Source organism: Diabrotica undecimpunctata, chromosome 3 (assembly GCF_040954645.1).
Source record: "Diabrotica undecimpunctata isolate CICGRU chromosome 3, icDiaUnde3, whole genome shotgun sequence".
NCBI classification, from domain to species: domain Eukaryota; kingdom Metazoa; phylum Arthropoda; class Insecta; order Coleoptera; family Chrysomelidae; genus Diabrotica; species Diabrotica undecimpunctata.
In genome coordinates, this window is record NC_092805.1 from 11,775,634 (window position 1) to 11,847,722 (window position 72,089).

At 33.4% G+C, this 72,089-nt stretch overlaps 5 protein-coding genes and 1 long non-coding RNA gene across 6 annotated transcripts in view; 3 read left to right on the top strand and 3 right to left on the bottom strand.

The window, feature by feature from the left end:
• Window positions 1-12,232: 12,232 nt before the first annotated feature.
• Lrr47 (Leucine-rich repeat 47) lies at window positions 12,233-24,881 on the top strand. The gene has a single exon (XM_072525266.1). It carries the CDS (start codon window positions 12,345-12,347, stop codon window positions 13,602-13,604), a length of 1,260 nt encoding a protein of 419 aa, XP_072381367.1. The 5' UTR covers window positions 12,233-12,344; the 3' UTR covers window positions 13,605-24,881.
• Window positions 24,882-25,278: 397 nt separating this feature from the next.
• Window positions 25,279-27,927, top strand: SerRS (Seryl-tRNA synthetase). Its single transcript, XM_072525265.1, has 5 exons — window positions 25,279-25,697; window positions 26,163-26,379; window positions 26,460-26,620; window positions 26,977-27,249; window positions 27,343-27,927. Exons 1-5 carry the CDS (start codon window positions 25,377-25,379, stop codon window positions 27,868-27,870), a joined length of 1,500 nt encoding a protein of 499 aa, XP_072381366.1. The 5' UTR covers window positions 25,279-25,376; the 3' UTR covers window positions 27,871-27,927.
• A 3,438-nt stretch (window positions 27,928-31,365) lies between these two features.
• On the bottom strand, window positions 31,366-32,448 carry EMC7 (ER membrane protein complex subunit 7). Its single transcript, XM_072525267.1, has 2 exons — window positions 31,962-32,448; window positions 31,366-31,719 (listed from the first exon to the last, which is right to left on the bottom strand). The coding sequence occupies exons 1-2, from the start codon at window positions 32,365-32,367 to the stop codon at window positions 31,427-31,429; spliced, it is 699 nt and encodes a 232-aa protein (XP_072381368.1). The 5' UTR covers window positions 32,368-32,448; the 3' UTR covers window positions 31,366-31,426.
• A 1,948-nt stretch (window positions 32,449-34,396) lies between these two features.
• Window positions 34,397-45,746, top strand: Hmg-2 (High mobility group protein 2). Its single transcript, XM_072525268.1, has 4 exons — window positions 34,397-34,719; window positions 36,027-36,310; window positions 36,992-37,310; window positions 45,379-45,746. Exons 1-4 carry the CDS (start codon window positions 34,545-34,547, stop codon window positions 45,519-45,521), a joined length of 921 nt encoding a protein of 306 aa, XP_072381369.1. The 5' UTR covers window positions 34,397-34,544; the 3' UTR covers window positions 45,522-45,746.
• On the bottom strand, window positions 38,195-41,882 carry LOC140436445 (uncharacterized). The gene is made up of 3 exons (XR_011950284.1): window positions 41,746-41,882; window positions 40,248-40,383; window positions 38,195-40,180 (listed from the first exon to the last, which is right to left on the bottom strand). It is a non-coding gene; the product is annotated as an uncharacterized lncRNA (long non-coding RNA).
• A 5,284-nt stretch (window positions 45,747-51,030) lies between the features above and the next one.
• Window positions 51,031-72,089, bottom strand: part of nAChRalpha2 (nicotinic acetylcholine receptor alpha2) — a 26,770-nt gene continuing 5,711 nt past the window's right edge. Inside the window, exons 3-8 of the mRNA XM_072525269.1 lie at window positions 71,921-72,030; window positions 69,907-70,087; window positions 69,623-69,779; window positions 66,670-67,234; window positions 63,307-63,490; window positions 51,031-55,224 (exon numbers count right to left, since the gene is read on the bottom strand). Of these exons, the coding sequence (XP_072381370.1) occupies window positions 55,027-55,224; window positions 63,307-63,490; window positions 66,670-67,234; window positions 69,623-69,779; window positions 69,907-70,087; window positions 71,921-72,030 (1,395 nt within the window). The 3' untranslated portion in view covers window positions 51,031-55,026. The remainder of the gene's footprint in view (window positions 55,225-63,306; window positions 63,491-66,669; window positions 67,235-69,622; window positions 69,780-69,906; window positions 70,088-71,920; window positions 72,031-72,089) is intronic.

Below are 72,089 nucleotides of genomic sequence, written 5' to 3' on the forward strand. Positions count from 1 at the left end.
GAAACCATTGCAATGTTCCGTGCAAAACTGTTGTAACTCTGTTTAATGTGTGTTTAATTACTTTAAATTTAATTTATTATAATTTAAATTAACTTTAATTTTTTAAGCTTTTAAATTCTTAAGTTTTTAAATTTAATCAAACATCTTTCCCGATATATTTCCACTGTAAGGGGGGTGTTGTTATTTTTCCCCTTTAATTATCGTTGAGTTCGTTCAATTATTTTTACTTAGGGAGAGAATGGATTTTCAATGTTAACAGGTATTTATTTAGCACTGTTCTTACATGAACAAACTGAAGATTAACAAGACTTAGATAAAAAAACATGAAGCGTTATAACCTCTTAAGTAAAAAAAAACTAATTATCCGTATGGCCCATTTTTAGTAGGACGCATGGCACAAGATCACCAATAATACAGGACGCAGAGCGACCTACAGGGTAGGCAACATACACAACACATTGCAACACCGGTTGCATACACTTAGGAGATTTGTTACAACCTCCCCCTTTGTTTCACGCAGAGTCCCTCAAGTAGAAGCAAGAACAGGTGTGAGCAGAAGGCAACACGGGCAGGTGGACCTCTGGACGGGATGTCTCCGGGTCGATGACGAAAGAGTTCACTAGGAGGGTCAGGTGTTATTGTGGGAAAGAGTGCCTCGGCATCTTTATAGGCGAAGCAACGTCATTCTCTTCTTCGTATACATGGTTTTCATCAGGCACGGCTAATGCTGTTTTGGGGGGACGTCCTCTTCTGCGAATGGGAACCAACGGATTAGGGGACGGACCATCATCGGTATCAGAATCAGCACGATAGGGCACAAGCGCTGATACATGGTATTTACCTAGAGGTTCAGTTAGGTTTTGTGGCGACGATATCTCATAGCTGGTTGGGCTAATCACCTTGGTTATTATGTATGGACCATCGCGACGCGGGGCGAACTTTGCCGCGAAAGAGTACTTCGCTTTACTAAGAGCATGCACGTCAACGAGCACTTTGTCCGACACATTAAACGTCATATTGGCGCGGCGATACTTATCGGCGTATGACTTTGCGCGATCTTGACTCGCTTCGTAATTTTCGCGAGCTTCGTATAGAACACTACTGAGAGTCTTTAGGTATGGGGTTATCTCTGGTACGAAGTTGTCATTTTGTACAATAGTCCGAAAGTCTCGATGTACATCATCGGGAGTACGCAATTCGCGACCGAAGGTTAGAAACGCGGCACTATAACCTGTTGACTGCGATTTAACGGAGTTCATAGCGAATCTTATAGCTGGAATTTGTTCTTTCCGTGATGTATGTTCAGCTCCTGTCAAAATTGCCAGTTGGGACTTTAGATCACGATTTTTCCGTTCTACAGGATTTGCGGCTGGCCAATAAACCGAAATTAGGGTTTGTTTAAAACCTAAACAGTGCGCTAGTTGTTGCATGACCGCACCAACAAACTGTGTAGCGTTATCACTAATAACGCGTCTGGGTAAACGATATCTTAAGATTACTTCGTCAACTAAACAGCGGGCACAATTCTCGGCAGTAGCTGCTTTAAGAGGAAATATTTCCACCCATTTACTCGCGGTATCTTCAATAACATAGATCCACTTGTATCCGTCAGATGTCTCTGGAAGTGGACCGAATAGATCGATAGACATGGTTTCGAAGCGTTGAGATTGAACAGGCCTTTGAAACTGATGAAACTGTTTTAGATTAGATGCTTTATACCGTTGACAATCCAGGCATTTCGCTACATAATCTATTATTGTTTTACGCATACCAGTTCAATAATATGTGCTAGCGATTCGTTGATAGGTACGTTCGGCACCATAATGTCCAGCTAAGAGTGCGTCATGGTAATCACTAAGTATATTTTGTATGCGGGACTTTGGAGCGACCAGCTGTGCTTCTTCGCTGTCCAAATCAGGGGTGTATCTGTAAAGAACACCTTGCATCGTAAAATATCCTCGTTCAGACCATCTTTTATAATCAACGGAATTGGTATCTGCGTTTTCGAAAGATTCGACGATTTTTCTCAAATCGTGATCATTCAGTTGTTCTGTTCACAAATCACTGGCAGTTTGTTGAGGTAAGTCAACTTGGATAAGATTAACATCAATATTTTCAATTGGTGGACGGGATAGCATATCAGCTACGACATTTAAACGTCCAGGAGTATAATCTATTTTTAAGTTGTAGGCCATCAATGACAGGGCCCATCTCGAGAGTCGACCAGACGGAGATTTGAGGTACATTAACCATTTTAGAGGCTGGTGGTCACTTTGTATTTTGATTTGAGAATTTTCTATATATCCTCTGAACTTATTTACTGCCCACACGACAGGTAAGGCCTCAAGTTCAGTAGTACAGTAGTTCTGTTCAGACTTTGTTACGAGATGACTGGCGTATTCCACTGGTCTCTCCTCGGATCCCTCCCCCTGGAGTAAACAAGCTCCCAATGCGTAAGAACCAGCATCGGTTCTAAGAGTATAGGGTAGGTTAGGATCAGCCTGTCTTAGTATAGGGCTAGAGCATAGAAGAATTTTAAGTTGGTCAAAAGCTTGAGTTTGGTTTGTGGTCCAAGTCCAACGAGTATTCTTCTTAAGAAGATTGGGTAGAGGTTTGCTGGTAAATGATTTAAATGTAATTTAAATATTGTTAGCCGGGATAATACTTGCTCGAGGTCAGCGAGATGTTCACTAAATTTAGCGGATAGAATAATTAAGTCGTCTAGGTAAGCACGTATACGAACATTAGGTAAACCAGAGCGAAATTTGTCAATCGCTGAAAGGTGGAAGGTGCATTGCGCAGTCCAAAAGGCATGCGCGTATAGCGAAATGTGCCAAAGGGGCAAATGAAAGCCGTCTTGTCTCTGTCTTCAAATTTAACAGAAACTTGGTGATAACCAGACTTCAAATCTAGTGTTGACATGTAACGTGTTTCTTTTGTCGCATGTAACAGATCATCTATTCTCGGTAGCGGATAGACATACGGTCTAGTGATCGCATTTAACTTACTATAATCTACTGTAAGACGAGTTCCGATATTCCTTCTTCGGAACCAGTACTACAGGCGAAGCATATGGGGATTCACACTCTTCTATAGTTCCATCAGTAAGAAGTGTATCAAGCTCTTGTTTGAGCTGTGCTTTTTTAATCTCAGACATTCGGTATGGGGGAACAGCGATTGGATTTTCATCAGTTATATAATGTTCGGCAAAAGGCGTAGGCTCCTTGCTTGGACAAAAAACATTATCATGTTTAGACAAAAGGTCATTAATTTCAGACTATTTTGTTGGATCAAGAGAAATGGCTTCATCTTCTCTCAATTCAACTCGAGCTAAATGAACAGAATTTGACCTGAGATCAGATATAAATGATTCAGATGAAAACGGATAGCGTACAGACAATTCATCACCATGATACCAGCAATCACGTTGTATATCAAGAATGATATAAGTTGACCTAAGAAAATCAGAACCTAGAAGTGTTCTACTTTGTACATGATCAGGTACAGAGCATAAAGTTAATGAATGTTTTCTACCTTGAAGTACGACATTAACCTGAAAGAAAAGAGCATTAACTAAACTAGTTTTGCCATCAGCCAAAGTCATAAGCATAGATTTGGTACTATAGGGAATTTTATCTTTGAGTAAAATTTCCCGAAGTGTATCACCGGCGATGCTACGTTCGGCACCTGAATCAAGAAAACAATAACCATGATGATCTTCGATAGTAATTGGAGTCAACGGGCTTGAATGTGACTGAATCTGAGATGAAGAATCTGGCGATTGCAGAGAAGCGCAAAGAAATTCAGCCACATAACCTATGGCAGTACGTTTACTACACTTCGGACAATTTGATTTAATAAAACCTGGGCTTTTACAACCATAACAGAAAATCTGGGAATTATCGTTGATATTGCCAACGTTGGGATTTGAAAAAGGTTGCTTAGTACTGTTGTTACTTAAAGAAGAAGGTTCTTGTTTACTGCAGGATGCTAGTTTACGACAGTCGTCCCTTTGGTGTCCAAAATTCTTACAATAAGAACATTGTTTTGATTTTGGGGTACTACTTGAATTACTTTCTGTTTATACGGAGCGAATATGGAGCGATTGTTCAACAAAGCGAGCTGCTTCAACAAGTTCTCTTAAATTAGATATAGATTCTCTCCTTACCTTATCTCTAATAGATGCATTTAATAATTCAAATACCATATAAAGTTGAGCATGTTCCGAAATGGTGGATGCGCGTTGAAGATGTGACAACAACGAGCGCGCTTTGCTGACAAAAACGTCGGTTTTTTCATTGTGACCTTGTTCGACCGCGAAAAGTTCACGATAAACTAGATACGCCGGCTTTGGAGAACCGTATGCATGCTGGAGACTTTCTATAGCCTCATCAAACGTTTGAATGGATGATTTAACCCTTTGATACCACGTTGCAGCTGAATCAATTAAAAGCATAGACAATCCTTTTAACACGTGATGATCAGAAATATTAAGACAGTCTTTATACACCGTAATCGCATCAATAAATGCCTCGACATCTTCATTTGGTTTTCCCGAAAACCGATGTTTACATGCTGAGAAGTTAGAATTGGAAGTACTTACAGTTTGGGCTTGATTGTTAATACCTTGTAGACTTGTAATTAAGCTCTGGAGCATGTCTTACGTCATCACTACTTGATGAACTGTTTCACTTTTCTGAGCCATGCTTGTAACTTTATTTCTTAATCGCAGAAGCATACACAGTTTATAGAAAGAGTAAATCGCGTAGAGAACTGAGACAACAGTATCTAATACCGATTTAAAGTCTTTACTAATACTGCGGAACTGAAAACAAACCAGTGTCCACTACTGAAGTCTTTTTACTACGGTTGAGGAACTGAAAACCAACCAGTGTCCACAACAGATTTTGTTCACTTCCGAACGAAACACACAATTAAGTAACACTGAACTTAACTTTCACAAAAGAAAAATAATACCACTAGGAGGGCGCCAAATTGTAAGGGGGGTATGTTGTTATTTTTCTCCTTTAATTATCGTTGAGTTCGTTCAATTATTTTTACTTAGGGAAAGAATGGATTTTCAATGTTGGAAACATAATTAGACCGATAATTGGGAAAATATTAAAATTCCAACAGAACAAGACTTCAAAATTGCAAAAACATCGTTGCAAATAAACAAACTTACATTAAATTATAAAAAAACTAAATAGGTACTCATCTACTTTTTGCTATATACAAAAGTTGTCTGCCAATTTTTAATTCGTTAAATATAAATAAAAAAGATCAAATATATGGATCGAAGTACATAAAATATTTAGGAGTTTTAAATTCTTTTTAAATGCAATCATTTTTTCGAATCCTGAGAAAACTAACAAATATTTTTGAAAAATTTAAATACAGAATATAAGATTACATTATTACCGAGGGCCGAAAGTCCCTTAGAATAAAAAAAAAATTTTTTGAATGAGATATTTGAAATTAAAAATCACACTAAATTTTCTCTTTTTTTTTTTCAACCCTGTAACTTATTAAAATAAACATTATAGAAGTTTTCAGGGACTTTCGGCCCTCAGTAATAATGTAGTCTTTCACTCTGCGTTTAATGTTGGAAACATAATTAGACCGATAATTGGGAAAATCTTAAAATTCCAACAGAACAAGACTTCAAAATTGCAAAAACATCGTTGCAAATAAACAAACTTACATTAAATTATAAAAAAACTAAATAGGTACTCATCTACTTTTTGCTATATACAAAAGTTGTCTGCCAATTTTTAATTCGTTAAATATAAATAAAAAAGATCAAATATATGGATCGAAGTACATAAAATATTTAGGAGTTTTAAATTCTTTTTAAATGCAATCATTTTTTCGAATCCTGAGAAAACTAACAAATATTTTTGAAAAATTTAAATACAGAATATAAGATTACATTATTACCGAGGGCCGAAAGTCCCTTAGAATAAAAAAAAAATTTTTTGAATGAGATATTTGAAATTAAAAATCACACTAAATTTTCTCTTTTTTTTTTCAACCCTGTAACTTATTAAAATAAACATTATAGAAGTTTTCAGGGACTTTCGGCCCTCAGTAATAATGTAGTCTTTCACTCTGCGTTTAAATTTTTCAAAAATACTTATTAGTTTTTTCAGGATTCGGAAAAAATGAATGCATTTAAAAAACATTGGCCCGAAATTTTGCGCCTACGCTCTTAAGAATTTATATTGTGTGATATGCCCACTGACTATTAATTTTCTGGTTGTTAGCTGTCATTGGCGGCTTGGCCACGTAACTTCAAAGGACCGTCGCCTACCAAGGTTAGTAGATTTTAAGTAGGTTGCCTCGTAACTATGTGGGCGAAGCGAGGGGAAGGCAGAATGCTTACGTCACTCATACGACAAAGTCAAATTTGACAGTTGATGGACAGTTGTCTGCACGTCTGAGTTTAAGTTCACGTTTGTTGTTGTATCATTAGTTCGTTTATTTGTTGGTTTATTTGTTTAGTTATTGTTTAGTTTTTATTTTTAAGTATAGGTATAAGGACAATATTATTTATAGAGACTTATTATATAGTTATTTGTGTACATAAACACTTGTGAAGTGTGTTTTCGTAGCCGTGATATCAAGGTTTATCATAACAATTATATGTAGTTTTGTACGTTATAATAATGATATATTTTTTAGATGAGATAAGTATATATAGCTTAAAGATTTGTGCTTGAAGGACTAATCATTTTTTGTATTTTAATCTAATAATAAATTATTTATATTACCTATTGGTTTTTTTTGCCTACCACTAGATATGATAAAAATGCTGCAAATTCCAGGAAAAACATAATAAGTAAGTTCCTACATATTTAGTATTTTTGCTTTTGAACTTTTTCTACTGTTTTTTTGGGTTTTTGTGCGAAATAAACTGTTATCTCCATTTAAAACACACAATATTATCACTATAATCAATTCTATTTTTTGTCATCAGACTATTGATTTTAGAAAAAAAAATTGATATAATTACTAATATAAGAACCACTTAACATCCCTATACCCAAGAAAATCCCAAAATATATTGCAAAACCTAAGTTTTTGAACCTTATATTAGCATTGGAGCTTATGGCAATTTTAAAAGTGTCGTATGGGTGACGTATTCCCGCCTTTAAAAAGCGAGCATTTGATTGGTCTATAGTTACGAGACAACCTACTTAAATATCTACTAACCTTGGTCGCTTACGAGAAGCTAATTAACCCAAGCGATGCCGACGTTGCCAGATTTTCTTTACCTAGATTTTTAAATAAAGTAGACTTTACATTACATGATTTTATCATATGACAATATCATATGAGATTTGTTATGATTCCTCGTTTCTATGATGATTTAAAAAATCGTGTTTACACTGCATGATAAGTTATGACTTATGATATGAGTGACGTTTTCTTGATTTTTCTTTTTGTTTATGGTCATAGAGATATTAGACACAGTATAGGTATCAACTATTAGGTTTTGAAACCATTATAATGGAAAATAAATCGTTGATTGCATTGGCTTCCCGACTTTTAATAATAACACGCCGGCAACAACTGCGTATAGATTACAGCAGTAAGAAGAAAAAGATCAGACGCCTTTGGGCTTGCAGGTGGCTCTTACGAAGAAATCGTGGACATGGTATATCAAATTTAGTGTTGATATTATACCAAATTAAAAATAATTAATAAATAAACTAAACTAAAAGTATGACTAAGAAGACTATAAAACGCTAAACTAAGAATAAAATAAACTAAATAAATAATAAAAGAAAAATACGATACAATAGCACACATTAGATAACAGGTTCAATATCAATGCAACAAACAATAAATAAATAAATAAAGAATATTGTCTCTTGGTAAGGGAATGTCGCTGAATTGACATAAGAATAAGGCGCGATATTTAAATATGTTGGTGTTACCCGTATTATTACCGAAAATCATATGATTTTATCATGCAGAATAGGTACCGTCCTATTCTCCTGTGACAAGCTATGACGAGCCGCATGACAGTGCTTATGACAAAATCATATGACAAATCACACAGTGTAAACATGTAAATTTCACTTTATGACCAAATCACATGATAAATCATGTAGTGTAAAGTGTGTATAATGGAGGCGTATTACGCGTATATCCTATTTCGGGAAACACATCTTAACCATCAAAATGAAAAATTTTTATGAAGACTTTATTCAAAATATTGATTATTTTGAATTCATTGAAGAATGAAATATTTTTGTAGTTATTTTTTAAAAGAAATAAATACTTTGAGTATTTGATTCGTTAATAGCAAGGAATACATACTTTATTTAAAACAAAACTTCACTTGTAAAATTTTTATATTGATGGTCACGATGTTATTATTTGTTATTATAAGGAAAAGGTCAATATTTTCCTAACGTTTCTGTTTGACTCTAGAATTAATTGTACATTTTTTTATTATTTTAAAGCAACTGTTGCAAAATATAATTAGTATATTAAATAACAACATTCGTACATAAAAACTGCACAATAATTCTATTTAAAAAATTTTAATTTGCACGTTGCAACACAATAAAAATTCCACATTTTAGAAAATGTATATATATTTAATATTGATATACTCATGTCGTGATGGCTATATAGATTTAAATATAAAAAAAATCGGTTGCCTGTAAAGTCGGTTTTACGGGCGAAGATTTTACGTGACAACGTCTTTTTCTCGGTAGAATATTTATTGATATGAATATTATTAAATTGCACAATAGGAACAAGGAATTGAATGAAAATAAGAATTGCACAAATTTTAACTATAGAAATATATTTTGTTTACTAAAACATTGTACATGTAAACTTAAACTTAACTAATTTCTATTTGAGTGATTTTGTTGAGGATAGGACGATGATAGGAGAAATATGAAATGAAAGGAAGTGTTTCTGCTGTAATGTGTCTTGAACGCCAGCTCGAGAAAGACAGAGACACAAGCACGGAAGCACGCACCGATTCAACGCGCCTAATTCTCTAGTGCTGCACGCGCAGCGGACCGATCATGTTTGAGTGGGAGAGAGACGCAAGGCATTCGCCGGTCCGGCGGGCCTCTCTCTGAGAGAGCGGGCGTTACACTTTTTCATGAATGACTCCGAGCCACAACCTAATTTAAGACGTTGTCACGTCAAAAATGGTTCTTCATTGGAATGTTATAAATTTTCATTAATATCGCTGAGTTCTTGTTTAATAGATCTCATAAGACTGGAGTTTACTTGCACTCTCTTCTTTTTTATGGAAAAAAATCTGATTTGTGAATCAATATGTCTTTTTAGTTTCTAGAATTCTAAAACGACCAGAAATAAATGTTTAATACACTCGGAGAGAATTTTGTAAGTCAGAAAAAAAAAGAAAGACAATTTTTTTACCTTCGCTGTGGGACTCCGATTATTAGCTTTGAACCTATTATGTTCTTATCTTTCTTTTCTAAATTAATATGTTGTGAATCAAAAGTATGACTAAAGAAATTCTCTGGTATGACCATAATGATGTTTTTGCCATTCTACAAGAATTGTGTTGTTTCCTATAATTACTTTAATTGTACTTGTACATGAATTGCTATCTTACGTGATCTTTGACCCTTTTGTAATCTAGATCTTTGTTGTATTTTTTGGGACATAACCTATAAAGAATAAATCTATGAATATTTAATTATTCAGTTAAATATTTTAACATATTTGATTTACTTCTATTACAATTAAAATAAAGTATTTCTACAGTGGTACTGTTACATTTACTTTTTAAAATGTCAGAGCAATTGTTTGCAAGTTCGATTTCTCATTTCCAGTTTTCAAAGTCTGTTTTTTTTTTTCAAATTAAATCACATACCTTCACATTTCACATTGCCTTGTGGTTGTGACTGACAGAAGACCAACACATCACCATTTGGCAACGTCGGCATCACAGCCTCTCGTCTGTCGCTTCTCTGTGTTGGTTGTTCTCTGCTAATACATTAACAAGTGGCAACTGGCAAGTGGCAACTAGTGTTTTCAAAGTTTTGACAGTATTGCCAAGTTTATTTGCTAATCTACCAAAGGCCAATTATAAATTTTTTTTAATAACTAACTGCAACTAATATAAAAAAAAACAAATATTCATTCGTTCGTGTTTTATATAAATTTAAAAATACTCGATTCCATAAAATAATATAATAAAAATGTACTGTGTCAAATCATATTTGAGGCATAAAACATATATATAATAATTACATGGCAATACCGCAAACGCAAATTTGACTTTGACGGTTCATTTGTATCTAACTTCACCGGCATGTGACTGGCACTGTGGCACTTTACTTTCTAGTTTTACCATTTTTTAGTGATTGGGCTTTTTGTGTTTAAAATTATTATTGGGATACATAAAATCAAGAATCAAGTGTAACAAAATGGAAGGAAAGAAAGAATTTAGCGAGGAAACGTGTAATGTAGAAATAGAGTACAAAGAATTGGATGATGCTCTGTTGGATGGTTTTAAATTAAAAATTCAGGAGGAATGAGGAATCCAATAGGCAAAGTACACATGACACAAATTTGAGTTTACCGAAAGTACAAGGTGATTGTAGTCGCAAATGTCAAACATGGAACAAAAAATTTCGGTATAGCAGTGTTGACATGTTTTTATAATGTAGATGTTGTATGCTTCAAATATAAAAAGATAAAGCTTTAGAAACATGGACGTACGTCATGTTTAGAAAAGTACATTTTGTTTATATTATGTTATGAATTCTGTAATTTTTGATTTATATAAAACAACAATGAGTAAATATTTGTTTCTTTGTAGATAAATTACAGTTAATTATTAGAAATTCTTTTAGCAATTACCTTTTGATAGATTAGTACTATCATGCTACAATGAATACAGAAGGTATGATATTGCGCATGACATTTGACAGCTGGCCCAGGAGTGTGACGTAGTCAAGACCGCTCCAACCACCTCGAAACCAATATTTCAGCTTAACGTACTATCTATTTTGTACTAGCTATTTTGAAATTATGGTCAAAAAATGATGCACATTTTTTTTTAAATGTTTTGTTTCGGTTATAATTGAATAAAAAATATATTTTCAGTAGCATAAAACCTTTACTTTTCCTAGGGATAGGATCCTCTACGGCTCCATGTCAGACGGTCAAATATTTGATGACGTAATGACGTCATAATTACAGTTTGTTCAAATTTTAAAAATGTACCTGTCACACGATCATCCAAATTTGATCAAATTGATGTATGTTAATGAAATTAATCATCTTTCTTGCATATTTATTAGATGCTTGTGCTTTTATTGCGATTCAAATTTTTTTATCCACAATAAAAATAAAAAGACTAAAACGATTTTTTTTATAATAATGTAGATGCTCGGCATTAAATTAACAGTTTCTTTCTCGATATAAATCAATTATGTAGAAGCTTATTCCAGTGTGCAAGATATTTTAAAATTTTATTTTTTTTTTACAACAAAATAGAAAGACAAATAAACCACGAATTATCAACCAAAGAATCTAGATTTTCATTTGTCTTAAATATTTTTCGACCAATCAAAATTAAAGTTTGATCAAACTGACCTTGACAAATAGATTAGAGGATTTGATCAAACTCAGGATGTGACGTCATATGCTGTCAATTTTTGGATTTGGTCAATTTGATCAAATATTTGACCATCTGACACGGACTTAACTCATCTAAAATACCATATTGAATTGTAAAACAGATTTTTCTTTATTGTAATCTATTTTGTTTTTATTTCAGTAAAACTGCTGGGAAATAAGTGACAGTGAAACAGAATACGCAAATCTACTACTATTTACCTATTCACAGTATTTTCTCTGCAGAAAATTTTTAAATTTCAAACGATTTGCATACAGAAAAAAGCTTATATTATTAGTATATGTATGAAAACAAAAATAAATATTTCGCCTGAATCCCTAGAAAAAGTAAAGGTTTTATGCTACTGAAAATATATTTTTTATTCAATTATAACCAAAACAAAACATTTAAAAAAAAATTGATCATTTTTTGACCATCATAGTACAAAATAGATAGTACGTTAAGCTGTATAAATGGGTTCGAGGTGGTTTGAGCGGTCTTGACTACGTCACACTCCTGGGCCAGCTGTCAAATGTCATGCGCAATATCATACCTTCTGTATTCATTAATTTGTAACTCAAACCACAGTTTACTATGCTCAAACTCATTCAATGTCAATGCCAATTTTGATGGCCAGAGCCAGAGTACAGATTATTTTTGAAAAATCGTTTCATGTGGTTACTTTATAGCTACTTATTGTTGAAAGTTGGAAATAATGAAAATTGTTTGTAATATTTACGTGGGATATCGCAGTCTGCCGAATAAATTAGCTGCTAGAGGAAGAAAATATGTAAAATCCACTTTGGCTCTCTGCAAACATCCTAAATCTGGAGAATTTTGTATGATTTTGTTTACTAGTCAAAATCAAAATGGTACAAAATATGCTATAAAAGATAATATTAAGCAGGTTTTAACCAAATTTGTCAATGAAGGAAAATGTACAGTTCAGTTTGTATCACCAGAGCATGACTTGTTTATAGATTCTGATCCTGTACAGTTAAAAGCATTTTTACATTTGTTAAGAAGAGCACTAGAAAACAAAATTTCGAATAAGGAATTAACAACGTCCAGCATTGGAGTTACAGGAGTAAAGTTAAAAGATATGCCATCTAAGACATTGTCTATACAAAAAAGATCAGATTATCCAAGTAAGGGTTTTCCAAGAACTTTAGAAGAATTACACATAAATGGTATAGATAGATGTGGTGTTGATATAGGAATTTTTAATTTAGTAAGACTGAAAGTTCTAGATTTGAGTAATAATTTAATTGAAACCATTCCCAAAGAATTGAATACTCTACCTAATTTAAGGGAATTTAATATATCCTATAATTTACTTTATAAAGAAAAAAGTTGGAATTGGCTTGGAGGGAATCTTTCAAAATCACTTCAAATTTTAAATCTAAGTCACAATAAACTTGAGTATGTGCCTAGACAAATATCTCATTTAAGTCAACTTGATACTCTCAACTTAAACAATAATTGCTTGAAAAAATTAATACCTGGTATTGGTAAATTAAGGAATTTAAAAATATTCAGTGCCAGTAATAATGAGCTTAGTACCTTACCCGGCAATGTAAAAAGTTTATCATTAAAATCAATAGATCTATCACATAACAATTTTCAACAGAACATTCCTACTAGATCAGTAAGTTCAAGTGAACCATTGCCAGTGTGTACATTAAAAGAATATGCTGGACGAAAAGTTCTAGGAGCCAGAATACCATATCCACCAGGAACTCTTCCCTGGACTGTTATTGCCTACTTAGATAGTGCCAGTTTTTGTATGTGTGGAAGGGCATGCTTGGACAGATTTATAAAGACTGCTCATAATTTGATGCTGACTAGTATTGCAGAAAGTGTTAGTACTTCTGTTGGTGAGAAAATGTATGTTCCAGTTGATTCATATTTTTGTTCTTTAAAGTGTTATACAAGTGCTTTCAGAGCAAGAACAAGAAACCCAATTATTAGGTAGAACGCAGTGGATTTTAATTAAAATAGGATAAACTATTTATTTTTATTTTGTTTTAATAATACTTTTTAAATGAACATCTGAAGTGATTACATTCTACAGGCCTGAAAAACCTGTTTTTGTTCAGCAGTTATTTTATATATATTTGTTTATTATTAATTACTAATATTATTCTTCATTTGATGCTACTACATAAGATTTGTTTGGAAAAAAAAACATGAAAAACTAAATTTTATAGAACACACTATACTTTTGTTTCCTTATTAGAATCATTTTTTAGAGTATGCTTTTTAAAGGAACACAGAGAATGCTGCTAGTTTAAATCTTTCTTTAATAAACACACATATTTACTTTATAACCAACAGACACCACACATAATTTTGCATTGGGTTTCCCCAAATCATTGAATATTTTAAATTAAAAACATTTTTTCTTTTGGAAATCTCACAAAATTCTTTAAAACAATTTGTGTACTATCCATGATTTATCATGACAGTTAAAATGCACATTTCTCAAACTCAGTTAAACTTTTTCCTAACTTTCGTGTAACAAATTTACAAAAATGTAGCTTTTTTAATTACAAATAATAATTTGATAACACAACCTCTTGTTGCCTTTATTGGTGGTGTTTAACACCCACAACTTATTTTATGACGTAGCTAAAAACTTGTCATTAAAGCCTACTTGTAAAGAATTATTTCACAAATAAACTAAATGTGGTAATTTTTTATTATTTATCAAGAATTCAGATTTCAACTGTTTATTTTAAGATACTTTTTCACCATGCCTGTATTAGTAATAATACTCCTTATTGATATTAGAAAAATATTTCATTTATATTAATTAAATCATTTATTTCAGTACATATCACATAAACAGGTTACTTCTATTTAGTTAATATGGTTTTTTATGAATATTTTTTTACTGTTTGTTTTGTAGATAACACAATTTGTATATAAATATCGTCACCATAAAGTGTTAAACAGCTATATCCCATGATTAATTTTACAGGAGAACAAAAGAAAACTTAAAAATACAATAGTGTTTGAATAATTTCAAATATTCATTTACAAATTTATATGTTTTATGTATATATTGATGAAATTTACAATGTATATTTTAGTAGAAATTTGTAAAATGCTAATTGTGAGGATAGTAAGTTCTTACCATGTAAAAGTAATAGTGAACATTATTAAAAAATGATTAAATTACACATTATTAAACGAAATTGGAATAGTTTTTCACTATTCATGTGAATGATCATCATACATTATGTAGTAATGAAAATCTTCTTATATATTTCTATATTTTCCCATAGATAATTTGTGCCTTTCTTGTACCTACCCTTGCTTTGATTTTTCTTCTTTTAATAGGTATTTCTTTTGTATGCTGGCTCCACAGTAGTGCTAGTCCATAACAGGAAACCATTTTAAAACGTCTATGTATCTATGACAGTTAAGAAATGGTGTATCTAATGTTCGAGAGCTTTTTCTTAAAATACTTGAAGTTTGAGTCTCAGAAATATTTTTCCAATGAAGAACCATGTTCCAATTTCTATATTATTCAAAGAAATGATTGTACTTGTAACATAAAAAATTATTTGGTTTTTAGGAAACATTGCAATAATGTCCTTTTTAGACTCCTCAGATTTTTTGATCTCTCACTCGTTTGGAAGATAAAGATACCACATGACTGTTTACAAATATCTTTTTCCATTAACATTATTTTTCTAAATACATCAAATATTTGACGTCTGCCTTCTAAGAACAAGAATTTTATTTCCATCTCTTTTTTTGTATTGATATTTTTATTAAGTTTCATAATATGTGGTTCTGGTTTTTGTCTTTTCGTTTTTCTACCTAAATTTTTTTTCCTGATTCCCATAAGTTTTTATTTTTGTGCAAACTAACTTGATTCCTGTACTAGGACATTATATAATCCCGGTTTGTTATGTGGATTTCACTCTAATGGCTAATTGACCGAATTGTCTTACAGAGATGTTCACTAGTAGTTGTTTGTTTGATATTGCTTAGGAGGTTATTTAGAATATGACACCAGTTGTAGATAGGACAAAGTTTACCATCTGGATACATTGCATTCTCTCAAGAACTCTGTACTTGTGATTTTCTCGGTGTATTTATCATGCAATGTAACTACGATGAGATCCAGTCTATTATGTGCCACTGGTTGGTTTGTGAGCACAGTGCAGTCTCCTTTTTGAGCTTAGTGTCAGGAATATACCTATTAACAATTAGGGAGACAGTTGGTTTGGAGAAGTTCCAGATTTTTAGTTATTTCTTAATGAAGTATCTTGCTTACTGAGTCATGTTTTTCCTTTTAAGTTACAACAAATTACTGGTAATTTTTATTAAAAGAGCTGCCAGGACTTTCATTATAATCTTGAATTGTAGGTTCAATGGCTATGGCTCGTTCGTATAGCATTTAATTCTCATCCTAATCAGGACAATGAAGTTGCTAATCTCTGCAGAACTTGTGAATTCCAAATGAAACCATTCAGTACCAGGTAGCATGTTATCTTTAATTTCGAGTTGAATATTCTTATCTAGAATTTTTAGTATTTCTATAGGAAGCATGTCAGGTCCAGGGCTTTTCCCACTCTTCATTGTTTTTAATGCGTGTAATATTTCTTCTTTTGTAATATATATATGGACCTATTTCTTCTGACGTAAGTTCTATGTGCTCCAGATCTCCTCGTTTATCATCGAACAGTTCGTCGATATATTCTGCCCATCTTTGTACTTTCTCGTCCGTCTGTGTTATAGTAGTTCCGTGTCTATCCAGAAGTGCACCAGTGGGATTTTGTTTTCTTAGTCCTTCCAGTTCTTTAACTTTCTTGTGTAGGTTAAACAGATCATATTTGTTTTGAAGGTCTTCGATCCCTTTGCATTTCTCTTCAAAGTATTTTTCTTTTGCCTGCTTTATCATCTTCCTGATCTCGTGGTTTATCTCCCTGTATTTATTGTTGTCTTTGTTTTTAAATAGTCTCCGTTGTTCCATCATATTGAGTATCTCGTCATTCATCAATTCTTCTTTTCTCCTTGCCGAAGTCTTTAGTATTTTTTTACAGGGTTCCAGTAGACAATGTTTTAGTCGATCCCAGTACTCGTTAATATCATTGTTGTTTATGTTCAATTTGCTGCAGTTCACATACAGTTCATGTTGAAGGCATTCTTTTACGTTAGGTTCTTTAAGTTTTCTTGTGTCTATTGTAGGGATTCTTTGATGTCTCTTAATATTCTTAAGTCAGTGTAATCTTGGCGATAAGTGGATTGTGATCTGAGGCCACGTCTGATCTAGGATATGCTTTCACGGCTTTAACAGCATTAAGGTATCTTTCATTGATCATAATGTAGTCTATCTGGTTCCTGACTACTTTATCCGATGTATCTGCGGGCGATCGCCATGTATACAGTCGTCTGTTTGATAACTTGAAAAATGTGTTTGTAATAATCAAGTTCTGCTCTTGACAGAATTGTAACAGACGGTCTCCTCTCTCGATTCGATTTCCCAGACCATAGTTTCCTATACACTTTCCGCTTTGTCCCTTTCCAATCTTTGCATTGAGATCACCTAGGACTATCGCGATTTCTCTTATTTTCGTTACTCTCAGTGCATCTTCGATATCTCGGTAAAATAATTCCCTTTCTTCTTCGTCGACATTCGCCGTAGGAGCATAAACTTGTATCAAATTGTTTGGCATGAGATGTCACCAACTTCAGTACCATTACCCTTTCTGAGATAGGGAAATAGCATTGCTCCGCTCTCTTAGATTTCTTATAAACTATTACTGCCCCGCCGTGTCTGTGTTGGTTATTCTCGCTTCCGGAATAATATATTGTGGCTTCGTCTGTTGAAAAACAACCTGAGTTGGGCCACCTGGCTTTACTGACACCCAGTACATCGATATTCAACCTGTTCATTTCTTGAATAACATTGTGCATTTTACCAGACTGAAACATGCTCTGAACATTCCAGGTTCGTATTCTAGTGTTGAACAGTCTTATTTTCTCATCTACGTTCTTTTGACAAGGAATTCGTTGATTAACGACCTGAGAGTCCCTGCCGGATCTTGGCTTTCGAGGGCCATGATCAGTAACGCCGTTATTAGTTTCGAAAACCATGATGATTGTACTAGGGATATCCATGGGGATCTTTAATGTAGTGGTTTCCCCTTGCCTTCTACATCCTTATGCCGTTGACCAAGATATTGGTTCATCCACCTTCGGTACCGATTTCTCAAGCCCAGGAGAAAAAGGGTGCCCTACCACCTATCAATTCTTCCGCCCAGAGCCGTTGATTAGCAAGTATGGGATTGTTTATACCGGCAATCGGTCGGTGAAATTTTCGTCATATCTGGCCTTCACTTAGTTTCGCCTACAGACCAATGCAGTTTCCCGGGGTGTGGCACTTGGAGCCATAAGTGAGAGTTAGGTGTCTTATGATGACCAGTTATCAAAAACCATCTCACGTCTATGGTCGTTCCGATAAAAGGTGTTACCTCTACAACACAACCCTACACCCACTAGATATACAATATACTATTACGTTAAAAGTGGATCTAAAACTGTTAATACTTTTAGGTGACGATATTTACATTTCGTATAAATATGACTCTTGCATAATACACTTCTCCAAGAAATTAACGCACCACATCAATAAATCAATTTTATTTGTAAACAGGCAAATAATAAAAAATAAAACTTCACCAGATTTATTCTACATTTTGTTAGTAATTATAACAATTTGTCTAATCATCAGAAAATGTGGAAGTACAGGAGAAAAAAAAAAATAAAACGGAAAATTCTAAAAAAATAATGATAAGAAAAGTAAACTAAAATATGAAAAAAGTCTTAATAACGAGTGTTTTCACCTCTACTATGTATAACAGCCTCACATCGTTGGCCAATACTTAATATTAATTGCCGTATTTCGTTTTGGTCTAGTTCTCTCCAAATCTGGATCAGCCTCTCTCCCACTTCCTGTAAGTTGTTTGGTTGGTTCGGTGTCGCTCTTAATACCCTACCAAGGATATCCCAGAGATTTTCAATCGGATTTAAATCCGGACTATGTGCTGGCTATTGCATAGTGTTAATTTCTACCTCTTCTAGATAATTTCTGACGATCTGTGCAGCGTGAGGTCTGGCATTATCTTGCATTAGTAAGAAATTTTCACCGATATAAGGAGCGAATGGTACTACATGTTGCTCCAGGATCTCCAATATGTACCTTTCAGCTGTAATGGTTCCATTTTGTATGACCACTAGGTCCGTACGTGCGGTTAAAGAAATACCACCCCACACCATAACGGATCCTCCATAAAAAAATGTGGTGTGTGAGAAGTTACACTGAGCATATCGTTCGTTAGGTCGTCGCAACACACGAACACGTCTGTCGTTATTGTACACACACAACAAAATCTGGATTCATCAGTAAATAGCACTCGTTCCCAGTCAGCCTCTAACCAATTAACGTGTTCTCTGGCAAAATGTAGTCTCTCCCTTCGATGCTCTACAGTTAATAGAGGACCTCGGGCGGCAATCCTAGGTGTTAAGTTGTATTCCCTAAGTCGCTGGCGAATAGTTTCAGTACTAATTTGTATAGTATGCACGTCTCGAAGCTGAATTTATAGACTTCGATGTGTTACAAAACGTTGTCGAAGAGCAGAAATTCATAAAACTCGATCTTGAATAGGGGTAGTTACCCGGTTTCGTCCTTGCCCTGGTCTGCAAGTATGATCCCCTGTTTCGAGAAATCTTTCTATTACCCGTGAGACGGATGTGTGGGACACATTAAACCGACGACCAATTCTTCGGTAACTCCAACCTTCTTCCGACAATATCACTGCTTGGGCACGTTCATCTCGGGTTAAATTACGTGATTGACGCTCCATAATAAACACAATTAACAATAATCAACAATTAAACAGTAGCCGAATAAAATTCGTGAATACTTGGAAATTAGTAAATTTATAGAATTAGTACATTTTTTGCTTCTTTTTATATCGTTGCAAAAAAAACTATAGCGATAAAACACAGTCAATAAATATAGAGTGTACGAATAGCATATACAAGGGGCTTGCAAAATATAACATTACAATGGAAATTTTTATTAACGCTAATAAAATATTTTAATATTTCAAAGTGGTGCGTTAATTTCTTGGAGAAGTGTATAATTATGGTTTATATTGTGTATAATATATACAATGTAACTCAAGTTAAAATATTAAATTACATAATTATAATCAAGGCTCTAATACGATACAAATATATTAGTATTTCTTTTGACAAATTGCTAAAAGAAACACTGTTTATTACTATAATAAGTGTGATTTAGTATTAAAAACTTTCTATCGAACAAACTTTCTTACTGATAACACGAATTTTCTTACATTAGTGACACTAATATTCTTACATAGATTTAATGTAACTCTAAACTGAAAGCGTTCAACCAGTTTAATTTATAAAACTGTTTTTGGCCTTACTTGTAAATACTAGTGATTTCATATACTTGATAAATTGTTATCTTTATATAAAACCAGCGTTTTCTCCTTGTGTAGTGTATTTTACTAACACTTTATTACTTGAAATCTGCTGGATCAGAGGCGAATTCGTTGTATTTATGCAAGAACTAGGTATTTCGCAAATTTTCCCTTGTTGGTACCTCAAAAATGTATTATGTCTTATGATACCATGTAGTATCATGGCTATTAATTGTACCTACTACTAATGTTTAACTGCACTGCGGAGCATCAATAAGTCACGTCCTTTTTCGGTTTTTTTTTGGTTTTAACATAGTTTATTAACTGATTGCTTGCAAAAAAGGTTTTTGTTATTGAAAGTAATCAAAAAGTAAAATTTTACTTTGATATGCAACTTGAATAATTTTACATTGATACGTTTTTCGTGGAAATAAAAGAAATTTTAAGAACTTTAGAAGAGAGTATTCCCTCTTCTGAAAGTGATAACAGCTTGCAAATGGCGAAGCATACCTTGGATCACATTCTGAAGAAGATTGTGCTCGTCCTGTATCAGTATGTCCATAGTCTATGAATCTTATCCCAAATATGTTCAATGGGATTTAAATCTGGACTACGAACAGGTTAACAAATCACGTGATTTGACCCTCACTAAGACACTTAGTAACTATCCTACTAGTCTTAGGTCGGATTTTATCGTGCTTAAATGTTGCGTAGTCTCCAAGAGGCATTTGAACTGTGGATGTATCGCAGAATCCTGAGAATATCATGGACCGAGAGAGTCACAAATGTCGAGGCCTTGAGAAGAATGAGTAAAGAAAAGGAAGTCATATTTACGATCAAAAAACGAAAACTGCAATACTTGGGACACATTACAAGAGGCGAAAGATATGAACTGCTTCGAATAATTATGCAAGGGAAAATAGCAGGAAAAAGGTCCATAGGAAGAACACGAAACTCCTGGCTAAAGAATTTACGGGAATGGTATATCTGTAGCAACAACGAATTGTTTCGGTCAGCAGTTTCGAAAATTACGTATAGCCCTGATGATCACCAACCTTCGGAACGAAGATGGCACTTAAAGAAGAATTCTCCAAGAATTATCATAAACGCTAAATTATGTTTTCTAGAACCTCGGTCAGGTACCTATGCACACGTCCAATTCTCGGTAAAGACTAACTCCGTGAGAGTGTCAAAACATATCTCATTCTCACCATATTAAAGTCTCCTGGCAATACACGCTTAAACATTTCTCTCGTCCGGTCGTCAAATCCTTACACGTCTATCTGAGCACGTAAGACAGAATCCCGATTCATGGGAATGTACAACTTTAAGAATTTTGATGTTCATGAGAAAGTGGTAGGTTGTAGTTCTTGTTCGAGAAGACAATCCAGCAGCATGAAACTATCGTGATCATTCGGTTTTCCAAAGCACTAGTAACGTGAAAGCGGTCATCTATAGATTTCTTCAAGGTAGCGGACTAGTCATAGATAAGAGGGTTGGACTAGACTATTCCTACCTCTGTCACACGTGTTGCACACTCGAGACACAAACAAACTTTTCGCTCTGACCGCGGCCATTTCATAAGCCACAATTCTTATTCGGGTGGCATGATGTATTGTAATGAGATATACTCATTTTGATGAATTTCTTACCAGCCATTTGCTGCTTGCCAAACTTTTCGAACCGCCTTGATTGGTTTTGGAAAAAATGCTGTTGTTCAATTCGGCCCGTAAATTCTCCCATAACATCAAATTCCTTCTGGAAGAAGTGAGTCTTGCAGTTTACGGCCTCATTACCTCTCCAAGCAAGTTCAAATGAGCAAAGTTGAAAAAACTTTTTTTGTGCTCCATCGGGGTTTCCTCGTCGTAGCTTTGGATGATTTTTAATAGTTCTTCAGTGGATTTAATTGTTCTTCTTTAATAGTTCTAATGCTTTTGAACTGAGTTTTCTTTTTTCTTGAACACTTTGAAGCTGCCTCCGCTTGGTATCTCTAGCCAATCTTGCACATTTGGAAGATATATCTGTGAAAGGGTCCATTTTTGTGCCGTACTCCGTAAAATATTTTCCTTGTACCATTTTTGCTGTAGTGTTCCACTGCATTTTTTCATGTTAAAGGCATAATCCTCGAGAATTTTTGCTAGTTCCGTTATGATAGTACTTACCTCTTTCAAGTGTAAAATTTCTCATCTCGTAAAAAAAAAAATTGGGTCCAAATAGAGCTTCTGGACCTCTGCGTGTTCAATGGGACATTTTCCGAAACTAATTATTTTATTTCTTCACCTGACTGGCATAAAAATCTTGATTTTTCGTCTGGATTCATTATATCTGTCCAAAATTAATTACGTCTCAATGAGGTTTGTCAAACTGACAATATAATTACCAGACATCTTCGTGACGGATCTGTCGTAATTTTGTCGGTGAGAAATCGCGGGCAGGAAGGAATTTTCCTACGGGCAGTAAGAAACGTGGCGTTGCTATTACATTTTATCAGTTAAAAATAATCTAGTCAGTCATTTAAATTTCAAATTTCGAGGTGATCCTAATTTTATGCTTAGCAGTGTATATAAGTAATAAGAAATGTTTTTGAATATTATTTGCAAGATTTGTATATTTCATAAATCTAAAAACGGAGTTACCCAGTTCTTTCATGAAGATAACGAACTATTTGTTATAAATTACAAAATAGTGTGAAGTGGTCTTTTTCCAATTTCCAATATTTTGTTATACCTTTTGCATAATGTAAAACGATGTAAATATGAGGCACTTTTTTCAAGTTTTTTATGTATCATGTCAATCTCCATCAATATATGTCGCTGAGACTTATTCCTAAATTATGTTGACCTTCCTTTTTCTAAATATGTAAATGATTTTACTCAACAAGTTATCAACTTGTGTATACAAATTTTCTAATAGTAATTTGCTATTCTTTGTTGTAGTTCTTTCTCTTGTTAAGATAGATTTCAAAATGTTTCTGTGCGGTAGCCGAGGTTTTGTGATCGGTTATATGAGAGTGTTTTTTATCGGGGCAAGTTACCGGCTTCACCTTCGAACCGCCCTCTTTTATCCGGGTGTGGGACCGGCTGTTCTGCTGTTAAGCTACTGGATCCTACTACTGTTAAGCTACTGGACTTATGTATATATTAACATAGCCCGAGGATATCGGCCGTGCGTGCCGACGAGAAAATCTCTTGCGCTTTTTCGTTCTGGCTCTTTCCAGCACTAGCACAAGACACTTAAGTACTTCTACTACTCTTCACTTAAAAGATACTGTCGTAGCTTTTGTATTTGTAAGAGTGAAGAACGAACAACGAAAAAAAGATAGTGTCGTCACTTAGCTCTACAGACTGCTGAGTCTAGGTTAATATATACGTCTATGCTTGATCCACCTAACCTAACCTAACATAACAGGTGGATCCAGAATACAGGCAGAGTTATTTACACAACAAGGGATTATTTATGAACACCTGGGACAACCTATCTGAGACAAAAATAAAACATGAAACTAATAAAGTTTAGCATAGGTTTTTTCTGTGGATAATGGACCAAAAGGGTTAAAAGAAGACTCATCTGAGTATAAAAGGCGACGATAATTTTGATAATTATATTTCCTTGTCATATTTTTTGCAGTCATATGCCTCGAGCTCCCCCACTGGGAAATCCTCCACGGCTTCATTATTTAAACTGGTTAATCAGCTGCACTATTTCGTTTCTGGAGTATAAATTTGATCTTTGAGCTTGGACTGTTACATGGCGGTAATCAGTGTTTCCTCGTTGATTTTCATCTGTGATCTTTCTCGAATAAACTTCACCCTTATAATGTACCCGGTCAGATTGTGGAGGCTTTCAGGCTGTAGGCGTGATTTCAAGGGAGTTAGTTCATCATCCAAGTCGCTAAATCCTAAAGCTGGATTTATAGTTTGACGGACTGTAAACGTAGACGCACTGGAAAAAGATCAGCATAGAATTTTGTGTACTCTTATTTATAAATGAACGCAAACGCATGACGGAACGTAAGTGAAACGCACTGCAACGGAAGAGTTCGCCAACTTTCATCTTTTACAGTGCGTTACTTGCGTCTGGCCAATCAAAAGGAAGAATTTTGTGCTGTCAACCAAAGTGAACTGTCTGGCACGCCCACCATTTTGTAAAGTTGTTTATCAATATAATCAAATTTTGATTTTGTTGATTATTTGTTACAATGAACGTTAAGAATTTATAAAATAATAATAATAAATAATAAAAGGATATTATAGTATCATGGTCAGCCACTCTAGCCACTGTTTCTACTCATGCGAAAAAATTCCACTCCGTCGATTTATAAATTGAAATAATCTTTACAGTCCGTTTGTTACGTCTGCAGTGCGTCTACGTCTACAGTCCGTCAAACTATAAATCCAGCTTTTAGTTGAAACTCCTGTTGTAGGTGTGTTGAAACGATAAGTCATTGCGACGGTTTTGTTTTACTGCCTTTGTCTCGATTCTCGATGCGATGGTTTTGTTTACTGCTCTTGTCTCGGTTCCTTTTGCCGTGGTACGTTTTTCGATGTTTGCAAAAGCTTCCAAATAGTGTCACAAGGCGGCGGAATAAATAATAGTTGTGACATTTGATGTGTGTGCTATTTCAAATAAGAAAAAGTGCTAAATTTAAAAGCTTAAAATTACACTGTCCCAAATTTACCTCGTTACACGTTATTACAATATATTCCAATTCAAATGTAATGTACCATGATAAAATATCACAAGTTATAAATTATAAACTAAATAAATTTTTGAAATGTTAATTGGCTCATTATCAAAACACCTATCGGAATATTCTTTTGGAGGTACCTAATTTTTATTTACATTCCCAAATAATTTTCTATAAGCAGAAATATAGCACCACTAAAAAAGTACAGTTCTTAGGAAGTCAAAGAATCAATATTGAAAAGAATTTTGCGATTGCTAGTTATATTCAAGCCTTGTTAAATGTAAAATGTTTTTTTGCTTATACTATGTTTATTGTGAAAAATATTTTGTGATTGAAGGTACTATATTAAAACCCTTCAATTTATTAAGCGCTCACGCCAATGACTTTTTATGGTATTTAAAAAATTGTGCTGGAACCGTGGCTAACTTCATTTTGATAACTGACATTAGTGACATTACACATCATTGACATGGCACAACGGATAGTCTCAAATCTCAAAAGTCTTGTTTCTTGTTTTGCACTGCACTGATTGCACAGTATTGCAGTATATTGTTAACCTATTTGCGGTGTGTAAAATAGTGCAAGAAAAATGGTATTGGACATAGATCTTTTTAGAAAGGATAAGGGTGGTAATCCAGATTTAATAAAGGAAAATCAAAAGAAGCGATTTAAAGATGTAGTCTTGATAGACACAGTAATAGAAAAAGATACCACATGGAGAAGTCTTAGACATAAGGCCGATACTTGGAATAAATTAAAGAACCTTTGCAGTAAAGCAATTGGTGAAAAAATGAAGAAAAAGGAAGACCAAGGAAGCCCTACCGAAAGTTTACCAGAAAATATAATAGCTAGTTTTGAAAACTTAGATCTACAGGGCATGCAGCCCCTCACTGTAAATCAAATAAAAAAGGTGAGTAGGTATCATATATTCATCTGTATGAATTAATTTTCTTTTATAGCACCCTTGTCAGTTTGAAGCAATTAATTGTTATAGTAATATGTTTATATTTAGTGATTTATCATTAATGATGCAATTTTCCTTAAAAGTGATTTGGTTGAGATCTAGTAGCCTAACATGACAATAATTCCGTCTATATTGAATAAAGGTATCGTTTCAAAAATAAAAACAAATGAAATAAAATTTAAGAAAGAAAAATATGTTCAAATTTTTAATTTAAATGCAAAGTAAAATTAAACATATTGTTCTGATTTACACATGAAATAATAAATATGTCTTGGTTTTCTACTAAGCATCTATATTCTTTGGTTATGCTCAACATTTCAAACTTCCAAAAAAAAAATTTATTCAAATTTGGATTTTTTCTAAACATTCAAGGTTTTGTATCTCGGAAATCATTTTTGTTATAATTTTTAGATAAAAACATTAATAGATGAGGCTATACAATCAAACGAAGAAGCATTATTGCGAGTAGAAATTGAAAGGAATAGTGCCCTGAAAGAAGTAGGAAATCATTTACATGAGTCTGTTCCAGTAGATGACAATGAAGATAACAACAAAGTTGAGAGAACCTTTGGAGATTTTGAAAGCCGAAAGAAATATTCACATGTTGATTTAATATACATGATTGATGGTAAGTATGTAAAAATAAATTTTTGCATGTTATGACTGAAATAATGTACCATATTTAATATTATTTGTCAATACTTTTAGGTATGGATGGAGAACGAGGAGCAGTTGTTTCAGGAGGTAGAGGATATTATTTAACTGGTCCAGCCGTTTTCTTAGAACAGGCAATAATCCAATTAGCTTTACGAATATTACATAAAAAAGGGTATAAACCATTATATACACCTTTTTTCATGAGGAAAGAGGTAATTATTTATATCATTATTAATATTTTGCAGTGTAAATATTTGGATGTCAACCTGAGAGTATCGAAGTTTTAAAACATTAACTATAGTAACGCAGAGGCTTTTTAAATCTACTATTTATTATGTTATTGTTGATATTAATTTTTGGTATATATTTTTTATGCTGTCAACCCAATTGTACTTGATATTAACATGCATATCAAAACAAGTTTTGTATAAATAAAATATACTTCTGTTTGAATCACAAATGCTGTGTAAATATAACAGTACAAATTGATGATACACTTTTCTCCTACTTCATTCTTCTAAGTAGACAAAGTTGTTCTTTTATTTATTTATTTAATGTATATTTATAGATCATGCAAGAAGTTGCTCAGCTCTCTCAGTTTGACGAAGAACTGTACAAGGTAGTAGGAAAAGGCAGCGAAAAATCAGAAGAAAAAGAAATTGAAGAAAAGTATCTAATAGCAACATCGGAACAACCAATTGCAGCTTTCCACAGAGATGAGTGGATAGCTGAAAATATGCTACCAATTAAATATTGTGGCTACTCAACATGTTTTAGGCAAGAAGTCGGATCCCATGGCCGTGACACCAGAGGCATTTTTAGAGTTCATCAATTTGAAAAGGTAAGATAGTATATGTAATGTATGGTAAAAATGATTTTGCTGTCTATTTTTATTGTTGGTATTATGTCTAAATGGTTTATTTTATTATTTTAGGTAGAACAGTTTTGTCTAACTTCACCATTTGATAATAAGTCATGGGAAATGATGGACGAAATGATCGAAAATGCAGAAAACTTTTATAAATCCTTGGAAATCCCTTTCAGAATTGTAAACATTGTTTCAGGAGCACTGAATCATGCTGCATCTAAAAAGCTGGATTTAGAAGCATGGTTTCCAGGATCAGGAGCTTTTAGAGAATTAGTATCATGCAGCAATTGTTTGGAATACCAGGCTAGAAGGTTACAAGTGCGTTATGGTCAAACCAAGAAGATGAATGCCGTAACAGACTATGTCCACATGTTAAATGCAACTATGTGCGCTACAACCAGAGTAATCTGTGCAATTTTAGAAAACTATCAAACGGAAACGGGAATACGAGTTCCAACGGCCTTGAAACCTTTCATGCCAGAAGATTACCAAGACGAAATTCCATTTGTGAAACCCGCTCCAATCGATTTAGAGAAAGATTCTAAAAAGGTGAAAAAACAAAAAGATGGTATGAAAAAAGGCGCAGAAAAGTAAATTATAACCAAGTTTAAATTGCATTTATACACACGCTAATAAATAAATTATTAACTAGTTCAGATTTTTATTTATTATTGATACAATTATCAGTAAAGTTCTTAACTGCATATCAATTTTTACAAAAATTAACAATTCCACAACAAATTTAATGAAATTAATTGTATGCTTTGAATGCAGCCCAAGTACTTGGTTTAAATTTGTCATTATGGTCCAATGATGTATAGTTTCTCAATTAAAACAAATTGTTGCTGACTTTTTTATTGGAAATTTCTCGTTTTAGAAGTTCCCAAATATTTTCTATGGGATTAAGATTAAAAAAATTTTCTGACCAGTTCAACCTTTCTCGGATTTTTTTCACTGACTTAGCAGTATGGCATGGTGATCCATCTTGCACAAATATGTATGAATCATTAGGAAACCATTCATTCCCTTGAGAAAAATCATCTTCAGTATTGTTCTTGTGGCATTACCCCTTAAAAATTTGTTGCAAGTGCTTGAACAAATTCCTCGTTTGTTTTCTGTCAAATTCTTCATTTAATAAACTCACAATTACTTTTTCGATCACTTTTTGACATGAGATAAATGTAAGAAAATTTGCATTTGGGGCAACAGTGCAGTTTTTCCTTAACCAGCTTATTTTAAACACATATCTTTTGACATTCTGGGAATGTTTCTTGTATTTCCACAGGAATTTCAAAAGATTTTTGATGGATATATTCTACAAGAGCATTGTTATCCTTTACACTACTTCCCTACATCTTGTCTGAAAGGTCTTCACTTTTTTGTTTTTGCTATGATTTTTTAACATAAAGTATTTAACTTTTTACTGATTTTGAATTCAGCAATCACATCCCGTAATGCAAACTCTAAATCGCATCATTAAATTTTGGTATTTGAATTTGGTTTTTTCATCAGTTGTACATACACAACATTGATAAACAATGAATAGCAGGAAAAAAGACACAGACAAGTTACCATTAATTAAAAAATATCTTTATTTAACAGAAATTGTTAAAAAATGTATTAATAACAGTTAAGTACTACACAGATTATTCCCTCCAACAAATATTAAAACTAAACATATCTGTCTTTGGCATACACTTCCTCTTTCTTTAATTTCTCTGCATGATCAACAATTTTAAACATAAATGGTCTTATAGTCCCATGGGTAATACCAAAACAATTGGTTTTTAAACAGTAAGATTTAGTACCATTTGTCAATAAAAACTAGTTATCTATTTTCTAAAACTTTATTTGGTATTAACTGCTTCAACTTTTTCAAGTTCTGAGTATGTTGAATAACATTTGATTCTATTTGTTCTTTAAAAAACATAACTGCTATAATCCCATCTTCCAACCTACCATAAACTGAGATTATTTCATTGTCTTTAGGTAATTTTTTCAGACTCTTAAAATTTAGAGAAACACAGATGTCATTCCTTTTTATCCAATGTATTGTGAGGTAATGTCCTTTCTCAGAACAAAACTTATTTAAACCTATTGTGTGAATATTAGTTGAACTGGTTTTTGGCAGTTTTAAGACGTGTTCTATATCAACATATAAGTAAGTACTATCAAATGTCCTAAAAGGTAGTAACGGTTGTTTATTTTTCTCTTCTCTTGGGGATCTTGTGGATATTAAAAAGTAATCTTCAACATTATGTACATTTTTATTCCTCTTGATTTTCCTTCTACGCAACTTTACCTGCTTTAAAGGTGTTGTGTTTATTATATTATCACTGTCACTAGACATTACCACTAAATTTGTTAATTTGTCATTATAGAATTTAATGAATATTTATTTTAGAATATAAATTTTATTCAAAATTATATCCTACATAACCTCACTCAATAGTTCTGACATTATTTTGACATAATGTTTCAAGCCATTTTTTAGAGCTCTGAATCTCTTTCCATTTGGATGTTTTCTGAGGAGTTAGTGAGATAGTCATTAAATGTACAATCAACACATCACTTCAGATTGGTTAAAATTGTGAAAAAATAAGAGAAAACTTCCGGGATCTTTCTGGTCACAATCTTGTTTAATGTCTTGCAAATTTTCAAAATTCCTAGTTGCATGATGGCCATATCAGTGTACATAACGAGCAAAGGGATAATTTTTTTCAATTATTGCTTGAACACCTATTATTTGGCTGCTCCATCATAACTTTGAGCAATCAGTATGATAGGCTAATTTTGAATTTAAAGATCTACAACAGTTAAAATTGCTTTGTTAAGTGTTTCTGCCTCAAATCTTCATGTGCCCCAAGAGCCAATTCAAAAGTTCCACAATTGAGCAATAAGCAGAATGAAATTGAGCCATAGTATTAGCTGACCCTAGTAGGGCAAATTATATGTAATTATGAAGATAGCTTTTAGAGTTTACATGTTTTTAATCTTCAAACTCAAGTGGTCTAGATTGTTAACCTATATTTCTGCCAAAGATTTTTCTCCAGCAAAAACACTGTCAAGCATTTAATTTGTTACATCCACAAATCCATTCATTTTTTACATAAAATGTCTCTATTAAATTTACATGTACAGCTGTTTCCTATACTCACATTAGTTTTCTCAATATCTGGCAATTGCCTTGCCTATCTTTTATTTATAGTAAATATTTAAAAAAATTCTTCACATTCATTAAATACCACCCAAGTTGGTGCTAGAATTGCTGTATCATCTCCATATCCTATATTGGAATTTATCATCGATAAATTTTAATTGTACTTCCTCCTTCCCGAGAAATATTAAAAATACTGGTGACAATATGCAGCCTTGAAGTACTCCTTTATATACATTGTAGGTGTCTGCAGATATATCTATATAGTGTTTAACATTGTTGAAGACTTTCTGATTAACTATGAAGCATACAAAAACATTTTAACATTGTCATGAATCAATAGTTTGATTTAGAACTTCTGAATGCACATTTTCATGGTCAGGACTCTCTTAATAGAGTTTGCTAAACCTAAGACTCTAGAATTTCTGGACCAGACCATTATTCCTAGTTGACAAATTGTCTGGCTTCTCTCTGATCTTTAAAGAGCAATTGAACATAGCTTTTCCACGTGCTGCTTAAATCTCCTGGTCCAAGAACTTTCCATATTGTTTTTGGATATTATAGGTGCTTTTTTGTAATTACTTGTGCCAGTAATCTCTTTAACCTTTCTATGAAAATTTCCACTGTCATATAGAGTATGCAGATACTCAATTTCTTGACATTTAGCAATTACCTGGTCCTATTTGTTCATCACATTTGAAATAAAAAAGACTTAAATATATTAACTGATTTTCAATACAAATATCTCATACCAAAGATATCTTGTGTCACTGATCCAAATTCAAGATCCTTGATCTAAATAAGAATACATTTTAATACCTCTGGAGCTTTTGACATTTATAGGAGAATGGTCTTTTTTATTCAGCTCTTTTCAAATGAAATTAACTTTATTATGGTTACCCTATTCATGTAATTAACAAAAACTTACAAACTGAAACTGTATATCTAATGTAATTTGCTATTAAAAAAATCATCTACTATAATTTATTAAGTTTATTTTTCTATTCGTTTCCTAGTCTTTTGATTCTTTTTATTAACAGCTTGGTTTTTATCCTTATCAGTCTGCGGTGTAGTTGATCCAGCTAAGTAATTTGAGAACATATCAGACATTTCAAATTTGGCCATGTTTTGAATTTGCTCCATTTCTTTCTTCGTTTCTGGGTCATTCATCATCTTTGGCAGAACCATGACTAAGAGAAGAGGTAGCACCATCATCATGATCATTGGGTTAAATAAGAGATCTGTTATTCTCCATTGTTCTCTCAATTGGAAATAACGTGTTTTTCCTAAAACAATAAATAAACTGTATTAATATAAAATATTCACTGCTACTTTGGAAAAACTAGCATGAAATAAATAGAATAATAATATCCTTCAAAATTACAACCTACAACCTGAAATGGAAGCCCAATCACCAAATAATTTCTCAACAATTTATTGTAGTATTATTTAATAATAGTCAGACACATTTGCAAAAGTAAAGCTCACCCAGAACAGATAAACTAAATATATTTATGTTGTACCTTACCTAATGCTTTCATTCTTAATGGATATGGCACTATGATAACTTCCGAAATCTTAATGTGATTTACTTTCCTAGCCCTAAATTTCCCCTTTGAATTTATTTCCACTCTAGCAGGTTCGAATGTAAATTCAGGATGTAATACTTCCACAATATAAGATCCGGCAGGTACGTTATGAACAGTAAAAGAACCATCTCTCCTAACAAATCCCAAATATTCGCCACCATTTACGTGAATTCTTGTATTAGCTTGCCAATTAAACTGCTTACTTTGGGAGTCAGTAAGAGGGAATACTCTACCTTCTAGAACATATCTAGAAGCGTCATTATCTTCTTCACTATTTAATTCCGATTTAGCTGCATTTATAACTACTAAAAGGATACTAAACAGATAAAATAATTTCAGATACATTGTTAATGGTTACTACAAAGAATATTATAATGATAACCTCCCTAAGTTGTTTAGCTAAAATGACAAATATACTCTGATGACAATTAAAAAACCAGAGTACATAGCCCTCTAGTAAGGTAAATCGCATAGAAAGATTCGGGAGAGAGTTTCTAGCGCCAAATGCGGACGGGCCGAAACTAATTTCATTCTGAATTTTAGGCGGCAAAATTCAAAAACTATGCCTTTAATGTAAAATAAATATAGTAATAAAACAAGAAATAAAAGCTTATTCTAAGCCAAAAAATATATTCTCTCTGTCCAAAAATAAAGTATACACTTATGCATTGTTATACATAAATGATTAACATAATATCAGACAAATAGGAACATCTCCAACAGGATGGGAAGATTAAATGAAGATTGGTGGAAAAATCCCTAACGTATATATATACGGTCACTAACGTATAAATTCCACTGTCAGAGCACCAGACAAAAGGTTTCTACGAGAAACAACCTTCTCCGGAAACTTGTAGGGAGCCAGTGGGATGCAAACCCCCAGGTCTTGAAGACAACAGCTGAGGCCTTATGTTTCTCAATAGGGGAATATGTTTGGCTCGTCTGGGGTAGATCTAGACACGCCCAAGAAGTCACCACGGCGTTAAATGAAACATGTAGAATAATTACCGGTTGTGTAAAGCCTACCCCTACTGTACCGGGTAGCTGGATTCGCATCACCAGACGACCGTAGATGCGCCTCACAGTCACAATATGTGGAGAAGTTCAGGCAAACTTTCGATCACCAATTATACGGGTTTGACGAACCGCCAGGAATCAGCCGACTTAAATCAAGGAAAAGGTTTATGAGAAATGTCAGCGTCGAACCACCCGAACTGTTCCCCTTACATTCAGAACGACCTAATGGAATGAACCTAGACTGGAGAACCTGGTGGACACTCAATCGCATACGCACAGATGTTGCCCCTGTAAAACACAACCTCATTAAATGGGGCATCAAGACAGACAGCGACGCATTTTGTGAATGTGGGAAAATACAGAATGTGTAACACCTGAGAGTATGCAGACTTTGCCACCACAGTGCACCCTCGATGATTTATGGCTCGCAAATACAAAGGGTGTAGACGTAGCCCGATATTGGGCAGAAAAACTAGTCGGATCCAGACACGAAAAAGTAAGTGATGGAAAAATCCCTACATGAAGTTGTCCATCTGGTACAGGACAGGTTCGCAGCCAATGGAGACAACAAGCTAACAATTGTGAATTTAAGTTGTGATTTTAGGAGAAATTGTTACAGTTTTTGTTTTTTTTTTTTGGAAAACATTGTGTAGTATAATCATTATTTGGGTAAATATGCAAAACTAGTGAAACAATGGCAACAGCACTTACATCAACGTCATACGCCTTTTGCTATGTCATATCCACATCACATGTAACGTGACTAGTAGCGCCATCGCTATTACGAACGACTGGGCCTATGCAACTCATTCGCCCCACTTATCTTATTTCACTTACACTAGTATTTGTGAAACATACTGTGATTCAATCACTGACACTATGACTGACAAGTGACAACGCTTTTGATTCTATTAGACTGACATTTGACATTTTTCTAGCATAGAAAAAGGACTTGTAAAAAACACAGAACAGGACTTATATCACGACAGGATCAGGACTTTTCTTTGATTAAAATTTTTGTTTATTAACCGCTACCACCCGCTACGATGCTATGAATTATTGTGAAACTGATCTTGCTTCTGATCATTTAACCTGGAGCCAAAATGTAGTTTATTTATTTTTGAAGTTGATTTTTTCAAATAATAACACCCTACATGAATTTATATTTTAAGTAAATATTATAATGTATTCCTTTGAATATTTTTAAAATTAAATATAAAAACGTGACTAATTTTTAAATAAGAAATAAAAATCTGGAGAAAAAGAGATTAGTATGAAGAGAGTAACATTGTTGTCTTAAGTCCATCTCTCGGCTTATTGTAAAAGCTGCGGTTCAGCATTTCGGAATTTATATCAAAGAAGATAGAGTCTATATTCTTTGTTTATATTTACACAGGAGTAGACACAAATGAAATAGTGAAAAGTTGAAAAGTATTTTGTATTTTTTGACATTTAAAGATACACTTTTCGTGATTTCTAGTCTATACACAAAAATATTGGAAGTAATGGAAGATGTTTCAAACACTATGATTACAGAGCCATCAAATTCAGTGGAATTAAGTGCTTCAACTAATTCTAAAATTATAGAAAACCCAGAAAACACTTTAAAACCCAAGGTATTGAAAGCGAAAAAACGTAAGAAGCCCAAAGATAGTACTGCACCTAGAGTGCCTCTTACTGGTAAGTGTACAATTTGATATTTATGGAATATAATAGGAATTCTGAAACCTAGTAGCAAGTGCCAAAAAACCTCATTTAAAAAACCCAGTTTAAAATTTACACACATTATTTCATAATGAGTTTTGCATAAACCATTTTAAGGTAAATATTACCATTTTTTATATTCTAATGAGAATCTAATAAGTCCATATGTAAACTATTTGATAATTCATTAGTTCTTTTAAGACAGTATTGTGTTAGTTGTTGGAAATTTAATATGAAATGTTTTATCATCACTGTTTCAGAAGACACTTTTTCTTGAAATGGTTCATATAAATGAAGATACAGTGAAAATAGCTTTTTCCATGGGAAACCTAACCGGAATTATCATAGGGAGCTATAGTGTTCAATGAATCTCTTCCAGATTGGCAAGTTTTTCCTAGTTATGTAAGAAATGTGCTAAAAATCACTACAACTTTTAGTGTAAAGGGCTCTCTAAGATCTTGTTATCATTCAGTTAAAATTGAGCAGTTCAAAGTTGAAAGTTTTAGACACAATTGCTGTACATCCATAATAGTCAGTACAAGCAGTATCAGCTGCATAATACAAATACTTAATGAAGATGACTGAGACCAGAGGTTATATTTTTTTTGAAATTATAGACATAGAACATTTAATTGAAACTCACTCAAGTTACTTCTATCATACATGTTTCAAAAAAGAAATAAAGTGATGAAAAACCCCATTTATTAGAGGAAGGCCATGTACAAAATAGAATCAATAACATTTGGAAAGATATATGAAAAACAATATTGAGTCCTTTTTATGTGAACAGAATTCTTACCCCACTAGTGTACTTGTTTTTGGTAGAAACTGTTATTCCTGACATCATAGCTGCTATTTAAAATAATGATGTTGACTAAGATCCTTGTTTTCAGCAAGATGTCAGGCAATATTAAGACAACAAATTTCCTGGTCAATGACTTGGGTCTCGAGGCATATTGAATGACCAGTTTTTGTATCTTTACGCCCTTCACTTTCTTTTTATTGAATTACACAAAGAAACATATATTTTTTAATGAAACTTGTGAACTTGGAAGAATTATGACAACAGATAATTATTAATCTCTACAAATCACTTAAAAAAATAGTTAGAAAATAAAATAAAAGACAGTTTCATTATAGTAGGTAACTTAAATTCTAGATACTTATAGAAGGTCCCTTAAGGAAATAGTTAAAATCAGTTAATATTTTCAAAATGTTCACCTTATTTTTTAATTTAACTTTATTAGAGATATTTCATGTCATATATTTGTTTTAATTTGTAGGTTATGTGAGATATTTAAATGATCGAAGAGAAGCTGTACGAAGCACAAATCCAAACTTAACATTTGCAGATATAACTAAAATGTTAGCTAGTGAATGGAGCAATTTGCCAGTCAATAAAAAACAGCAATACTTGGATGCAGCAGAACAAGATCGAGAACGTTACACAAAGGAATATAATGCATATAAACAAACTGAAGCCTACAAGATATTTACGCAACAACAGAATGAAAAGAAAATTAAAGAGGTCAAAGAAAAAGAAGATATTGTTAAAATACCTAATCTCGTAAGTTTGTTTTATTATATCTATAGCTTTTGTGATATTTGACGTTTTGCTATATCCGAATGCCAATATTACAGCCAGTATCTTGCAGGAATCTCTCTCTTATTTCTTCTTCTATCCCACATATCCAACTTCTTCTCGGTCATTCTCCTCTTATATAGACCTTTATAATGGTAGCAACTATTAAGTCCATTCTTAGTATGAGTTCATAAATATGACTTCATTGATCTTTTTACTTATTCTCTATACAGATACCAATTCTCAATGTACCTTTTAATTTTTTATATTGGAATTGCTGTCATATTTCGAGAGTTTGTTTCAGGGGTTTCGCAGTAGTGATTTTTTATTGCAACTAGGCTGCCAATGTATTGCTGAATGCTCGTCCTTAATCCATGGTTGGACTAGAGACAGGTTGAGCTAAAGATCTATGCCATGATCTGAGGCAGACTTGCTGAGGCAACCTTCTTTAGATTTGATGGAACTCTTAGCACATCATTTATGATGATAATCGATGATATTCTTTGGTGTACAGTATTGATAGATGCTCTGGGCTATACAGGATAATAAACAAAACTTATTTTTGAGCAGTTGTATACTATATCAGAAGAATTGTTGATAAAATATTTTTATTAGTGTTACAATAATTTTAAACATTATTTTACAATATTTCGGAACTATTTTTAGGCTTACAATAGTCATCCAAGTTTAAATAAAGATCAACAAGACATAGACTATGGTAATTTTGACATACCTATTTTTACTGAAGAATTTCTTGACCATAACAAAACAAGGGATACGGAATTAAGACAGTTAAGAAAAATCAACACAGATTTTGAACAGCAAAATGCCATACTTTCAAAGCATATAGAAAATATGAAGATGGCCATATCGAAATTAGAATTCGAATTAATACAACAAGAAAAAAATAATCTATCTCTTAATAAACATTTAAATCATTTGAAGAACACCTTAATTGATGGATTTGGAGGTACAGTGTTACCAGGTAAGTAATGAATTGCTTGTTATTAATTTATAGTTATCTATAATTAGAAATATCTCTTATTAAATGGTATTATAAAATAAAAAAAAAATAAAAACATATTTGCCCTGTTAAGGATGAATGGTGGTATGTGGTGATTTGTCTATGAACTACATTAAAGCTAAAAGAATGCAACAACAATATTTAAATTCTTTGATGTGTGGAAAATCATTTACTTCAGTATGTGATAAGTTGGTTATAAAATAAATAGGTATAATAAATATAAAAAGTTGATTATAAAACTAGAAAATGAAGGAAAGCAATGAAATATGATATTCGACATTTTACAGATTTTTAAATGTTGTCTTTTAGCTTTAAATGTAGTTGTAGACAACTTACCACGTACTGCTGCCACTCATCCTTAACAGGGAGAACTGCCCTAATAATACATATATGTCAAATAGTATTTACAATATCGTCTTCTTTCTTCTTAAAAAGTATTGACAGTATTGGCAATATTTTAAGAAGCTGTTGAGAATTTGAAACAGTAGGAGGGAGCTACAACAAACATTGTAGCAGTTGCAAAAACACTGTACCTATCAGAATTATTATTGTCTTCCAATAGTGACTTTTGGACTTTGACAATTCGCTGCCTAAGAATTACAAGGTTTTATGATACAAAATGTAGAAACTGAGAAAAATGACTTTGAATATTTTGACCATTGGATTTGGTATACAAGAAAGTATATTTGCTTTTGTTTTAAACATAATAGATGAAAGTCTACTACAAAAGCACATTTAAAAAAAAGGAATAGAAAATATTTAATTTTTTCCATATTTTTATTGAAAAAATTAAATAACAGAACTTTGTGACTTAATAAAAAATGAAAAATGCAAAAACATGAAACAAAAGCCTTTGTAACATTATTTTCTGATCAGCAATCTCAGTTTCACTGTTTATGTTGAGACATGTTGGAAAACATGTGAACATAAAAGTTTCTGTTACATCTGGCATCCACTTGTACATAGATTTCAGAGCTTACACCGTGTTTAGTGCCAAGGTGATTTTAATATAATTTTTGTTTATTGGTATGGGTATTTCGTCATTTTCAGCAGTATGTCTCCTCGCATTCCGTTGTCTTAAACTGATGATTTTGTATTCACGTTCGTTAAAAGTGGTTCGGAAACCGATGTCATAAAAATCTGTAGTACATTGTAAAGAAACCAAATTTGAAAATGGAACTGCAGTATAATTCAGTTTTGATGAATAGGTTGAAAAATCTAGAAAATCTTGCTATTTCACTTGAAGTATGGTGTAAGGCTTTCTTGTGTTTACTTTCAAAAGGTTGTACTACTACTGTTAACTAATCACGAAAGTGGAGAAAAGTATTCAGATTTTCTCAAACTGCGTTCAATTGCACTGTGAACTGAATCAACCTCTTGTATGCAGGAATATCCAGGTACTGAAAACTTCATTTGAATTTTCTTAGTTCGTATTAGTTGTTAAAATATGTGCAATGGTAAAATTCATAAATCCATTGCGATTTTGTGGAACGCAAGTATCGCTTCACAAAGTCAAATCCTCCAATAACGGATAGTCTTCTACAACCCTTTTCAGGATTCTGTATACAGCACTGGCAATGTTATTACCAGCCCGACCATGCATTGCCTCTGATCAAATCATGCAATAAACAGACCGGTTTATGGAAAGGTGCGCTGTCATGTTATACACATTTAGCTTACTTTTATAAAAGACATTTTTGATGTCTCCTTTTGGACATGTCAATACATTTTGTAAGTCAAAACACAGTACTGCGTTACCATTTTCAATATCCTTTTTTTTTCTCTTCTCTCATTAAAATTTTTTCTTGCAAGTGTTTTTCATATTCCTTTTTCTTTTCTTCATTAAGGTTGTTTTCTTTCTTCAGGCAGTCTATTTCAGCACATAAGTCACATAGATCTTTTGAAGGTTTCTTAAATGAATAATTGAATTCAGTGCAAAATATTTTACGATAAACATTAAGTTTTACTGGAATCAAGTCTTTCTCCTTTATGAAATCCTCATACATATTGTACATTTTTTGCAGTGATAGGTCATCCTCTACATATTTTCTTTTAGTTTCAGCCCTACAATAATGGCTTTCTATTACATATTAATATGCTCTCTAACAAGATTCTCAGTTGCATCTGATGTAACTTTTTTTCTATGCATTCCCTGAACACTTTGACGAATTGTGTTCGTTTCTGTAGAATTTTTGTAAACGGTGTATATAGGTTTTCGAATTATACCTAGTGTTCCGCAGTAGAACTGTTTGCAAACCTGTATTTTGTTATTATTTAAAATAAAGAAGAATTTAAAGATTTTATTTTTTTTGTTTTGGGCATTTTTTCCTTTCCTTCTTCGCTGTGGAATACTCATTTCAGTTGTACTTAAAATAAACATCCTTTTTTTACTGCTACTAAGCTTGTAATACTCAGAAAATAAATTTTTTCTGTCTTCTTCACTTATATTTTTGGCTTATTTATAAATACATTTCTCAAAGCAGTCTTTATGTGTTTTTATCTCTCTTGCTGGTCTTAACTTCTTTCGTGAGCCATCTATCAAAATTTTATTTTCTAATATTCCAGGCCCAACGCTCGGGATTTCTAGATTAGATCTCTTTCTAGTACGTTTTTTCTCTTGTAAACTGTTATTATTTTTCTGCAGTTGGTTTTCGGAATTTTTCCTCATATTGCTGTGTGCATATTTCTTTATTTTCCTTGAAAAAGTCGTCGTCTCGTTTACTGGAATTATTTGTTTTGTACAGATAGCTGTATATTTATTTCCCAGTTCAGTCGAAATGAATTCTCTTCGCATGGATAAACAGTTTCCACATTGCCCTAGCGCAGCGACACTAAAATAAAAATTAATATCACGAATAAATACTAGAAAATCGCAACAGCAAGTCAAGGTAAACTTACCCAGCAGTATCAGTTGAATTCTCTTTGCTAATTATGCTACTAGTATTAGTTTCATTGTTCTGCGTTAATGTAACTTTTTCTAGGTCCTCGTTAGACTCATCCGAGTAATCCAACAAACTTTCCTCTAATTTTGATTCTGAAAAGAAGTAAAACTATTAGAACGCAGTCACATGAGAGCATACATAATGAGGAATGGTTTACTGAATTCGGAAATTTTGTCTGCACGTTTATTTGCTTAATATAAACAATAATATGATCTTATCTGTAAAATTTAAAACAAAACTTCTATTTCTCCTAGAAATGTGTAAACAAAAAGATGCAAAAGCCATATTATAATATCTAATTTGGGTACTAGTGTAATAAGCCGGAACCATGTCTATGGAGATGAAATTTATATGAATGAATTCTGCTTCACTTACTAATGACTGTGCAATGATTTTTATTCGGTGCAAAATGTTTTTTTTTATGTAATTTCCATTTAAAATATTCTCGATTTTTAAAAGCCGCCGCCAATATTCGCCATTATCTACCATGAAACAACAAGAAATGACAGGAATGACAACTGTTTCGTATGGTCAAGAAGGTTAATTTTAACCAGTGTTGCCATAGTTATTCAAAATTATGTTTTCTAATGAAAAATAAAAATTTACCCAAAACGTAAAGTTTATAAATTATTACCTACTTTTAACTGAAAATTATAGCTTTTTTACAAGGGTCAGGTTAGGTTTGGTTACGTTACTTTACGTTTGTTATCACGTTTTCTTATGAAAAATAACAATTTTGATTTTTAATTATACAAAATTTTATTATTACTGCTTTTTTACCAGCGTTAGGTAAGATTTTATTACGTTGGTTTAGTTATTTCATGTTTTCTTATGAAATATAAAAATTTTGATTTTTAATTATATTATAACATTTTATTCTTATTACTGCTTTTTTTTACCAGATTTAGGTTAGATTTGGTTTATTGGTTTACATTTTTAATAATAAAATAAGACGATGGTTAACGGGTAGTCGTTTTGCACGTGGTTATTAAGATTGCATCCACCTGTTTTAATTAAGCTAATTTTCATGAAATTTTTAGATCTTTTAAAAGTTAAAACTGGCAACAATGTCAAAAGTACATAAAATTTAACTTCTTGCGCATGCCGCCATATTGTTTTGAAATATTAAAAATCTTGATTGTTTTAAACAATTTTACCCATTTTTTCATAATTTAACAGTAAAAAACGGTGATATTTAATATGTATTAGTTACGTTTTTTATATTAAGACATGTATATATACTTTTTTTTGCTTTTTATGTAATTTTTTTTGATTCATAGTACTTTTTTTGTTATTTTTTCTGTATTTTTGATTATTTGGGCACTTTTACTAGTTTAAAGCAAAGAAAACATTAAAATTTGAGGTTGTTTTCACTTTTTCGGCTAAGTCCACAAAAAATTTGGCATTTTTGAGGCGTTCCGGCTTACTAAATAATTACCCTAATTTGCGTTTACCTTTTTATTTTTCAAGTTTTCTCCCCTGGGACATAATCCTTATCTTATTCGGAATCATCACCATTCCAAAATTCACTATTGTCACTAGATTCGGTCATTATATCACTCATTTATTACATAAATTAACAGAGAATGAAATCAACACACACGCTGTTTACATGTAACATAACCTACACCAAATTTATCTTAAAGATGCAGTAGCAGTAAACAAACCAACACACGTTATCAACATTATGAATATTACGAGGAGCACTCCCAAATCACGATTTACAATGTATAAACGTACATAATATCCACCTCATAAACTATATAAATAGACATCGTATACGAAACTCAGCATACCATATCATTTAGTAGTCCTTGTACGCGGAAGAATTGCCATAACTTAATTGGACCACTGTTGTTCTAGTGATAATATTTTAGCAAGGGCGTGCGTCAGGGAATTACAGCGCTTGAATTTATTCATTTATATTTATAATAAATGTTATCATTTATATTTTATGATCAGAAGAATAACAAAGATAAAATTAAATTAATAAATGTTAGAATGAGGTTTTCCAACAACATAATATGCGAATTCGTTATTGTAATGCATTGAATTAATAAAATTAAATTAAATATGTAAAAATTGTTTTAAAATTAAATGTAATATCTAATGGCGGTTTCCCACCAAACGGACAAAATAAAAACAAAACAAAACACAAACTCGTATCCAATAAAACAAAATAGCAACTTTTCACAAACTTTACTAAAGACTGGCGTGTTTTGAAACAGTTCGGTTTGTTTTTCGAGTCCCGAGTTTTTGAAACTCAAGTCTGTTTAGTGGAAACGGTCAGTTGTGTTTATTAATGGACTACCTCACCTCTGACGTTACAATGGGCGGGGCTTCGAAAACCTTTCTAAACATTTCTACACTAAATACAAGATAGAGCTGCGGTAAGTATAAATAAACAGTATGATTGTTACGAGGGGCACTCCCAGATCATGATTTTAACGATGTATAAACCTATATTTTCCTGTATTATGAAATACATATGAAAATATGAAGTAGACATCGTAGCATAAGTCGTTCACAGGAATAACAGAACTGAAAATAACTGAATAAACATGTTAGAATGAGGTTTTCCAACAACATAATAACGTGAATCCGTTATTGTAATGCACGGAATTAAAATACAATTACATTAAATGTGTAAAAATGTTTTTAACGTAATATTTAAGGTTGGAACGGAGTTGCCACTCGTGAACTGAGCTCTTAATGGCACTCCATTCGTTGGTTTAAGGAAAACGAAATTTCAAAGCAAAAACCTATGCAAAGGTCAGAAAAATCTTGTCAAAAATAAAAACATTCAACATATCTGAGTAATAAATAAAACAAAAAACTCAAAGTGTAACTTAGGTAATATTTTACTCAGAATCTACCTCGTGTGCCTGTGAATACCTTCTTTTTTCTTTACCCATTTCATCTACAATATGCTAACAATAGTGTATTTTTTTTATGTTTATTCACAATAGTCAAAAGCTCGACTTTTAGAACTGAATTGTCAAAACTTTTGATCGCAGCCACTTTTGAATATCCGCTTTCTTCAACTCGGTTGTCGATATTTATTAAACGGGGAGTATATAACGAATATATTAAGATAGAAAAAAACATGGCGACTACCAAAATGGCACTACACAGGATCTTGATTATATAGAACGTATAGTTATGTACGAGATATCATAAGGCACTATGAATGAAAATAAATTTACTATAGACAAATTTTGATTTATTGACTTAAGGAAGGCCTCTGGCTAAATTCAAAATAAACAACTGATCGAAACCTAACTTGCGACATAGCAAATGAAAAGGGACGATATAACGAATCTATTAAGATATGTAATTGATTTTCTATCTTAATATATTCGTTATATCCTTTCCTTTCATTTTCTATATCGCGTGATAGGATTTGATCAGTTGTTTATTTTGTACTCAGCCAGAAGCCTTCTTAGTCAATAAATCAAAATTTGGCATACGGTTTTGCTTTCGTATTAAATTATTAAATGTATACAGCATGTTCAGCAGAAAGTCGAACAAAAGATGTGGGATCTTGACAATATCATTGAGACTCAAGTTGAACCACTGATAATTAACGTAGTTAATGAGAGCAGCACGTCAGACTCTGATTATGAATAAAATATTAATTTACACTGTGAGTTTTTTGTTTTATTTATTAGTCAGATATGTAAAATGTTTTTATTTTTGACGAATGATTTTCTCGGACATTTGCATAGGTTTTTGTTTGAAACTTCGTTTACTTTAAAAAACGAATGGGGTGCGATTAAGAGCTCAGTTCTTGACTGGCAGCCCCGTTTAAACCGGAAGCTCTTAGATATTAATACTCATAATTTCAACGCAATTTAAGAAGTTTTTACTTCTGGCGGCACTTCTCCAAGTGCACCTTATTTTTTTTTAATGCAAAATTTTCGTTTATGAAAACATTTAAAGTTAAGGTATATCTGTATTCAAATTTACGAAATTTATATAAAATGAGATTTCAATTTCTGGTAACATTTGTAATCTGGATCACGCGAGTTTTATTGTTTTTCAAATAAAAACTGAAAACATAATAATAAGTTACTTCTTTTGAGGCGAACTAACACACAATATACTTTAAAAAATAAGTGTATTTGATGTTTTGATTTCGATCGTTTAAGTGTCAAAACAACGTTGCAATTACTGCTTTATTATTTTTGTCAAACCATAAGTTTCTTTTTATTTTACAGTAGTGAAGCTAATTTTGAATTTCCTTGAAAATAATACTAACATTGTATATTTTATCTTCGTTGTTCATAGTAAACAAATCTTTAATTGTACATACTGTTTTATTAATTTGATAAGAAATATGAAAGCAAAACCGCACGCCTATGGAGTCTTACGTAGCATAGCCTGGTTTTGTTTACTTTTACTGCACGTCGAATTTGAATGAGGTGTATAAATCTAGTAATCAAATTGATGACAGTTTCTATATACTACATAGGACCGTGTTATTCTGAGTTTGGAAAGTTCACTAAAATTTTGCGAAAAACAAAGTCGTATGTTTAACATAGGACTATGTTGCGCTCTTTTCATATTTTCATAACATACACTAATGATTTTCGATTAATTTTAGACGATTGCATACATATATTTTAGATTTACAAAGTTCTTTGGGTGCCTTATGATACATAGAATCTTGTTATCTTAAAATTGCCGATTTTTTAATTTTGTTACATACAATCCTTGTAATACTCAGGCAGCGAATTGGTAACGACTATATTGTTGAATCTACTTATGTCAATTTGGCTGCCATTCATTCAGTCTGTTTTGCCAAATCACCGTGAATGGATACAGCTGCAACACCACGTGCAAATAATAAAATTGTTTGATCAAAATAAGTGTTATGTTCGAGCAACGTCATATTGTCGTTTGTCTGTATGTCCAACATAATGTTAAACTGTAATGGTGACAGTTATTTGATCTATCCTGTGTATTGTTGGGTTTGGTTTTGGAAATATTGGATTTCAGGGTGTTTATCTTTTATTTCCTAATATCAATTGATATAAACACACTAAAATGTCGAATCTGTATACTAAGATATCTATTTCTTTTAGGTATCAAAGATGTTGCAACCATACAAAATATTGACAATTACATGACAAATCTCCACTCAATACTCTTGGAAAACAGCAGCAGTCACTCCAATTTATTACAAGTAGTTCGAGATATTGTAGGGAAGCTGGAGTTTAATGGATGACAGAGTTGTACAACTACAAAGAAAAAGAGAATTAATAATAGAAATCTTAAGGAAACAGCCGATCCTCAACAAAAGAGTTGATTGTTTTTCTTTTGATTGTTCAATTGACATATTACACTTTTAATAAATTTGTCTTTTGCTGTTTATGTGTGTAGTTTAGAGGCTTATTACAATAAAATGTAAGACTCAATATTTATTTTACAATAAAAAGTTATTGTCAGTTTATCCATTTCGTGTAATTCTTTTTACCTCTACCCCCCCCCATTTCTTGAATTTGACGATTTATTGTAAATTATAGATTGTAAGGACCTCTCCACAGCAACATGAAAGATTTTTTCGGCCTTTCCAGAATCGTTAACAACGCAAGACATCTATGATGGATTTGCCTGGTTGATAGGCAAATTGTTGTTGGTCAAGCGGTAGATTTGTCAAGTATTCACTTGTTATGTACGTGTTTAATCTGTTTTCCACATACGACATATACAGTCACGTTCCCCCAGTGCGACAGACGCAAATCATCTCTTTGTAATGGGCCGAGTTTATTGACAAGGTGACCTTCTCATTGGTCATTTAGATCACGTGATCGATAAACCTGGCTATGGTTTTCCACACGTTTTAGAAAAAATGAGGTTAGACTAATAGCTCTATATGACTTTGTTTCTTTTGAAGGGCGTTTGCTACTATTAAGAATAAAGCAGGTTCTAAACTGTCACCATTCTTGTGGAATATAATCAATGATAAATAATTCTGGTCTGCGTGGGTCATAACCTCCCTAAGAATTTCTCTCCAGTCGTCCCTATCCATCTCCTTTCTCCGCCAAGCACGTATTCCCATATTTCTCATGTTTTCATCGATTTTATCAAGGAACCTTGTTCTGGGTCTTCCTCTTCTTCTCTGACCAATGGGTCTATCAGGGAGCGTTTTTCTGGCTGGGTCATTTTGTTCCACCCGCATTACATGCCCTATTCTATAAAGTTCGAAGTTGTATCGTCTTCTCTAAACACCATTGTCATTCACTGCTCCATAGATTCAACTTAGTACTTTTCTTTCGAAACCTGTTTTCATTATTTTTTGTTAGAGTCCAGGTCTCTGAATCATATGTTAGGACTGGGCGTATTATTGTTTTGTACAGTTTTATTTTTGTATTTCTCGATATAATTGTGGATTTAAGGAGGATATTGAGCCCAAAATAGCATCTGTTGGCCGTGCAAATTCTAGGGTTTATCTCTGCGGTAGTATTATTTTCAGTGTTAAGGAATGCTCTCAAGTATACAAATTCGTTCACTGCTTCGATGACGTCGTTTTCTATAACAAGTGGTCGTAGGATTTGTGGTTGCGTGCTCATTTTCATATAATTCGTTTTGTTGGTGTTTATTATTAAACCATTTTTGTAGCTGATTCTTTTAATGCTACATACGCCTCTCGTAGAGCATTTTCCGTTCTCCCAACAATATTGATATCATCAGCATAGCCCAGGATTTGCACTGATTTATTATATATTGAACCAGTGGTTGTGATTTGTGACATACGTATTACTTTTTCCAGAGCCAGATTGAACAGTGTACAGGAGAAAGGGGCTCCCTGGCGCAGCCCGTTATTTGTTTTAAAAGGTTCAGACAGTTCCCCCTGAATTCGTACTCTACATTCAACTTTTTCAAGAATTAGATTTGTTAAATTTACCAACTGATTTGGCATTCCTAGCTCTTTCATTGCTTTGAACATTTCTTTTCTATGCACAGGATAGTATGCTGCTTTGTAGTCTATAAATATGTGATGAGTATCAATGCCATATTCCAGTGTTTTTTCCAAAATTTGTTTCAGGGTTGAAATCTGATGAATTGTCGATTTAGCACCTCTGAAACCAGCCTGGTATTTTCCTACTATCCGTTCTGCATATGGTGCCATACTGTGTGTACTGTGGAAAATATTTTATACGCTGCATGTAGAAGCTCCTTTTTTTGTGTATGGTCCAAAGTATTCCAATATTCCAATCAATGGGGAGGGATTTCTGTGTCCATATTTCTTTTATAATCCGAATCAATGATAAAACTTGTAGCGTTTTAAATTTTTCTTTTAACTACGAAATATTAATATGTTAAAAATTTCTAAAGACTCCCCTGTTTGTTTGTTTGCAACGAAGTTAAAATTCCCCATTTCGTACATGTTATTTCTAACTATAATATTTCAAGATTTTTTTGTCACTGAACAACGATTTGTTTACATTCAAATCCCCCAAATCTCTGAATACATTGTGAGGTAGAAAAATCAATATAATACGTGTTATTTCTTCATATTGGGAAGTAGTTTGTTTGAGGGTCGCTTTGTAACATAGTTGAGGCCTGTTTTAAAAACAAGAAATTTATGTTATGGACGTAAGAAGGGTCGCCCACACTAGTATTAGATTTAGGTCAAGAGGGGAATTCAAGTTAGGTTGAGAAGAGCAACGAAGCAGGCAGGTTGTATAAGGTAGCTCGAGTTGAACATAGCCGGTAATTTTGTGTAATGGGTTAATAATCAAGACCGGTAAAAAGTGGAAATCTACTCTCTGTAATATGGCAGATTTATAAAAGAGTAACCACTTGAATAGTTAGAAGATTTGTGTAGTATACCAGAACATGGTACAATTTTAAAACAGTACATAGGGTGTGCCACCAGCTTCGTTTGTCGTCTGTTTGCCCCAACCTCGTTCCAGTCCAGGATTCCAGGCTATAGAAATCGCCTTCCTTCTTTCCCGTTGAGAACTTGTCTAAGTAGCTTTCCCATAGATGTCTAGCAAGTTTCAAAGTTAAGTGTAAAAAATGTGAATTATAAGGTAACATTCAGTATATTAATTTTAAAGTAAAGACAGACATTTTTTTGCTGAAACAATAATTGCTTTCATTAAAATTTAAAGTGATTTTGTAATAAATAATAAATTGTAAATTTTATGGTTTAACTTAGCTGTCATTTTAATTGTTTTTTTTTTTAAATTTAATATTAACATATGACAGCTAGCTTTATTTTTTTCGATATTTATTTGTTTTGTTTGTTTAAAAAAAAAAGGTTAATCTCTGTGAGGTAACATTTGTATGTTTTTGTAGTATCTCCAACCTCTTTGTAAACGGAGTTTGTAAACGGACACATGTAAGTTTTTTTTTATTCTGTATTTTGCAACTATTTATATAGTTGCAAAACTATTGCAACTATTTATATTTCTTGTACAATCTTGTATTTTGATAACTGTTTGTTAGAGACACAAATAAATGTTTAATTTATTGCTCCAACCATTTTGTTTATTTTATTTTAGAAAATCTCCTAACCTTTGTATGTATTTTTGATTTTAGGGAAGAAGAAATTTTCTTTCTTTTTCCAGCAGGAAGTTTTCTTCGAAGCGGCGTCCAAATTAAAATAGCTAGAGGTAACCTTGTCTGCCATATCTTATTTCATTTTGTCCAGGAGATTTATGTAAGTACCCTTTCATTTTTTTTGTAGCTGCCCCAATCCGACCCCTTGTCTTTTACTTACCCACGACCCCAGCTCTCCAGCAACCCCCTGAGTGCCGTTCGCATACGTAACGATTGTTTTGCTTGCCCTATCTTCGCCCCCATAGTTTCTGTCCCCAATTTTCTACCCCCATAATCTTACCCTATGGTAGGCAAAATATTATCGTTACAAACTCATCTAAATGTTTTTACTATATGAGCCAGTAGGATATCCATGTTCTGCCGCGGAACGTCTAAAAAGATACCTTCATTCCCTAGAAGATTTTTAGGGTCTAAAACTGGTGAAAACCCATTCGATTCTATTTTTGTAAATATTTTATCCACAAAACAATATGTATGTAGATCATTAACTCTTTGTTTCATCTTCAGTAAATGTTTTCCAAGAAAAGTGAGAATTCACAAGGAATCTTATGTTTTTCTCTTTCCGTTTGCGTAAACTCACCATTTGGATTTTTAATTATAGCAAATGTCGATAAAATGGTCTTTTGAGATAACTTTTTGAAAGCACAGATGGATGATCACTTCGTAGAACTGCCTCCATGTTCCTCTTTTAAATAGTCTTAGTATTGTTATTTTACCTTAGAGCCTTTTTGTAATCCTCCCCGTTACCTAAACTTTTGAACCTGATTAGCCTTTACCTTTTGCAATTCCTTGTTCCACCAAGGCACATGTCTTGGATTTATTCTTGGTGGGAAAAGTTTCCTCATAACAGTTTATTATTTCACGACTCAACCAGTGTTTAAGTTCCTTTGCGATTTCACTTGTATAATAACGCCGTCAACATGTGACCTTAATTTGTTCTTGTATGACCACAAGTCAGTCGGTCTCGGTATACGACCGGACTTACCCAAGTTCTGCTCAACCTCGAAATGCAAGATTCTGTTATCCAATATTTGGGCCTCATCAGATAAATGTCAGTTCAGTATTAGGTTTATAATAAAGAGATTAGTTAAGATGATTGCTAGTTTGCTTTCATGGATCCTGATCGATACATCCACTACGGAAAGTGGTGGAAGAGTTGTCTCCATCTCCATCTCCAAAAAATCCTTTGGCTCTCTGTTCTGCCATCTTTACAAGCACTGTGACCAAAAGCAAAAGATTACTGTTTCGGGATAGTATGAGTTTTTTTCTGTGTTTTTTTAATGGAATTACTAACAAGAGAATTTTACTGTCATTATTGAATATGATGGTCTATTTTAAATCCAATCAGATACTATGACCATTTTATCTGACAGTTGTTCTTAAAGTCAAGTTAATTTGATGCAGCAAAATAAACTTCCAAGAGTAAATGTCTCAAAAATATTGACAATATCATTTTAAAGTTTTAAAGGCAGATAGAATAAAACCGTTACAAGATTTTTTATATTTATAGTCAAGTATCTCTACTTTGTTTCATTTCCTAGGGCTCGCTTGTAGTTTACATAAAACCAGTCCTCTCTCTTTTTAATTACTGTGCGAAGATCTGTCGCTTCTATCTCGACTGCTTGAATATATCCCCATTCTTCTTTCTCAATCTCTCATATATATTCTTTCTTCAGTTGTTTTATCTTGGAGACGGAGGTTTTATATGTCTTCTTGATTTTGAATGCTGTTAACATATGGCGACTGTCGCTGGCTACCCCTCTGTAGTTTCTACACTTAGTTAATGATCTATTATGCCTTTGTTTAATTAACACATGGTCTATTTGATTTTTCGCTTCCTTTCTGGGGAAATCCATGTTATTTTATATTCTACTGAAAACTCTTTTAGTTTTTAGCTGATATTAGCAGCTTTTCTGGCTTTGTAAATGCTCTATACAAAGATCATAGATCATTTGTGCATTGTGATTTCGTAGATAGGTAATGATTTAACTGATTTCCACTTGCTTTCCTTAGTAGGAGCCCGCATCATGGGTTCGGCGCCACGATGATATTAGTTTTGCTTTCCATTTCCTCGATACCATCGAGGTCTTTCAAGAATTCCGCTATCACCTACCAGGGGGAACTCACGATGGTGGGCGCCCACAGAAATAAAAATACTATTAAACTTAATAATGTTTATTTATTAAACAGTTAATAATCAGAAAAATGATTATTATTCATTTAGAATTAATACATTTGATTGAAGAAATATTGACAAAATTTTCTACACCTAAATTAAATTTTCCACGTCTTTAACAATATTTAGAAATTATCACGGTCTTCTAATTATTTATTGCTATGTATTGTGTTATTCTTACGGAAGTGGAGGGGATTTTCATTAAGAAAAACTAAAAGTAAAATAGATAATAATATCATGTACTGCCGAATAAAATAAAAGTACCTTTCTAGTTTTTAAATATTTTCTTGTACCATTTCTAGTTTCTTTCTTTGTTCAATATATCATTATCTCTATTAGGTATTTTATACAAAAAATCCACAAAAACATAAGTTTGCTCATCCATTTTATAGGAAGATAGGCCGAGTCCAGGTCCGGTCCAATTCTCTCACCTTACTTACTTGCTCTTTTACCTGACAAAAATTATTTAACGGCAGTATCTCTATCCCCTTTTTGGTAATCACACAAGTCCAGTGGACCTTAACAGATCAACTGTAGATCAGTTCTCCATTTGTCGCCCTTTGACATTCCTTTGGTTTACCCAAGGCTGATGTCCAACGGCAATATTCAACGTCCTTCCAAGCGCTACTAACACTGCCGAGGCTACCTTGCTGTATTTTAAGTTAATCTGAACTACACTTAGACAACTTTCATGATTTGCAGATCTCTGAAAGTTACTCTATTAAGTCCATAGTAAGCTTTGTAGTTCTTCTCCTTTACATTTGAAAGATCCTTCATCTACAGAAAAAACCAGTAGCTGGCCCCCTTCTTAATTTTTCTGCCTAATATGGACCAGTTCTGTGTTCCCAGCATCCGATTTAGATGCTAAAGGCTCGTCCTAATCACCTGTGCATTTATGAATTTGCGTTCAGGGAAAAAGACCAGGACCCTGGTTCTCATGGTCATGGAGAAGACTGGCCATGAAAAGTTGAAAGAATCTTTTAAGGGAACCCAAGGGTTCTCAAGGGCTGTAGAGCTATACAGAAGACGAAGTCTTTATTCGTTCTAATAACCTCTCTGTCCGGGAGCCGTTGCTGTTGTGTTTTAGCAGAATTTTATATACTTCACTCTAGATTAAGTAATTAGGGGAATTTGGTAATTGGATTTTCTTTCCTATTCTTTTTCTGCTCTATGTTGTATTCTTATTATTCATTTTTGCAGATGGTTCCTGCTGAAAAATGTGTTCTTTTTGTAACGGATGCTGTGCCTTACATGCTACAACTATGAGAAAAATTTAAAAAATATACAGTGACGATTTTCATGTTACGTGTGTTTCGCATGGTATTAATAGAGTCACTGAACATCTTAAGAGTCAATTTCCAATAATAAATTAATTAGTAAAATATGTTAAAACAAATTTTGAAAGCTCTTGCCTATTCTCGTTGACTCTACGACCTAATTTGACAAGATGAGAAACGTGGCTAGAGGCTGCTTTTTTATTCAAAAATTTTCCTACAATTAAACATTGAATCATAGAATTGGATAATGTCGATGTTTACTTATAGGCTAAGCTATTTTTTTTCTTGAGTCTTGCTTATTTCAAAATATTTCTATTTTTGCAAAATTGTGTGCCTATAGTGCTTATTTTGACCTTTTTTTTATCATGCTTATAAACCGGTCCGGTTATAAGAAGTAACCAATATATAGTAAAAGCAAAAAAACCGTGACACATTTGAAACACTTAAGAAAATAGTCCAATAGAGACACTGTCCCATCGTACCTATATCGATATCCCAGCATTTGTTGTACCTATATCGATAAAGTATGGGCAAAAACTTTTAAAAAAGTGCAAGTGTGATATTGGTCAAGCTTTTTAAATGATCGTTGACTCACTTTACCAAACTTCTGATGTTCGGCAAACTCTTATTTGTATTCTTATTTACAATAAAATTAAAGTTAGGACAAAAGTCTTTTAAAAGTAAATAATGCTAATAAATAATTTAAACTGATAGCCATACAAGTCAATTTTGGTTAAGAGATGGTGCTGATGATATTTGATTTAGAATCTCTTTATTAAATCTATGTAACATTATTCGTCAATATTTCATCACATTATTACAGACTTAGTTCAATTCGTAAATACGATGAGTACTATAATTTTAGTTCTCAATAAGTTTGTTATTTAAAAAACGTCTGGTAAAAGTTAGTTACATATTTAATCAATAAGCAAATAGCTTAGACTAACAGACTAGATCAGAATATGTCAAAAATCAGTCCTATTCTGGCGGAGCCAGCAATCTAAAAGAATAAATTTCGTTTATGAAGTAACTAGAAGCCAGGATACTTCTCTTAGAAAGCGCATTAGGTGAACGGTAAATCCAAGATTACTGGAAGCTATTGAACGATTTCGACAATATATCTACCGTTCACCCTTAAAAATCACCATCTTTTGCAGTCTTTACGTAGAGAACGGATTGTCGGAATAAAAGGTTATTCCTAACATTGTCCAATAGCTTCCAGTAATCTTGGATTTACCGTTCATCTACTTTTTCATCGAAAAGAAAACTTCTTGTTGTTTTATATAGAAGTTGCTACTAGCGTGCTCAGGTATGTTATGTTACTATAACGACCAAAAAGTTCAGAGCAATTCATTTCAGTCGAAGCTATCACAAGTGTTCCTGATGAGAGCTGAATAGCTCGAAACACGTGAAGAACAATGGTGGAATTTGAATTAAAAAGAAATGTAATCATCTAAATTTCTTATATGTTCACAGTACCTTAAAAAAGCCTCAAAATTTGATACAAACTACGGATACAACCACCTCGAGAAAAATAACAACAAATTGGCAAAGAGAAAACGTCTTTCTTTCTTCTTCTGTGACATCTTGACTGTGTCTGTGTTGAATTTTGTCAATTCTTTAACCATTTCCTCAACTGCTTCTGGTTTATTCTGTCAATTCTTTCATTTTCTCATGTTTTCTCATTTGCTGCTTGTTTAGAATATTTGTTGCGTCCATATTTTCCTGGGTCTTCCTTTTCATCTACTCCTTGTTCGTTTTGCTTCGTATAGCCTTTTGATCAGTCTACTGCCAACCATTCTGTAAATGTGATCGTACCAATTTAGCTGGTAATTCTCTTTTAGATTATTTAACATGGGTTCCTATTCTAATTCGGCTATTGCTTCATTTTGTTATTCCTGCTATTCTTTTGAGATATTTCATCTGTTTCTTGTATCTTACTAATGGTTTAGCTATGGATTTATATACCAGGTATTATGTATTGTTACGATAAAATATGAGTCATATTAAAAACCTGTAAACATATTGTTTATTCTCACTTCTGTTCTAGTATTTTCTCCGAGCCGCTATAAAAACCAGTCTAGGTTTCCGTTAATTCGAGGCAATTCAGGTCAACATCCATGGGCTTCGAGAGATTCCATGCTAACGGCTGTTTTGGTATATATAGCGGGACTTTCATTGTGAGGGGAGTCTGAAGATAATATCGCGTCGAGTTTTTAAAATGTAACGCGCGTATTGTAATAAATGTAAATAAATTATATAATTATTAATGTGAAATAAATTAGTTATATTGTACAAATAAAGACTTTAAATAAACTAAGTGTTAGAACATTTTTATAATAAATAAAGTTAATAAATTAGACTAATAAACTCAGTACAGTATTCTTCTTCTCTTCTTGTACTGCCTACCCTTTCGAATGTTGGTGACCATCATGGCAATCTGTACTTTGCATACTGCTGCTCTACTTATTGAAAACAGACTCACATTCTACTAAGGAATCGAGGAAAATTACTATTTAGATTTCCTGATGATGTTAAAATATTAGTGACGAACTTAACGATAAGTAGTGAAGTCTATACTGATATGAATGGTTAAGGTCACCGGCTGTGTGACGACAAATAAATTTAAAAATAAAAAAGTGTGTCAGACCTTTTTAAATAACAGAACTGATTGAGAATATACGGTTCTAATAGTTAGACGAGGATAGTTATTGCATATTTTCGAAATCGGGTAGGAACTGCTGCTGCGCTACAGAGGAGAGCTCCATATCGATGGGCTTCGTGTCGTCGTACAGCGCAGGAGCTTCGCATAATATAGAAATGGTACCAGCTATAGAAGCTATTATGAATATCCAAAGGAACAGTCTGTCGAGGACCATGGCTACGAAGCCCCAGTCTTGGTCTTCCTAAAACAAAAAGACGCATTTTATGGCATTAAAATAAAAGTTATAGAAAGCAAATTAAAAAACTTAAGCGTTTTAATTTTATGTGTAGTTATTAACAATGGACTCGTCCAAGATGTGACTGTCATAAACAATTTCAAGGATTAAATTCATGTCATTCATGTTCCGAGGCATAATCCTGTTTCTATGAACTGTATGGTTTTAAAGTCTATCAGTAGGCTGCTAACTTGGCTGTAGACCCCTCCTCCTTTATCCGGGCTTGGGATCGGCAAAAGTTCTATCAAGCTACTCGATTCACCTAACAAATCTGCAAGATTTGTTAGGTGGAATTCTAGAAAACACATAGAAAAGGATACGTGGATTGACTACCTAAAAAAGCTCTATGCAGAGGACGAACAAACGACGCTAGAACCGGAACACCAGAAATTTAGCACAAATGAAGATTTTAATATAAATGTTCAGGAAGTTCGGAAAATACTTGAAAAGCTGAAGAACAGAAAAGCATCAAGTAATTACGGGATACCAAACAAATTATTGAAATATTGTGGAGCAGATAAAAACAGCCAGAAAACTACAGAGGTATAAATTTGTTAAATACTACGTTAAAAATTACAACTAAAATTTTACAAGTAATAAATCAGAGGATAAGTTTAGCAGATGGACAACAGGGTTTTCGTAGTGGAAGATCGTGTACGGATGCAATATTCGTTATAAAGCAAATTACTGAGAAAAAGAACGAGGAGTTACGGTATTGCGGTTAACATCTATTGTTCAATTTAATATTTTAACCTTAATGTATGGCAACACTGTAATAAAAGTTTGCCTGTCATTTTACATCAACTGTTGAAAGACATATCTCCTCTATTTTTTCTTTTTGTAAGCAATGTAGTATAACAATTTTAACAAGGCAATACACACGCTATTTTTGTGTCTATCGATGTCTTTTTTTTTTCCCACCCTAATTTCCAATAAATAAAAATTTAAACACCCATTTATTGAGAATTTAACCTCAATCTGAGCTTAACTGTAGTGATTTGTCGCGAAGAATAATACCACATTTAAACTTGAAGCCAGTGTTGTTAACTCTACAACTGAATATTTCCGTAGAGGGCGCTTCAAAAATCCGTAGAAATCCGTAGAACAGAAACATGTGCTTGGTACAGTGTTGCCAGATGGATATTTTCAACAACAGGAGAAAAGGGCAATACAAAACAGGAGATTTCCTTTCAAAAACAGTAGATTTATTTTTATTTTATATATTATATAATACATACATAAAATTTAACGTATATCTAATTCAACGTAAACAGTGAGGATGTTTACAGTAATTACTGGCATGGCAATCACTGTTCAAAAGTTAAAGACCGTAAATAATTAGGTCGAAGTTATTATTCCAAACATCCATAATTCAAATCGTTTTCAAATTTTATGGTACCAAAGGCTCACATCGGAATTTAGGTCATAATATTTACCATATTTACATAAAAGTTTAAGAGTGGGTGAATGATTTATTGTTACTAATAGGTGCCGATACCGAATGATGTTAATTGTTATGGTTTAGGTATCAAATTACAATTACGAATTTAACAAATTTAAACAGTAGATTTCCGAATAGCTCATATTTATAATGTTAGGACGGGGAGTCCCCAAGGTAAATCTTAGTATTCTATCTGAGATCACTGTTATTCCCCTAAGCGCCGAGGATTCACCTGTTACGAAAATTGAAATTCATCATTTCACGACATTACAGAGGACTAGATGTCAATTAATTATTTGATAAATACTTCTATTTCTATAAAAAGCTAAGAGTCTAAGAGTAAAAATTCTATTTTTATAAAAAGCTAAGAGTAAAAAATCCCAATTTTATTCTTGATTGCTGCAGCTGAAAAATCCGTAGAAATGTGATCGATATCCGAAAATCCTAAGTAATTTCGAAAATCCGTAGATCTACAGATAAATCCGTAGAGTTAACAACACTGCTTGAAGCTATTCGTCAACTACTAAGTGGCTTAATATCAAAAATTACATCTGTCAATTGACACAAAACATGACAGCAGAGGAATAAAAATTCTGGAAATATAATAATAGAAGAAAAAACAAAAATCAATTATAATTTCTTTGGGAAATAAGGAATGCAGTGATGATGATGGTGATGATAATACGAAATATATTGGCCTTATTTTTTTTATAAATTCCTGTACAATATTAAGACAAGAAGGTATCAATATTTACAATTTTTCTGATTTGCACAGCCATGCATAAAGACAGTTATAAACTTCTGTCATAAAAACTGTGCTAAGATGTATTTCCAAATTAAGTACAGTATTTTGGTCTATATAACCCACATCTGAAAGTCTTTGTGCATGAAGAAAACAATACGTTAGACAAGTTCAACTGTCAGCAAGTTGGAAAATTTCAATTCTAGCAACGCTTTGTGTATTTTCATTAATAAAATGCTACAGGATGTTTCACGTTAAGAGCGGAACGTTATGTAGATAGGGCTACGTATTTTTTATGGACGATATAATCGTGCCGATGCCACGATGAGCAGAAGCACGGTTTAGGGTTGTACTTGTATTTTCCTTTTTTCAAAAATGAATTAAAATGAATGTTATGAAAAATTATGAATGTGTTCCATATGTGAATTTAAGTTCCATATTAACATATCAGAACTGGAATAAAATATTTAAAAATATTTATACACACCATGACAGATAACTCACACCAACAATTATTTTAAAGAAAGTTTGTAACTTTGTTATACATTTTGATTACAAATGTACATATTTAATTTAATTTAATTTAATTACCAAATAATCACTTAAGTTTGTTCTATAATTTTGACTAAGCTGAGTTAGTTATCATAGAAGATGTATTTCTATTATTCATATTGTTACATTGAAATTTAATTATTTAAAGTTTGTTAAAGTATGCCAATATTAACACATCAACTAACTTTGATATCTAAAATTAAAAATTTTAGAGACATTTATTAATATCAGCTCATTTTCATAAAACTAGATAACTTAACTTACAGCATTTAAAATAGAAGAAGAACTGTCACACTTTAACCTACATGTGTCAAATTTACCTCTAAAATCTAATAAATAACATAAAAAACTCATTGTTTCCAAGTAAAAGATGTAGTGCTTTTAAATCCTCCCCCTTTTTAAATTTAATGTCTGTTTTGTCCCCCCTTTTAAGTGTTTTCTGTGTGTTTTCTGTGTGCCTTAAAGTGTCCTCAATTTTAATTTTTAACTTTAATATTGGACTTTACAACCATTTGCCACATATTACAAAAGAACTTTATCAAAGAAATTTGATAATTACAAGTTCATGGAATTGCACACCCACACAATTTGTACATATATTCTCATTCATTGTCTCACAACTGTCACCTTCAAAAATAAAAATTTCAATAAATAACACACATTTCATAAATATATCTCTAGAATAAATATAAATTACTTTTAAATAACTTAATGGTATAGAACATTACTTTCATCAAACAAACAATTACATTTCACCTATCTCTACTTCATTGGATAAAATCTGTCTCCTCAAGAACTTCCCCGTTTACTGTCAAACAATTACTATAGCAGACTTAAGTTCTCCAATCAACAATACAGGATAGTTTGAACCATGTTCTTTCCACCATCAATTAATAGAGTATCGGCATGTAAGTAATGTTTTATTTATTTGTTCATTCATTAATTTATTACAGTTTAATAGACTATTTTACCAATTTGTGGGTCTTACCTTGTCTGCTTAAACATTTTATTCATTTGAAAACCACAGACATGTAATATTGGCATAATTACTGTAATTTATATAATTCATATCATCTATCTTTGTTTATCTTTATTAGACAACACCCTAATATGGGTTTATTATTTCAGCATTTATTTAACTTTGTATCGAGACCTGAAGATGCTTTGGATATTGTAGAAAGCGAAACCGGTCGTTTGGATAGTTAAATTAAATTGATTGTGAGTAAGTCTAATTTATTATTTCTTTTACCTTTTTTAAAATGAATGTTTTCTAACTTAACAGACGAGAATTGTCTATCGGACACAATCATGGTCATTATAAACTAATTATCTTCGTACCTCGTACCTATAATGATAACAAGGCTTTATGGTTGTTTAGTAGTTATTCTGACTTCACAGTTAGTTAATTAAAAATGGAAATTCAAAAATTAAGCCAATGGAATATCTTGAACATCCGTGAGAAAACAAATTATTTTAAATATATTAAATTATCGTCTAAATTTAGAGTGGTGAAAGTTTAATAGACAACGTAAGTGCTATGACGGGAGTAGGTTCTAGTCCTATTTCTAAAATACGCTAAGAAGCTGCGGAAGAAGGACTAAGACCCGTAAAAAAAACAAGAAAACGTACCAAAAGTAGAGTGAAACCGCAGAAATGAACTTTGATTGTTGCAAATGAGGAGTAAAGTCGACCATGATAAAACGGCCCGATATTCTGAAATGACGGTATCAGTATTTGCGTGAGATAAAAATTTTGTTCCCAAGGATACAGCGTCGTTTATTTGGATGAAACGTGGACATACTGTTTCCAAAGAATGGAAGGATCCCTCAGTGACTTCAACCTGGGATGTGTTTGTTATGGGGTTGTCAACAGACCTAAAACAGTCGACACAACGAAGCCCCTGATTTGTTATAGTGCATGCGGGTAGTGAATTGGGCTTTGTGAAATGTGCGGCTTTTTGATTTTTAGCTAAAAAAACTCAGCGGGCTATCATGATAAGATGTATGGTCCTATATTTGAACAGTGATTTAAGGAAAAGCTGCTTTCTAATCTTTCAGAGAAAACTGTTGTAATGATATACAACGCCTCGTACTAGTAGAGGAGAAAAGAAGTCATTCCGACACAAGCATTTAATAAAGACCAAATTAAGACATGGTTGCTGGAGAAAGATGTCTTTTTGGAAGAAGATTTTTTAAAATCAGAGCTTATGGAAGTCGTAAACACATTCAAGGAAGAATATCTTCTTCTTCTTCTTCTAATGGCGCTACAACCCTTTGTGAGTCTTGGCCTGCTTAACAATGTTCTTCCATTCTGCCCTGTCGGATACTTTCCTTCGCCACTGCCTGATGTTCATGGTTTTAAGATCCCTCTCTACGTCGTCTATCCATCTTTTACGGGGCCTTCCTCTTGTTCTGTTTCCTTGGGGCTTCCATCTCTGGACTACTTTTACAGCTCGATTATCTGGCATTCTTTCTAGGTGACCAAGCCAGTTTAGTCTTTGTGATTTTACAAATCTGACAATATTTGCGCTCTGCATTAGTTCATCCAGCTCGTGGTTCATTTTAATTCTCCACGAACTATCGCTGCATTGGGTTGGTCCAAATATCTTCCTTAGTATTTTGCGCTCAAATATTCTCAGTTGATTTTCATCAGTGGTTGAGAGGGTCCATGTTTCACATCCATATGTGACCACTGGTCTAATTACTGTTTTGTAGATTCTCAGCTTAGACTCACGATTCAGTAACTTACTTTTCATTAAGTCTTTGTATGCATAAAAGCACTTATTACCGCTAAGAATCCGTGCTTGTATTTCTTGACTGATGTTGTTGTTGTCATTTATTATTGAGCCTAGGTAGGGAAAAGTGGAGGCATATTTGTAGGTATGGTTATCTACCTTCAGATTCTCATGTTCATTCGATTTTGTGCACTCCATATATTTTGTTTTGCTTTCATTTATATATAGACCAAACGTAGCAGCTTCTCGTTTCAGTTCTATAACTTTTTCGCTTAATACCCTTTTGTTGCCGTTTACAGCCGTTTATATCCAGTTTTCTAACAACAGCTTCTAAAGTTAGATTAAAAAGTGTTGTTGATAAGGCATCCCCTTGTCTAACTCCATTTTTAATATCAAAGGCCTGCGTCATATCTCCATCTATTCTCACCATAGCTTTGGAACCCTCCAGAGTCATTCGTATAAGTTTAACCAACTTATTGGGTATCCCTAACATAGATAGTTGCTTTAACATCTTTTGTCGATCTACTCCATCAAACGCCTGTTTGAAATCGATATACAAGTTGTAAATAGGTATGTTATATTCAACATATTTTTCATGTATACCTCTTAACATATGTATTTGGTCTATAGTTGACCTCTTTGGTCTGAAGCCACATTGGTATTCACCAATAATCTCCTCCGAAAACGATTCCAGGCGGCTATATATAATTCCTGATAATATCTTGTAGATGACATTTAAAACTGTTATGCCCCTATAATTTTTGCAGAGTCGTTTGTCTCCCCCTTTGTACATAGGAAGTATGATTCCCACTTTCCAATCTTCTGGGATCAGTTCTGCAGTTATTCCATCTGTGCCAGGTGCTTTGTTATTTTTTAGATGTGTTATGACGTTTATTGTTTCTTCCAATGTTGGTTGCTCAACTAGTTGTTCTGCTGTGTGGTGAATTATCTCTTCATCTTCGTTTTGTTCTTTTTCTGAGTTTAACAGCTCTTGAAAATGCTCCTTCCACCGTTTCATTATTTCCTCTTTCTCGCTGATAATTGCCCCATTTTTGTCCTTGCAAACTGTTGATCTTGTTATGTATCCTTGGGTGCATTGCTTGATTTCCTTGTAAAATTTTCTAGCCTCTCTTCTGTTATTATAATCTGTAATTTGTTGTATTTACAAGGAATATTTGTCAAGGAAGAATATATAAAATATAAAATCGACTTTATGTGCAAAGAGAAAAATATTGCGTTTCTGAGACTACCTCCATACCATTATGAGTTGAATCCAATTAAAAAGATATGAAGTCAAGTCAAAAGACATATTGCCTTACACAACACAGAGTTTAAGACCACCGCAATGGAACAATTAATAAGAAATGCATTTGGTGTAGCACCAGTGAACAACTATTAAGGAAGAGCAATATTATTTTGGGTTATTGACGGGTTGATGAACAATATTGATCCTGTGGTACAGTGATAGCGATGACAGTGATAGCGATGACAGTGATAGCGATGACCGTGATAGCGATGATAGTGATAGCGATAACAGTAATAGCGATGACAGTAATAGCGATGACAGTAATAGCGATGACAGTAATAGCGATGATAGAGAAAATAAGGATGATGTTAATATGCAGTGAGTAAATTATATCATAGTGTAAAAATCGGCGGACACAAAGTGCCAAATTAAAAAACTATGTAAGTGATAGTAGGGCAAGATGTGAAAATTAGGTAATAGTGCCAAAAATTTTAAATTATATAACATCCTTTTTAAGGTAATGCAAGTTCTATACAAGGAAACATTTTTATGTAAGTAATTACCGGTAAGTCCGTTTTAGAGCTTGCAATTATAGCTACAAGGCGCAAGAAAGTTGCCTAAAGGCAATCGCAGTATATCGTCAGTTGATTATTTCCTGCAACTGAATAAAAGTCTAGGGGAATTAATTACCTACATTAATTATATATCTATATCTGTCTATTAAGGAAACAACTATTTATAATGCAATATTCTGTATTTAACTATACTTATCCACTTATTAGTGACATTAAGTTAACTACATCTACCCAGTCCTGAATACGTCTCTGATTAGAATGACTCGTATATCGGCAGTCTAGTAGCAACACGTGCCTTAGAATTTTGGAAACACTGATTTGCATAAGCCAGACGATCCGTTCCTAACGTGAAATAAAGTATAGCATCCAATAAACAGACATGTGGATATTCCAGACCAATATAACAATCCAGAGACAAGATCGATACAGGAGATGCCTCTGGACTCTAACTGGTTAACGATTGAGAGCTCTCGGTGAAAAAAATATCAACTTAATCTGATCATTTTTACGATTTTGCATATTAGACAGTTAAATATTTCATTAAAAATATTCAAAAGTATTCAAAAATATTAAACACTAACTAATTTTTTAGATTAGTAATACAAATATTATCAGAATATTTGAAAAAACAGTAATATTGGAGGTCTTAGATGACGTGAAGATCAAATTTTGACAGAAAATTTATAGAATTTTTATTGTAACATTAATACTATTTTTTTTTATAACATTTTTACTTTATCACTATAGTTTTTAACTTACAGCGTTGAACTGATCCTGCCTCTGGATATGATGTTGAATAAACATTACATTATGAATTGCTTTTTCCAGTTCAAATGGATATTTTTTACGAGTCCCAGAATCGCTTTCATCCAAACCTGAAAAAACGGAAGGCAGACCATTGTAACCAAGGCGTTCGCTTAAAGTACCTGCAAAACCTCGTAACCTACAAAAACAAAATAATAATTTGTAAAGAAAGAATATTGTAGATTTTAGTAAACTAAATATATAATAAAAACGCCAGTAAAACATACTAAAAAGTCAACAATAGTACTAAAAGACACATTTTATTGGTAGTTTCTTTAGTGGTTCCTTACTGGGATGATGAGAACATCTCATGTATATTGATTGTGTTTTATAATTTTAATTAATTATGTGTTTTATTATACTCCTTTTGCAGCAACACTACAATCTGTTCAGTGATAGAACAATTAGTATCTTATTTCTAACTTAAATTAGCTTAATATACTAAGCAAGTCTTACTATTTCTATAATTCCTCTTATTTCACTGCACAAAAATTTTCTACTCTAAAGTCTGACTCAGTAGTATTTATTTATTTCATATCACTTCACTGTACTAACTGGTCGTAATGGTTAATTCCCTTAACTCGTCTGGTCTGGTTTGTATTACCAAGTAGCTGGACGTGACCTCAACATTCACGTGATAATGAAGCCTATCTTCATGATTACGAGCATATTTGGAGATAGTATGCCTAACGATATCAATCCCCAGATCTTCCTTACATATTTCTTAGTACATTGTTCTGGAAACGATGGATTATTATTTTACTTTTTTACTTATTTATGTTTGTTGTATGTTATTTTGACTTTTATAACCCCCTACTTGTATGACATAACTCCAAACAGGCTTAAGGATTCGATTGTGGAGAAACATTTTGTTATGAGTAAATAATTTGGAGTCACGTCCAAGCAACCAATATATTTTTTATATCTGATTCCAAACTCTTGCTTTTTTTAACCTGCACTTTCCACCTGAGTCTTGCAGAAAGAGTGATGCTCAGATATTTTGCAGTATTATCATGTGAAATCTGGACATTATTGATTATAAGTAAAATATATCTCTTTTTATTCGTAATATTAATATGAGTCAATTTTATTTGGTTTTGGAAGAATTCAAGGAATTCTGCAGGTAATACACTACTTCTTTATGATTACTTCCAACTGAAATAATGGCCATGTTATCAGTGAATGTCACAACAGTATGTTCATTTAGAATTAGGCAGCGGAATGAGACAAGGAAATTCATTGAGCCTCATGCTTTTTAATTTGATCATGGATGAAATCATCAAAAGCGTTAACAAAGAACGAGGATACCAAATGGAAAACAAAGGAATAAAAATACTCTGTTTCGTAGACGACATAATATTGATAGCCCAAGATGAAGATAGTCGGCAAAGATTGGTCCACAGATTTAACATAAGAATTTAATATGACAATCTCTTTTCAGAAAACTAAAACAATAGTAGTCAGCAAAAAACCAACCAGATATAAAATAGAAATTATTGGCATCAGTATTGAACAAGTAATGGAAATAAAATACCTGGGAATTACACTGTCTAGCTATGGAGACCTAGATACAGAAGTAAGAGATTAAGTACAAAAAGCAAATAGACTAACAGAATGCCTTAATAACACTATATGGCGAAACAGACACATTAACACCGAGATTAAGTCAAGAATTTATAAAACCAGTATAAGACCAATCATGACAAGACCCGACACAGCCACAACGCAAAGGCTACTGGAAACGGCAGAGAAGAGGGTACTGAGAAGAATTACATGAAATACGCTGAGATATCGAAAGAGAAGTTAAGACATTAGATGAAAATGTAACGTAGTGTATAAATGAATGGACAAAAAATAGAAAAAAAGAATAAAATAACCACATAACCAGAATGGAGGAGATCTGTGTCGTAAAAATAGCATTGCTAAATGGCGTGCCCTCCAAGTAAAGACTTGGCCGGACCCTGAGCTTCCTGGCCTTTCGGCATACGCTCTTAGTGAAACCTCTGCCCCTACGAGTCCGACACCAAAGTGAAGGTGCCACGCGGCGCGTACCAAAAACGTCCCGTGGATCCCCCGTGGGGTTACCACGACACGTCTACTATACGCGACCCGTGGGGGCTCCACCTTCCCCGTAGTACCTGTGTTGTGAGTACCTTGCCTACCCGTTACTCCCACACTACGGGCGGGCAGGTTCGGCAGGCGGAGGAATTTCCACCTCACACGTAGACAGGTCGCCGCCGAGGATCTCTCCTCTACCACTCTTGGATCTCCCGGTGGGTACGTGCCGGGGCACCTGCACCACTCCTGACCGCCGTCAGGAGAGGTATATCCACACCCCTCCTGACCGAGGTCAGGAGAGGTATTTACGGGCCCAGCTCGTTCAACCTCACCAGGCTCTTTTGGAATGGGAGTAGAGTGGTCCCACGAGAGTCTCGTCTCGGATACTAGGAATGTAGACCGGTGACCGTGTCGTCGAAGCTACCGTGTGCGTTTCTACCAACCCGACACCTCTAACGACGGCTCTCCACCTCCCTATTCCTACCCATTAGTCGCCTCTTACGACAGGCAGGGCTTTCTGACCCCGGCCGTATTCTTATCTCCGCGAGCCGGACGGAGGTAAAAATAGCAAGAGATAAGTCACCACTCGGCACAAGAAGTATCGGATCACCGCGCAAAAGGTGGAGTGACAACCTTTCACAAAGGTATTAATCCGCCAATGAACAAGCAGAATTGCTTATAAAGAGGAAGAAGAAAAAGAAGAAGTCTAGAAGAATCTAGATGATACATACGCAAGTCTCAACACTTTTTGTTTATGAGTGCGCGTTCAGATGCCATTGTTATTCCTAATAGATGAATCTGGTTAATTGATCTTTTAAAGCCATTTATTTGTTTTTCACAGAAAGTAATCAACTTAGTTAATTCTCTAAGATACTGTCCTATGGATTCTTATTAAATTCGACTAATTTTCTAAAAGTAAGAGTACTACTCCATGCTGCTTGTTGGATATTATTGAAAATTTTCCTACAGCTTTATCCAGTTCTTCAGGGTTTTTTGATGAACCAGAAAGATCAAGAGTCCTTTCCGAGGCTAGCGAAATCTGTTTCTTTATTTGGTGGTGGTTTTCCTTCGTTAATGATAAAGTCACTGAAGGTACCTTGAATAGGGAAATGATGTGTATAGTTGACGCAATGCTTTTTATGATATAGAAGTGAATTAGGTCAGGTTTGTTGATTGGACCCGTTAGATAGATTATATATAAGAAATATAATTGACTTTTAAAGAAAAATTGTTTTAAATTATATTTGACATATAGCTTACCTGGCTGTAGTAGTACTGGAATGGAGTCCATTACATCCACTAACTCTATTCATCGAAGAACTAGAAGTACTCGACGACGATGACCTACTCGAAGGCATTATATCGAGCTCTCTCTTTTTTAGAGACATTCGGTTCAATGGAATCTTGTTTGCCGCCAATTCTGTTAATAGATCTTTCGGTACTCTCATCAATAGTAATTTCGGTACGCTCTTGATGAAGAAACTTCGTACCCAAGGCGCCATTCTATGTGTACTGGGTTTCCGATAGTGTACGTTTAGGATAATAATAGTGATAACTACCGAGAAGGCTACCATCACCATGGTGAAGAGGATGTATTTACCTAAAAGTGGGAGGGCGAGGGATGTTGAGGGAATAATTTCAGAAATAAGAAGGAAAAACATGGTTTGGGAGAGGAGGATGTTAATACATAGAGCAATTTTTTCGCCTGAGTCTGCAGGTAAATAAAACACCAGCACTGAGAGATAAGATATTCCCACGCAAGGTACTATAAGGTTGACTGTGTAGAATAGAGTTTTTCTTCTTAAAGTTATGTTGAAGAATATATCTAAAAAAATGTTAAAACGATAGTTACATAATATTTCAATTCAAATTAATACATTAGTTATTTTTTTGTGATAATGACAGATCCTTTTAACGTTCTTAGTTATTATTTTTGTCCATCATAAGGATTTCTGATATATTTTAGGGTCATTTATATATTACATTAGGAATTAAATCACTTCTATAGAGTCTTTAATTAATCGCTTTTTATATTTAAATTTAATTAATCGATTTTTGTAGTTAAATTTAATTAATCGCTTTTTATATTTAAATTTCTCTCGGGGAACCTGTAACTCCTATAGAGCGCGTCCCTAGGTGACGAATAGGGGAATGCCCGACCCGGTTTACCGGTGAGAAGGAGGGAAATAAAATATCTCCCATATTCCAAGAGGTAATTCATCGAATGATTGTCGGTATAAGCAATCCCCCACTTGCTGACCAAAGGCTTCGTGCGGAAAAGTTGGTAGGTGGTAGAGCACTCTTTTGCCTAGGGGGGAGAAACCGGCCCCAAAGGCGGAAGAATCAGTAGTTTGGTCAACGGCATAAGAATGTAGAAGGCAACGAGAAACCACTATATTAAAGATCCCTATGGATATCTCTAGTACAATCATAATGGCTGTACAACACAACACAAACTCTCTTACCGATTATGGTCATCGGAAACCAAGATCCGGCAAGAGAGGTGATTCCCATGACCACAGGGCCTCCCGGGTCGTTAATATGTAAAATCAATGTGAAATGCCCAATAACACACCTATAAAAAAAATCCACACGAATTGTCTGAATAGAAAATCCACTTGGAAATATGGCTCATGTTAGGACTATGGCTCAATCAGAAAAAATCCAATGCACAATCAAAGAAATGGAACGCATGGAAAAAGCAATAATGGGCACAAGCGAAATAAGGTGGCCTGAGTTATATCAAGTTATTGTGACATAAAAGAATATAGAGTATACTATTCAGGATCAGAAAATGGTAAATATGAAAATGAAGTAGGAATTATCACACATAAAAGTATAGCCAAACATGTCAACAACTTCATACCAGTGAACGATAGAATCCTCTTGTTACAAATAAATACGTCACCGATGAACACTAACATTATACGAGTACAAGTCTATGCACCCACAGCAGACCGCAGTAATGAGGAAATATCAGATTTTTACAAACAAATAAGCAACCTTATAAGAGATATACCGAGACATGAACTCCTTAAAGTCATGGGAGATTTCAATGCTAAAATAGGTAACAGAAAAGAAGATAAGAGCAGCCATAACTGCTAATCGTTAAAAGAAGAGAGAGCTCCAGGACCAGACGGAGTACTGTCTGAATTTCTCTAACTTCTTGATGATGAATCTTTAAGAATACTATGCAAAATCTTCAATAATATTTATGACATAGGGAATATTCCAAAAGATTGGATATTTTCAGAATTTATTACGTTACCAAAGAAACAAGGAGCGAAAAAGTGCGGAGAATATAGGCTAATAAGTCTAATGAACCATACACTAAAACTTTTTCTTAAAATTATACATCGCAGAATATACAAGCTAGGCAAAGAGAGAATATAAGACACACAGTTTGGATTCATGAAAGGCTTAGGTATGAGAGATGCACCGTTTAGCCTACAGGTATTATTCCAAAGATGCAGAGATATGACTTGCGATATCTACACCTGCTTTGTGGACTACCAAAAAGCATTTGACACAGTTCAACACCGAAAAATGATGGATGTTTTAACAAAAGCCCAAATAGATGATAAAGACCGGCGTATAATACAAAATGTATACTGGAACCAATCAGCCACAATAAGAATAAATCTTGGAGATGAACCAATGGAAGCGATCCAGATTCTGCGAGGCGTTAGACAAGGATGCACACTTTTACCTATAATATTCAACCTATACTCAGAAGAAATATTTAGTGAAGCCTTGGAGTTGAATCCTGGAAACTCACTAAAGCGATGAAGAAAAAACTTGAAGCCTTCGAGATGTGGCTATACAGAAGAATCCTAAGGATATCGTGCACGGATAAGATAACTAACGAGATTGTACTACGAACAATGAGGAAAGAAAGAGAAGTGATGTATACGATTAAAAGAACAAAGTTAGAATATCTCAAATAATGAGAAATGACACTTAATACAGATTACTGAAAATAATCCTTCAAGGCAAAGTATTCAGAAAGCGAGGAATTGGGAGAAGAAGAATATCATGGTTAAAAAACCTGAGGAAATGGCTCTCCACAACAACAACTAATCTATTTAAAGAAAGCATCAGTTAATAAAATAAATATTCCGCGGCTTCGCTGCATGGCGCGCATCCGAAATGACCAATTTTTTTAAGACAATGTCCAATTTTCGAAAATTATAAAATTACATTTTTTACCTACCAGGATACGGTTCAGCACAGCATGGATAATATCTTTCGTGTCTCTCCGCTGGAACTCCAAGAATATCCCATTCTACGCTGGGATAATACTCCCTCAAGTCGATACCAACTTCAACTTTATCCTCACCAACTTTTTGGTTAATGTGTTTCAGATCAATCTAAAAAAATAACACAAATTATAGAAAAACAAATAATAAATTACAAAAATGAAATAGTTGAAGTCTAAAATTTGGTGAAAGCGCCAGTTCATATGAAAATATATCTATTCATAAGAAGGGCACCTACTTGATTTCCGTCATAGGTCCACGATCCAAATTTCATGAAGCAAGTCTGTTGATCGAATGGGAAATATCTCACATCTATTTCGCAGGAAGATTTAAAGATGGCTGGGGGTGTCCAAAGTACTTTACCAGTATGCCTCAGGACCGCTTTAGTCATCGTAGTAACCACGTATTCCCCATCAGCACTAAAAAGTTATTAATAAATAAGGATTAATAATAAATTATATTACAAAGAAATTTTTTTAATTCGTCTATCAAAAAGGAGGATTTTAATGGAAGTGGTCCACTGTACTATATTCTATGCGGCACCGGTGTGGGAACAAGTGCTTAATATTAAGAAATAGAGGAGAATGCTAGAAAAATCCCAAAGAAAAGCACTGCTAAGGTTGGCAAGTGCATAGAGAACAACATCAACGGTGGTCATACAAGTAATCGCAGGGGTGTTACTTATCCAACTGATGGTAAAGAAAAGGGCAGAAACCTACGGGAAGGATGAGTAGGAGAAAATAGTAGCTAGGAATAGCAGCAGCGAAAGGAAAAATGGACAAACGAGCGTAGGGTGACCTGGACGAGGGCATTAATTCCAAATATTGCAGACTGACTGAAATGCGGCGACAGAGATTACTTTTTCACCCAGTTACTAACAGGGCACGGTTATTTCGGGGCCTACCTAGATAGAATAGAGAAGATAGCAAATGAAAACTGCGCAGAATGTGGAGTGCCTGATATAGCCGAGCACTCTGTATTCGAGTGTAGAATTTTCAAGAAATAAATTACACAGGAAGGTAGGTAGGGTAAGTGCAAATACAATAATGTAGGTAGCAATGGGGAAAAGACCGAATACAAGAAAATACTGGTGGCAGTAACTCAAATGGTCGGAAAGAAGGAAATACTAGAGAGGAATCTGTAGCAAAAATAAAAGAGAGAAAGAGAGAGAGGGAGAGGGAGGGAGAAAGAGACATATAGAGAGAGACAGAGAGAGAGAGAGAGAGGGGGAAAGAGAGAGAAAGAAAAAAAAGACGGTCTATTCATGTGATGCACCGGCCTGGAGAGAGCCTATCGCATGAGTAGTCCGGTTGGGGGGTGGACTTTAGTTGGTAGACAGGGAGCTATGGTTGCATCTATGAGCACAAATTCTCTATGAGGAGTGGATGCGTGTGGATGGAGCCTTCCACCCTGAAAGGCCTGCTACAGTCTTTAGAAGATTTACCACCTCCTTCCCATAAATAAACCTTTAAAAAAAAAACAAGCAAAAAAGTGCGAAAGGCATATCTTGTACGTCATATTACTAAATGAATACAGAAGAGATTGTAACAAATTTCAGGCATATTTAAGCCTGATTTGAGCCTTGAAGCCAATCTCAATCTCAATGAATTTAGAAAGAAAATATGCGCAAAAGGAAATAACCTAGGTCTGCTGATTATGGCTTCACGATACTTGGAAATACAAAAATATATTGGATTTTTTTTCTAACTATAAAAGCTGTTTTGTTCGTAATAAATATGACAAATTTAATTAAAAAAAAAAACGGCCAGAGGAAATCAAAATCAATGGAATTGTCACTAACAACATAAGGTATATATTTGATATATATTATAGTTTTGAGAAAGTCTAGAGGATATCTGCAGATGGTTTATTTTATCGGTTTATCAATATCGTTATTATTTGTGAAAACACACTGAAGACTGGCATTTAAAATTCCATGTAGGACACTAACTTTTGAGAAGGATCTTCCAAATGCCAGTCTTCAGTATATTTTCACAAATAATAACGATATTGATATACCAATAAAATAAACCAGTAGTCATATTTTATATTGGTTTAAATATTAACTTCGCTACTGATGGACAATCGAAACCTTTGTAAGAATTATACATCTTTTCTACTTTCACTTCAACACTTTACAACTGTTTATATTCAGAAAGTGCATAAAACGCTAAATTATAACAAAAAGACCTGAAGTTTTCAGAGTAAAATGTTAAAACACTGTTTTTGCTACCAAAAATGTTAAAACTTACTTATTATAAAGCACTATATCCGGCAACCAAATATGTTCGGATGGTACGTACAATTCAGTTACCCCTCCATATTCTTGTGGATCCCACATAAATTTGTGATCCTGCCATTCCTAGAAAAGTACAATATATAGTATTTTTCATATAAAAATGCGTGCACGTCACAATTTAT

Bases quoted from the DNA above. Each gene is read 5' to 3' on its own strand.
- Lrr47 (XM_072525266.1), top strand. From the start codon at position 12,345: ATGAAAATTGTTTGTAATATTTACGTGGGATATCGCAGTCTGCCGAAT.
- SerRS (XM_072525265.1), top strand. From the start codon at position 25,377: ATGGTATTGGACATAGATCTTTTTAGAAAGGATAAGGGTGGTAATCCA. The intron at 25,698-26,162 runs GTGAGTAGGTAT...TATAATTTTTAG, and splicing joins CTGTAAATCAAATAAAAAAG to ATAAAAACATTAATAGATGA. The intron at 26,380-26,459 runs GTAAGTATGTAA...CAATACTTTTAG, and splicing joins TTTAATATACATGATTGATG to GTATGGATGGAGAACGAGGA.
- EMC7 (XM_072525267.1), bottom strand. From the start codon at position 32,367: ATGTATCTGAAATTATTTTATCTGTTTAGTATCCTTTTAGTAGTTATA. The intron at 31,720-31,961 runs GTAAGGTACAAC...TTATTGTTTTAG, and splicing joins ATTAAGAATGAAAGCATTAG to GAAAAACACGTTATTTCCAA.
- Hmg-2 (XM_072525268.1), top strand. From the start codon at position 34,545: ATGGAAGATGTTTCAAACACTATGATTACAGAGCCATCAAATTCAGTG. The intron at 36,311-36,991 runs GTAAGTTTGTTT...AACTATTTTTAG, and splicing joins TTGTTAAAATACCTAATCTC to GCTTACAATAGTCATCCAAG. The intron at 37,311-45,378 runs GTAAGTAATGAA...TATTTCTTTTAG, and splicing joins TGGAGGTACAGTGTTACCAG to GTATCAAAGATGTTGCAACC.